Here is a 71,673-nt window from a genome sequence, read left to right on the forward strand (position 1 = left end):
AGCCTGTTGGCTCTGAATAGGAGCCATGTACATCTGGAGCAGCAGCTGGGCTCCTTAGGGCACCTGAAAAGCCACTGCATGCCTGTGGGTGTGCTTACCTGCACATCAAGCCTGGGATTCAGGACTCGGTTGTCTAAATGTCCCTTGTGCAGACACCCAGGTGCTGCAGAGCATTTCAAATGGCACTGGGTGTCCAGCTATGGCCACTCAGTCAAGCCTGGAGAAGGGCACTTATTTGCCCCTCTGCTCTCCACACTGCAGTCCAGAGTGAATGGCTGACCTGTGTGTATGCTGATACATCCACAGTCCTGGCTGCCTTGAATAGTGATGAGGATTTTGAGGAAACAAAAGGGATGGTTTTGCTTCAAAATTTAAGGATGGTTTTGAAGAGTCAAGACATGAGTCTGTCTCGTAAAAACTGCTGGAATTAGACTACAATTAGACTATGATATAAAAACAAAAATATTTTAAGCAAGTCTTGACAAATGCATTATTTGCCAGCATTGCTAAAGTAAACATGAATTAAAGCAGAAACTATCTGGATCTTTTATTTCTTCTATTTGCCTTGTTACTTAAGGGCTTGAGAAAACTTATTTTTCTGTATTGTAGTTATATTTTAGAGCTTATTATGTCATCTTTTCCCTTCAAAAACAGTTAAATAATATGAGTGAAATATTTACTTAGCAAAAGCTGGTTTTCTGTAAACTATCCATAATTTAGAACTAGGTCTTGCACAGATTTATGGTGTCCACTATAGGAACTTAAACCCAGTATGTAGGGGCCTATAAATTGGTGTGCTGCTTGTTTTCAAGCTAAATGTTACTCAGTCCTATGGCACCATATTCTTTTTTCATTTGAAGGACACCATGTATTTTATAAGTAAAATTCCTAAGAAGAACAAGAAATTCCACCTGAATATGAGGAAGAACTGAACTGTGCAGGTGACCATGCACTGGAACAGGTTGCCCAGAGAAGCTGTAGAGTTTCCCTCACTCAAGAATCATCTGAACACAATCCCGTAGCAGGTACTCTAGGATGACCCTGCTTAGGCAGGAGGCTGGACCAGATGACCCTCTGTGGTCCCTTTCAACCTGACCTGTCCTGTGACTCTCTGATTCTGTAGTGATGTGAGAATAGCTGAGTAGGGTCAGAATTCTGCTGAATTTAATTAGAATTAGCCAAATCAAACAGACTGCTTTTGTTTTGTGTTATTTGTGTATGGGATTATCCTGAGCCAAATGGTAAATTTACTGAAGTTACTTCTCTAAAGGAAGATAATAAATTCAGATTAAAGGTCTTTCAGTCTGCAACTTGTGTTCTTTTCAGTGAAAGCAGCCACAGAACAAATCACGATTTCTCATTCTGTGTTGGGAATGCCACCTTTTAACTACGGTGGAAATGGTTATGCAGGGAATATCTTTGATAAAGCCACTCTCCAAATTGTTACTCAGATAACCAGGAACACCATGTTGCTTTACTGACCGCAGCAAAGCTTGTTTTTCTCAGCCTGGCTTAACGTCAGCTGGGCGCTTCTATTTCTTGCCTTTAGTCAAGGGCACAAGGCTTGCCCAGTTAATTTCGTTTCACTCCTCAATTCGGCACCTGACGCTCACGCATCCCGAAGGATCATCACTCTACGCGGGATCTCTAAAGCGTTTTGCACTCCCGAATTGTTCCGGGAAGGAGACGCTGGAGGGCACCAGAGGCCGGGGATGCGCCGGGCTCCCCGCGGGCGGCAAGCGGGGACAGCCGGGGCCGGGCCCGCGGCAGAGCCGGAGCCGACGCGTCCCTGCCAGCCCCGTGCTGCGGCCGGGGGACAAGGCTGTCCCACCGGGAAACTGACCGGGGGACAGCGGAGGGAAAGCCAGCAAGTGCTTTTTTCAACCAGCACTGCTGGCGGCTCCGGGGACGCGGGAGAAAGAGGGGAAGAGCATTCAAGTCAAGAGTTATTGCGTCATGTAAAAATGTGTATTTCAGCCGTGGTCTGCCCAGTGCCCCTTCTCTCATGTCCATCTATCGTCCATAAACATCCTGGGAGTAGAGATTCACACCTTTGGATAATCCCAGCAGGCTGGTGCCATGAGCCTGAAATAGCAGAGTGCAATTCAACAAGGATAGGGTGAAAAAATTCCCATTTGCTGAAATCAAAGTGCACAACGGTGCATGAGGTTTGACAACATTAGCATCAGGGAAATATTTGTTGGATTCAGAATGAATTTGTGATCACCACAAGAGAATACCATCCCTGCTTTCACAGGGAAAAGGACACAGTCTTGTTTGGGGAGGACATACATCTTTCATGGTTTTGGCTCACACCAGGGACTTGGTTTGCATGTTGCAGATACATGATCTCACCATCGACCTATCTCAAAGTTTTTCAGTCTCCTCTGTCAGAGCTGTTCCAATTTTGAATATATAACTTACTATTTACCACCCTTGTAGGGTAGGGAATACATTTCTTTTTAGCTTCCCAAGCCAGTCTGCTAAATGCTGGACAAATTCTTGCAAGAACATATTTTGCTTTCATCCCAGTGCAATATGAACACATTTTTTAAATTACTGACATTTAGCAGATGGGAAAAACAGTTATTTCCTATGTTGCTGGGAGAATGGCGCAGCCAACAGATTCCTGGCCCAGCTGCTGCTCTGAAGCTGTTATGCTGGTCACTGCATACACTTGAGAGTTCAGCCAGTGAATTATGGTTTGCTATAATAAGAATATTTTGCTTTCCATTAGATCACACTCAGTGGAACAACAGCAAATGCACTGAAGCTACCAAAATGGCTCTCAGTGACATTTCAGGGTCCCTTTGCTTCATTGCTGGTGTCAAACAAGTTCTGGCAAAAGGACACCTTGGCCACATTGTCAGAAGTAACAGATCAGCTCTTGTGAAGGAGGAACAGATGTGGTAGACCAGGTGAATGTCTGCACAGCACTTAGATTACAAAGGAATCTTAACAGAGCTGAAAAAATGAAAGCGAAGATCATAAATCATGTATTAAAAATCAATGCAGAGCTCTCTTAAGGTGTTATGTGAGTTGTAACACCAAAGATGTTAGCAGCAGCTTGAATTATTCTCACAAATTCCTTTGAAACAAAAGATACACCTGTCTCCTGGATGGAAATTGTTGCAGGGAATCACAGCAAAGAGACTGCATGGAGCAGAAGCAGAGCAGGAGGATATGTCACTTTGGGTCACTACCCAGAAGTGGGATCTGTTCATATGAGAAGTAAGTGTTCAAAGAATTCCCATAGGATCATATCTCTTTGGAAGGGCAGACCACTTAAAAAGGCCAGATCAGTCATGCAAGTCATGAAGCTGAGGAGTTGCAGGTATTAGCTGCTGTGTAAGCTAAATTCTTTCATATCTGCCACTGGTCCTTTGAAACACTTGGTTGAGGACAACCCAAGGTCAGGAAGCATAAATTTAGACATCTATATATGTACTAGATATTAAACCTTCAGTTACAGGCAGTACAGTCAAAGGTACACTGTCAGCCAATGCAGGCACATAAAGTGATTTATTCAGTCACCCACAAGTCCTACTGTAGGATAACCCAAGTTGCTCCTTAGGCTTTACTGACAGTATTGGCTTGAAACAAGATTCACACATAAATGTCCAGCATTGCCTGTGTGCTGGATGGGTGTCCTGTCTGGCATCCAGCCATCCCAAAAGGCTGAGGGTTTCCCTTATGTTTTAGGTGCCAGGCATATCTCAGACTTCTTAAATTTGTCCAAAGGCACTAAATATTTAGGCAAATGAATCAAACCACTGGTTTCCACTGACCTATTGATCTCCACCGTCAAAATATAGACAGCAAGCATATTTATCTTTACCTGCGTGTAGGAATGTTAATTTAAGAGCCTCTATCTTGATATTACCTGCTTTTCTCTGCCCTTGAAAATTTTGTTGGCTAGGAGTTTCATTTTGAGGCTGTTGTGTCTTTTAATTTTAGAAGCTCTCATGCTTTGTTTCACTCACCTGAAATATGCCCATCAACAGTTCACATTCTCCAGTCTTAACAGGCTAGTGCAGAACAAATACATGTGCACACAGGTAGCTCTAGAGACTGCATTCAAATTTCCCTAACTCTGGCTTACTTGTGTTTTGCCAGAAAATCCCGGGAAGACAGCCTTGTGGCCCTTCTTCAGCATTCGGGGACAAAAATTGTACTTATGGAGAGTTATGGGTGACATGGTAGTTCATGTGTTCAAGAACATCAGAAAAAAACAGTAAAATGAGTTCAAAGAAATGGTCAGTATTAATAACCAAGGACATGTACAGAAGCAGTCAGACTGGAAAATGCTGAAGGTTCATTTATACCATGACCAGAAGACCTCTGGTTCTTCTGCAAGAGAATGGCAACAAGGATGTCACCTGGGCCATGAGTGCTTCCACTGTGCCATGAGGAAGATGAGGATACCCAAACAGAGGTATCATGGACAGCAGACAGCAACCTTGCCAGAGTTTTATGGAGAACAAAGCTTTTGACGTTAAGATGAGGATCTGGCATTCACTGATCATCATGCAGCATTGGACTCTGGACCAAATTCTGGTCAAGATCAGCTTGGGAGTGATTGTTCCAGTTCATTTGTTTTGAACTTTTTCTCCCAGCTGCATTCTTTTGTTTTTGCTGGAATGAAACACAAAACAAAACCTGCCTGACATTCAAACTGCTCTGCTGATGACTCACTGACCCACTCCATGGCTTTAAGCTAGCAACTAGCTCACTTGCTGTCTCATTTGTGCCTTCTGAAAAACAGGGTAATGAGTATTTGCTGATAATGAAAAAGTGAACATGAATTGAATTGCTCCCAGAAAGTAAATTACTAAATAAATATGCATTAACAAGTGATCCTAAGACAAGAATATGCTTATGGGAGCAACTGCATTTTCACTGAGGCCAGTCTTGAATAACACCCTGCCTTACAAAAGGCTGAGAGTCACTGTGACAAAGCACAAATTGCTACCAAGGTTATTAAGGTGACTCTTTTCATTCAACGGTATCACAGGGATCAGCAAATGATGTGGCACATTCTTCACTTTTGTTTCCTCCTTGTGTTGTTGTCTGTGGCTGCCCCTTCTGCAGGTACAGCTCGATCCTGCTTCTCAATTTCCTTCCACAAACAACTGAGTGCCCAGCTTAACCAGGCAACTTTGCAGGTCTCATCATGTTCTAGAGACATTGTTGAAACAACTTCCAGACCCTTCAGTTTAGAAGGAACACCACTAACATTCACACATTCAGGACAGAACTAGTACAGTAATATAGTGACATTTATTTACTTGCATTACCTTACATAGGCTGATGTGTTGACTAACACTTTCATTGTGCTCAACAAAGAAAAGGTCTGAACAGGAGCACTTGGACTGGTAGCCATGAGGTAGAAAGCAACAGGAAACAGAAACAATCAATCTGAGGCAGCAGTTTCAGGATAGCAACCACTCAACCATCATCAAGAGTTTAGTGGGCCTGAGGACTTTGAGAGAAAATAATTAGGTGGCTATGAGCTGTTTACAATTACTTTTTCAGAGAATAGAGAGTGCTTCTTAGAAAAAGCATCACAAGCACATGTTTGAAAATTATCCGTTTGGAAATGGAAAATTACTAAATTGCATCATAAGCTGATCAGAGGTAGGGCTTGACCTCTAAATACTGAAAGGGTTATTTTAGAAGTTGTTTTATCTGAGCAGTCACAGCACACAGAATTGTGGGGAGTTCCTGGAAATAATCATTTAATTCCACAAACAGTAAACCTGGTGACGCCTGGTTTATTTTGAACTTGTGTTTTATTTTCTTACCCGCCCAACACAATAACCTCTCCTAAACATTTTTATGACTTTCTCCTCACCTCAGCTGTACTTCTTCAGCGTGTTTCCTCTCATGACCTCTAAATACCATCTAGCTGAAGGGCTCCCTGACAAGGGACATGTTCTGTCTCGCAGCCTGATATCCACAGTGAGTGGCACAACCACTGCGGGTGAGCACGCACTTCAGCTTGGCCTCATTAAATTTCCTTTCTTATGTAGAGGCGGTCTTCAGAAGTCGTGCAGAAAATCTCACTATTCTTTATCTCAGATGGTCATCCTAACGAAGCAGAAAGGAGAGAAAGGCACTCTTAGTCCATGATTCATCCCATCCCAAAATAGACATCTAAATCAGGTCATTTGAATCATGGTTAAACATGCCAGCTGGGCTCCACTAACTGTAAGGGCAACCAAAGGGATTATCTCAGATGAAGACATTGGTACTACAGAGGTCTAAACTTAGGTGAAATGAATCCTACTGTAATTCTTTTGAGCTCTGTGTCACTTCATGATGTTAAAGAGTTGTGGTTGGTTTCAAAGCTTTTAGAGTAGGACAGATGGATGGACACTGTGATTGCTGAGTCTTCCTTCATCTGAATGCTAGGCTGAAAAATCAAAAAATCTTCCTAACGGGAAGAGTGAGAAAACAAAAATATATTTATGCATATTTTCACAGAGGAAGATGCTACATTTTCTACCACTTTTTTGAGCTCTCTCCATTTGCTCCACAGCCCCTGTACATGTGTGAGTTGTTAGAGCAAGGCACCTCAATGCTGGTGTCGCCACCATCTTCCCACCAGATAGAATCAATGCACGTTGACAGCAAGTACCAACAAGTTGCCCTCTTCCACAAAGGTTAAATTAGTTCAATTACGTTTTTGGTTTTTGTAAGCTTTTCCACGAATTAATGTATATTTTTGTAGTCAGAGATAAAGAAAGAAGGTGATGAAAGAAAGATGAAAGAGATACATTGGTTTCAACAAGATCAGAATATTTAGTTGTCCTGTATTGCAAAACAGAAAAAACAACAATTTACTAGTAAAGGACCTTGAAACTTTTTCTTGCAATGCCCTCTTTTTAGGACAGCCCAAGTTTCCACATGCCTGTTTCTCCAGCCCTGGAGCTAGCCTGCAAAATCCCTGCTATGGGCTGGTGTGTAGACACAGAGGTGCTCCACAACTCTGACTTGGTTTCTCAACACACAAAGAAGTGAATTTTATGCAACTTCATTGTGAAAAGTCGTCCTGAACACATAGTTGTACAGTAAATGCTCATGACTTACCTTGTGGGTGAAATTCCAGGGTTAGGGGCACCTCCCAGCATGTCCCACACACCATTTTGCATAGTCATCCTAGGCTGCCACATGCCCATCTCTGCAATTTTTGTGGCTGCCTGGGAAATGCTGTCTGAGGGCTCCTGCTCATGCTGCTCCAGCACTTCCTTCCTGCTTGTGGCATGCTGTGGCATGGGGCTTGGTGTTCATATGTGCACCATCTCAGCACAGGGAAGTAAGGATCAGAAAAATTTCACAAACACTCACAGAGCTCTGCTGCAGGTCGGTGCCACTGTCCCCAGGTTAACAGCCATCCCCCAGGCTCAGCCATCCCACTTAACCTCACCCTGCACAAGCTCCCAGAGACCACCCTGCATCCTCCTCCCTGGTCCCCTGAGAGTCAGTTCTCTCCCTTCCCTCGAGCTCTTTGTATCTGTGCCCTCCTGTGGGCACACACATCCACATGGCTGGATGGAAAAACACATCACAACCCCAAGCCTGATTACAGCTGTGGTTTTGTTCTCATTGGATGATTAATTAATTAATTGGATTAATTCCTTGGTTGTTCAGACCAAGCTTGTGCAAACTCAAGGGAGAGGGTAGGAATGAGCAGGAGGGAGGCAACACTGTATCTTTTAGTACCAATTCTGGCACATGTTAGCTTAAAAATACAATTCCATTCCTGAACCAACTTCTCTCAGCCCTAGCAGAGCAATCCTTTTCAGCCTTCTCTCCAAGAATGTGGAGGGCATAGCTGCTTCTGCAACTGGCCCACCCAAGTCATACAACCCTCAAGGAGCAGCTGTTAGAACTGGAATGCAAACTGAAAGTGCCAGGAGAGGAGGTTCTGAAAACGTTCACTTCAGACAAGTCACCAGTTTTGTGAAAAGCTAAGCGAAGCAATCAGCTGCCTGCATTGCATGGAAACCTCATGGCAACCCTCAGGAAACAGTATATAGAGCTTTTTGTCTTATTTTCTTTCAATTTAGTAGTGACTAAACAACTTGACAAACTCTTGCTCTTCCCTCTGCAAAAAGAATTAGTAGGTTTGAGCTGCACCATACCATGACACACGTGATGCTGCTCAGTGACACAGGCAAGAGAGACCCAGACAAGGTGCCCTTGCTCCAAGAGGGCTCCTGAATTAGCCTGGCCCTGTGCTGGTGAACTCATGGAAAACGTTGCTGCTGCACGGTGACCTTCCCATAAATACTTTGAGGCTGTCCCCTATCTCTGTGCACCCCCCTTCTCCCCAGAACTTTGAAGTGCAATTTTAAAAAAAGTCACCTGAGTTTAATTTCTGAAACTACTTTTTCTCCTGAAACTGTGCAAGCTGTGTTCTGTGGAATACCAAAGTTCTGTTTACATCTGCATTTTCCACTTGAAAGTTTTGGAAATAATTGATAGTGCAGAAGATTAAAATAAACCAACCCACCAGACAGAAGAGAAAATACTTCTTGCTGTAATTATCCTTTTTTCTGTTTTAGTATGCTTCCTACCAGTTTTGGTAGGGAAGTGGCAGAGTTGATGGCAAATTTGATCTGTCAATCCAAATGAGGAATTAAAGTCATTTAGGAATAACAGGTGCCACCTGAAAAACAAGCAGAGGACTTCAAAATAATAATGGCTAAATGTATTCATGTATTCCAGAAGGCTCCCCTTGGCCTCTCCTGAAGATAATACATTAACATTAGGATGAAATATTGGCATGCTGTTCAAACTTTTCACCTGAGATTGAATTATAAGTTACAGATGCTGAGTCACTGGTCTTTTTATTAGCTCAGAGATATAACATGACATCACTTAAGGATAGAGACCAGCCAAATTTTTCCAAAGATAAGAAATGAATTAATTTTCTCTAAAAAAAGAGAATCCCTTATCTTTCTGGCTTCATTTGGTGATACATCAACAGAAAACCAAGATGAATTGATAAAAGGATTTGTTCATTTATTTTCTTACAGAATATTTGATATTTTTAGATTATTTCAAATAGCATCATATTGAATCAGAAATTCCAAGGAATTGGAAACCTGATTTTCACAGCACTGCTGCCACATATTGATGTAACTTACCATTGAAAACACCCCATATTGATTATATATAATCATAGTATGGCCAAATGACAATACATAAAATGCATCTACAAATTTAAATTGTTTTAAACTGCAAGCAGCCTCAGATCTAAGCAGAGAGCTGAGATTTTAGGGGGGCATGAGAACAGCTAAACTAAACATCTGTTTAGTTCAGATGGAATTGTTCAGGTTGACAGAGAGAACAGGGAATGTGGTCATTTCAGTATTTTCTAAAATGTAGCATCTTATGGTTTTGTTATAAAATAGTGGTGTTAAACTTTCAGAAGCAAAGGCCCTAGTCATGGGTCACTAATTAACATACAGCTGGATCCTTTACTTGGTCAGTGCTTGCTGAAAAGCAACTAAATATTTCTGTGTATTTTTGGCAATTACATTTACTTTTGGTACCATCCCCACAAATAGCAATGTTCCATTTCAAAGTTGCAGTATCTACTTTTAGATCTCTTAGCGTTTCAAAAGGATGACAATATTTAAAATAAACTACATCCTTGTGCAGTCAATTGCGTATTTCTCCATCAACTAGGACAATTTCTATCTTCTGATTCCTCTCTCAGGTTTAATTTTGTTTTGGATTCTGCTACTGAGCAGCTCTGTAGGTGTTGAAGAAGTGTGTGTGCAAGTGGGACAGCAAGTCTGCTTAAAAAATGCAGAAATCTGAGATGCAGAAACTTGCTTCCTTCACAAGTACAATATGTAACTGAATAGCAGCTATTGTCTTTATTTTACAGTGGGCAAAATCATGTTCTATGTCTTAAGGAATGATGAAATCAGGACAGAAATTAATAATTTAGTGTTTTCTGATTGGTACCATATACAAATCCAGCATGGGTGTTTACAGGAAAAAGTGTCCAGTCGTTCTCCCCTGAAGTTCTTTATTTGACTTTGAAAACTTCCATACAGCTGAAAATTTTCATTCTTAGTATCACTAAGAGTGCTCATCATTAGGAAATGTTGACAAAAATAGTTGTCATTACTGAGGACAAGGAAAGACGTAAAATACACCTTCTTTATGGAGGGGTTCAGTCACTGATGAGAACATGACCAGGTGGGAAACATGCTGTTTCCTAGGTTGACAAGACTACTCCTGCTCCCTTGGGAAGCTCTTCAGTAACTATGAATTTAATGAAGAATTTCCCACTTGAAAAGGTGAGGGTTGCACGACATATGTAAGAAACTCCTCAGATTCCAAGGACACAACAAATATGGGTTGGAAGTGCTGAGGGGGCCCTGCTCCTCCAGTCTGTGGAGGTTTATGAACCAAGCAGGGACTGAGAGATGTTACCCCGCACAGTAACACTGCAGCTGCTCTGCTGGGCCAGCTTTATGCTCTTGTGAAGGCTCCAAGGCAAGGATCAGCACAGGGAGCCAATGCATCAGCACAAGATACAACTTATCACAAAGAAATTATGAAAAGCAAATACCAGACAGTTCTGTGCTCAGTTCATCTCGGCTTCTTCTGGAGTTGGGAATAAGCAAGTTTCATTTATCAGCAGATAATGTGTCAAGGCAATGAGAACACAGATGTCTTAGCATCCTTTTGGCACAGACTCCCTGGGAGGAGCAGCCTATCTCTCAGTGCAGTTCAAAGGGCAGAGGATGTGTTATGAAGCAAAAGCATCCTAACTCACTGAGGAGAGCACAAATGACAACATGAGTGGTGTATTCATAGGAGGCCTGCATTTTCACCTTCCCAATTTTGTGAAGGTGAGGTTATGAGGTTATTCACACACACCACCCAACAAAAATGGTCATGCACTGAAAGACAACTGTTATTGCAAAGTCAATACCTTTAATATCAAGAAGCAACAGAATTAAACTTGCCTTTAATGTCGCATCCTTTTGTGTACATATGATGATACACTTTTTTAATTAGACAACTGCATTATGCTCCTTTCAAGAGATCCCTGCTTCATTCCGTACACGGGAACAAATGAGATTTCTTAAAGAGGTTCTAGGCAGGATTTTTATTAGCACTGGTCTTCTACACCCTCTTTTGTTTACTGAACTGACTCCCAGTACAGCTCTGAAAAGGAAATTAAAAATGTAATATTTTATGTAATTATTCTCAAAGTTCAAGTCAGCTGCAGCTGAGTTCTATGACTCAGTAATCCCAGATGATTAACTAAAAAATGCAGACTTAAGCAAGCTGTGAAAACCTAGTTTTCATGTCTTTGTGTCCCCAGCCTGTGTGAGATAGCCATGTCCAGCTGCATTTACTGTGGCAGTACTCTTAACCTCACTGAAAGTTCTCCCCTCAACCCTAAAAGATGACGTTTCAGAGAGCAGCATATTTCAGCTCAACCCCAGAAAATCCACATTTTTTACTCACTGGGCACAGTTACACCAGTGTTCTCAGGCTGACTGACTGACTGTAGGATGCATTTGCACAGACTACAAAGAGTTCCTGAAGGTATCATAGGGAAATATGAAGTTGAAAGCTTGAAATTGCCTCTGATCTATGCCAGGACAGACCAGTGTGTCCAACGCCTACATGCACAGACAAAGAAGAAAAGAACTACTTTCTTCAAAGGAAATCTGTCCACCTGAAGGACATATTTTTCCTTGAGTTTTGGTTAATCTGTCCACTTGAAGGTGGACCATTCCTCCAGTTTTCCAGGAGACAAAACATGAGAGATGCATTTGTGCAACCAGAAGCACTGGGCTGAGAGCTGCCTGTAAGGCAGTGGCAACTGCAACATGGGAACCTTGACCTTCAGGCTGCCAAGAGGTCCAATATGCTATACCAAAGGAAAAAACCAGCACAAATAGCCCATTTGTTTAAAAAAAAAAAAAAGTGGAAACCATAATGCATTTAAAGGTTTCAGAGGAGAATATGTAAAGGAAAACCAGCAAGTACCTTCTCTGTGTGGGTTAGCTCTTTCACCCATGACTTCTTAACACATCAGCTCTAGGCTGTGTTTCTTTCAAGAAAGATGCAGGTTTTCACATGTATATGCCCTCTTGAGTGCCTGGCATACTGCACCCAGCCTCCAGCCACAAGGCAGAGGGCACGGAGGTCCAGTAAGTCCACAGATGTGTTGTGTCTTCAGCCCTGGGTGGATATCCTGGCCACCCTCTGCAGTTTATGTGCAGGCAGCTGCCTTGCTCCCAGCACGCACAGCCTGTGTTTCGGCATGAACTGCCCTTGTGCATTAATTGCCCATGCAACTGATGCTCCCACGCTCCTGCCACTGCACCTGCCCAACCAAAACAGGGTGCCAGAGTGAATCATTGCTGGGTTCACCCCAAGACATGTTGCGTGAGGAAGACGAGTTCTTGCTGTGTTTTGTTTATAATAGGGCTGAAGCTGTACTTCCCACAGAGCTTAAAAAGTGAACAAGAAAGCCTCAGGTGACATTTCAAGGGAGGATAGCTTGGGAGGTGCCTTTTCTTTTAAACTAACCTCAGTAGAAGAATGAGGATATAATCAGGTAAGTGTCAAAGTGAATGATGAATCCACACATCAGATAACTGACCCAGTTTTGAAAGAATATCATACTACATTATTTTAGATTGAAAAACAGGATGATTCAAAAGTTAAGGAATTAAAACTGCCCCAACTGCAGCCAATGGAAATATTGTCTTTCACTTCAACAAAAACAGAAAATGTCTTCAGTTATCTGGAAAAAACTTTGAAATGCTGGAGTGATTACTACTTGCTGCCAACCATTGACTTTCTTCCTTTTCCTCCAACTGAATTATGCCAAATCTTTCATGGGGAGTACGTTTCATTGTCATTTACTTATTTGCTGTCTTGCTCTTCTACAGATTTTTGAGAGGAAGATGGAAAGCTGATCTGTTTTCAGAATTTATGATGGGGGAAAAAAGCAGCTAAGAAATGAGGGGAAAAAAAAGGAGAAAGCAAGCCTACCTTAGTCCCATGGAGCTGGCAAGAGACATAATCACCTGGAGAGAGCTGAGGGGCAAGTTGACAAAATATGCCACTACTATTGACCACCCTCCCTCAGAGCAAAGCCTTTTTGCTGGTGTCTCACTGATCTGCCACACTGCAGTCCCAGCTTTATCCACTGAGACCCACGCTGTGAAAGGCAAAACCATAATGACAAGGATAACATATATATGCAGGATGATGCTGGACTGCACATGAACAGAATTTGGCCATTTGTTATTCAGGAGTAGTGGCACTTTACCACAAAGAATATTAACCACATTTCCCTTGCTGTAAAACTCTTGTTTCGTTTTTCTCCTCTTCCTTTCCCTAGACCCAGATCCAGCCACATCCTTTGCATTAGCTCTGTGCTCATCAGTACATTCATGCTTTGACTCAACTCCATATGCTATCACAAATGATTCACCTTTTCTCCAGTTTAATATTCTCCCCAATTCCAGTAATTAGAATTGGCTTGGTGCAGGGTCAGAAAACACAAGTCAGTGCATGTATGGGGAGATAGGCCAAGGCAGAAGGAGGACAGGGAGAAGGGCACAGAACCTCTTTAAGTGGAAATGAGCTGTTAGAAAATCTCAAGCCCAAACATGTAAATTTACCTGTGCAGTTTTGCTGCAGACACTTTAATTCTTTGTTATGTGTCCTGCAGGCTTCTCCTAATAGCCATCTGCAGCTTGACAGTAATTATATAGCCTGGCTCAAGGATTGAGCAATAATGTGATAAGGTGAACAAAAAGAACTCCAAGAGAAAGCTACTTTTCCAATATGTTTAGAAGCCTAAAATGTCAAGTAGTATCTACTGAGGTGTTTCCAAAGCACTTAGCCATCCCTTTGAGAGCTGCACATGCCTGTGCAGTTGTAGTTGTAGCATCTTTGTCTCTGACAATGTCTCTTACCTCTCAACAACCTCCTGGGTCATTTAGGACTGCATCTTTCAGCAACAGAGGCTGAGAAACATGCGTGGTAAGACCACCAAAGACACTGCAGCCCATGATCTATAGCTACTTCCAATAGTGGTGTTTATGCACCATGTGGAAGCAGCAGGGAGACAGCTGATGGGAGCTGTTCCCTCACATAACTCAGTTTCTCACTGGGAAAAAGCAGACTTATTCAGCTTATATTCCACCCATTTCTCAGTACCTGAAGCTGTATCCAGAAATACAAGTTGTAGCATCTTTGTCTCTGACAATCTGTCTCTTACCTCTCAACAACCTCCTGGATCATTTAGGACCGCATCTTTCAGCAACAAAGGCTGAGAAACAAGCGTGATAAGACCACCAAAGACACTGCAGCCCATGATCTATAGCTACTTCCAATAGTGGTGTTTATGCACCATGTGGAAGCAGCAGGGAGACAGCTGATGGGAGCTGTTCCCTCACATAACTCAGTTTCTCACTGGGAAAAAGCAGACTTACTCAGCTTATATTCCACCCATTTCTCAGTACCTGAAGCTGTATCCAGAAATACAAGCTGCCAAAGAAAGATAAAAATGGAATGTAAAATTATTCAAGTACCTGAACTATTAAATGGAAGGCCCATGTCATCTTTCTTGATATAGCCAGTCTATTTGGAGATTGGCAGTTCAGCCTCACTAATGTTTGCTGAGCTAGCTAACAGCATTTTTCACTCGAGATGCCTGGAACATGTTTAGGCTTATTAATAAATTCAATCTTCTGTTACATGCAGTAATACACAGGTTTCTGCTTGGGATTTTGAACAACTCTTTCATGATATAGTTAAAGCCTTTCCTTGGTGGAGTGCCACAGAATTACACAGGTTTTACGAAAAAGATTAAAGCACACTGGAGTCATCAGAAATTTGAGAACAACACAGGTTTCTCAGGGAGTGATCCATATGACGAAAACCTGCACACATATGTACACTAAAAGGGAGCTTATAACCAGCATTAGACCGAATTATTTTAAGGACGGAATCTTTCAGCTGTATCTGCTGTTCTTCCTTCTTGCTCTGCTGCTGTATGCTCCCAACAGCCTGCACTGAGGGAACCTTGCAGCCTCTTCTCTCTCTTTGTACCAAGCATGGATCCGGGCAGGGCACAAGCCCAACAATGCTGCCTTGGTGCTGCTGCCCAACAGCCATGGCTTTGGAAAGAACCAGCTGGCAGCAGCAATCGGACAGGCAAAACCTGGGAATCCTGGTGTCAGCCACGGAGCGTGGGAGAGCTGCAGGTTTGGCAGGCAGATGGTTGCTCTTTTACACAACTGTGCAAAGTACAGTTCTTGTGATAAAACATTACAGTTCATGACAGGTTATTTGGGGCAAGGGTTACATTTCCCTGAGTCTTATCTTGCTGCCTGATGCATTCTTTGGCAAAAATGGGAATTTGGACAAAGATTAAAGAAGTTGCGGATGTGAACAACTGGGTTACCACATGGAGGCTGTATTGCTGTTACTGGCAGAATTAGGAGAGGTTAGAAATGTGAGGCCTATAATCATTTACAGGCATAGGAGAGAAACCAGACAGTTATTTTCTATCAACCTCAAATACTAGAACAATTGAGCCTTGGGGAATTTGGTCATGGGAAGCAGGGTTTGCGTTCCTTACCTGGCAGTGCAGCTCACCGGCTCTGCTCTTATTTCCCAGCCTGTAAAAAAAAACTGGAGACTGAAAACTGATATTAAAAAAGATATAAAAGCTGCTACTTACGCATCTTACTTAGGAATTCTACTATCTTTTTCACTAAGGATCAGTACTTTATTCTTAGCTGCTAAGCTTTATGTAAAAAATATGCTACAGCTTGAGTATGGCAGGAAAGATGAGACAGTTCCCAAAGAGAAAAATATTTTTTATTTATTCTGCTTTTCAACTAACTTTTGAATGCTCCAACCCACAGTTAACTAATATTTGTGGGTTTGTGGATTTTTTTCATGAGATGTTGATGATGGAATTAGGACTTTTAGCTGTGTTGTCCTTCAAGAGGATACATGTGTGCAAAAGAAGTGCACACACCTACACTCCTGCCTGTGGTGGGAATTCAAGTAACCAAGGAGCTCAGTTGCTTCGTTAAGATGCACACTCTCAATTCAGGCTTTTGTAAAGCTCAATCATCAACAGAGTCTTTGGAAGGACTTTGCACTCAGCCACTATTTTTCTTATGTCTAAAGAAGAATTTCACTGCTTCTGATACTCAGAGTGAACTAAGTGATGCATTAAAGACAACAACTAGACATGGAGAGAGGATGAGAAGGTAGCCTTCAGCTTTGCTATCAAGCACCTGGCCTTCTTTTATTTTATATTACAAACATGTCTACTAAGAAAAAAAAAACCCACAGGTCAGCCTATAGAAAAAAATATAAAGATAATCCTATAATACAGGATCTCCATCTTAGAAGGTGCTGGAAAGAAAATAAAGTGGAAAGTAATTTGGAAGTTCTTGCTTTCTTTTGAATACTCTGTATCTTGTGCACATCATCGAAGAGCCTCTTTAGGACAGATTTAGACACAGTGACAGCTGAATTGGTAGGAGAATGCACTTCCAAGGGAACTGGTGGTGGCAGGACAAAAAGGTGAACAGGATGCAATGGGCATCAGTCACCATGCCAGACCACTCTGAGAGGGAGCAGCTCAGCACTGTGCACACAGAGCAATTCACACACTACAACTGCTCTTACTGCCAGCAGCATTCATGCCATGATTAGATATGCCCACGTCAGTCAAGGCACCATAATCATGTCCTATCCACAGACACAGCAAAAGAATATGTGAGCTACTCAGAAATGAGAAATTCAAGTTCCTTGCAAAAGGAACATGCTAATAAAGACCAAAGTGGTGAAACAATGTGATTACATTCACTTTTTACATAAATGCATGAAACTTTATAGAATGAAATGCACAATTCATCCTTACTGAAGTAAAAAACTCCAACCCTCAAAAACTAATGGTTATCAATAAAAATTCACTGAAAAACTTCCTAGAAATACACCACTTAGACTCATGACATAATGCTACTACAGTCATTTCTACATCAGGCAACAGCAAGAAAAAGAAATTTTAAAGCAATACTGACAAGTCACAAGAGTGTCTCTCATACACTAATTGAGAAGTTGGCTTGGAGGAATAAGCACTATTAGTTATACCAGAATAAGTCCCCATTAGCCATATTCCTCAATGCAGAGCAGGAAGACTTTAACTGGAAGACATATCAGAAGATCCTTCACTTGAATCTTTTCAGTGTCCTGACTTCCTTCTCTCCCCAGACAGATCATTTAATCCAAGTTGCTAGTCAGCAAGAGTTTCTGCATCAAGAAATAATTGAGACTGAGCACAGGTCTCTCCAGTGCCTCAGGGAATGTCTGGAGACCTCCTCACTCTCCTCACTCAAAAGGAAGCAGTTATTGCTTGTACTGCTCACCTAGGTTAATTATACTGGACACAAGTGCATATCATAAATTATAGACATGGAAGCATAAACATATTTGGTAAAAAAAAAAAAGGATATTTTTTTCTACCAAACATACCATTCGAAAACTTTGGAAGACAATTGTTTCATTTGAAGTCTTTTCATTTTACTCAGAGAATAACACAATATACAGCAACGCCAGCTCAAAAATTACCTTGAAAAAAGCTGCTTTAAAAATTTTTTGCAGATGATTCATGAAGTAAAACAAATCCTTCTTTCTTCCTTCTAATAACAGCCTCATCACAAGACGTCTCCTCGTTACTTATTACTTTTAATGACAGCCAGTAAAAGAAAGGATTCTGTAGGAGTGGCCTCACCTATGAGTCTACATATCTTTCATCTCTCCCAGCGGGTATATTCTCAAAGAGCCAAGCTACTCTATTTAGATTTAGTGGCAGCTGATTTGAATAGCTTTGCAGCTATACAAAACAAAAAGTGAGTTATCATCTGTGGAGAAAGACAGGAACATGTCAAACAGCTCCTTGCTGTGCAAGCTGCAAGTCACATATTCTCCTCCGATCAACCTACTAAATTACTGGTACATCAGCCTTTTCCCTCAACTATTTCCTTTGAACTGCTCAGAAAAATTAGTTAAGCCTTGGGGCTGGGCATATGGGTACAGAGTAAACTAATAACATCAACCAAAGTACTGCCTGTATGTTCAGAGAAGCTTTTTTCATATTAAGTGTATTTGAAGTAATTACACATGATACTCAGTGTACTGGAAATAATTATACAACATTAAGCATGTGGGCAGATATTACACAATGGTGGTTTGTCTTGAAGTAATATTTCAGGTGATGTGCAAATGAACATTTCTGCATGTGATGCTGTCAACTTTAGAATGGCTTAGTCCTCCACTATGGCTCACCCCACACTGCCAGAACACATACATTAGAACTGGAGGGGAAAAAGCTTCAGCTGAAGGTGGTGAACACTTTATAAACAGAGCTGACTTATCACGCTGTCATGCTAGAGATTGCAGGGTGAGAAAAAAGTTTACATCTTCATCAGTTTTACTGGTGCAAAAGGAAAATACCTTGATTTTCTGTTACAAACAATGTATTAGCTCAATAGTTGATGAGACTAAGCACACAGGACTGGAAATAGAGCAGATATGGACACTAAAAGAACACAAAAATGAGCTGAGTTTAAATACTGAGAAAGACAGGACACTGAAAATGTGCTCTTGAAGTGCAGGTCAAAGAGTAGCATTAGTGGTCAGCTGAAGAGCACAGACTGCGGAATAGCAGCTTGCAATATAATAAAACTGATCTTAATTTCAAAATTTTTTGTATGTTGTTGGAAATGTTCACAGTGCATTATACACCAGCACACTCAAAGCAGCTGGGATTATACTAAACACCCAATTCTTCCAGAAAAGTTTCTCAGTAACACAGGGCTCTTGCTGTCAGCCAAGTGAACTGAGAGCATGGACCCTAAACAACAGAGACACCTTGGCTCAGATTTGTAAGATGACAACATTAACTTTGATACAAGGTTTGCTCCAGACCCAGGCTCACTGCCCCAAGAGCTAGAAAGGGACTGACACAGCTGTTAGCTTTCAGGTGCTTTTTGTCACTGCCAGGATCCTGAGGTGCTTCAGCTCTAACTCAAAGCTGTGGAAAAGCTGAGGCTGGATGGCAGCATGATGGCACCAATATGGTATCTTGATATTTTGGTGCAATTGCCCTCAAAAATGCAAGGCTTTGTCCACTCAGATCTGAAATAAAGTACAATTTGGCTTTCACATGAGGGATATGCCTCATCAGACTACCATTGCCAAGTGTGAGACTTTTGGCCCTTGATGTTTCAAAAATAAAAAAGGCTATGGGATTTCTTAGCTAGAAGAAAATATTGTTTTCTTGTCCACCAAACTAAGTCAACCAGCCATCTTCAGATCTACCACAGTACCAACAACAGCACTGCTTTCAGTCAGGCCAGCCAGTACAACTTCTGCCAAAACCATGACGTTTTTTAAAAAAAACCCATGAGCTCCTAAAAACCAGCTTATTATAAATTGTAATTTTAACAATTACTCCTTGCTCTGTCAGTGCTGCCTTTTGTGTAGAAACGTATGCCATTAAAATACTTTTGAGTTGTTTTATTTTAGTATTTGGTATCTTCCACTAATGCATTTCAGTTTTGTTATTCTATTATCTTGGGAGCTTATTCTATCCTTTAGGCACCTCATATCCTGGAATGAGACAAACAGTTCTTGTAAGTAGTCATTCAGGAATGTGAAAGGAAATATCTAATAATACAATTTATCCATTAGTGGGCTGTATCACAATTTAAATACCTCACTAATTCTCAAAGTATCAGTTTTATCACATACCAGCCTTGCAGCCGATGATGAGCTTTGTGAATGTAACAATGAGGGTCCAGGAGTAATGAATTTCCGCTTCTCAGCAGTGAGAAACTTTCCCTTCATGTTAACATTCAGCCTTTGGTCTCTTCATTTAGTAAAGACTTAGCACTAATAGACCTTCCTTCTACTTTTTATGGACTGTAAAACACATGCTTTGACGTGTCCCCACATCCTCTTTCCTGACACAATGCTGTTGCAACTCCCTCCAGAACAGCCCCGGGTAACAAACTCGTTTTCAACAACTTCAGGAGCTGGGCTTACTGCTTGGCACCACAACACGTGGGTTGTGCAGCCGGAGAGATGCAGAGGAGAATCCATCGGGCACGAGGCACGGCCTCTCTGGACTTCACCCACTCCGAGCACCACGTTATTGCCCGGTGCTCTGATCTGTAAAACACACAGGAGCGTTCGCACTCTGGCCGCGCTTTGGGCCTGTCCATCGGGATCTTTATTCTGGCGCCCTCAGGCCCACAAGGGTCCCTTTCCCCCAGGCACACCAGCCCGGCCAGACGCGCCCCGTCCTGCCGGGGACACGCTCCCGCCGCCATGTCCCCTGCTGCCGGCGAGCGGCGCCTCCTCCCGAGTCGGGGGCGAGGGCCGGGCGTTCGGAGCGGCGCTTGCCTCGCCGGACACGGCGCCGGGCTCGGTCCCGCCGCCGCGGCGCCGAGCGCACCCGCGGCACCGAGCGCACTCGCTCCGCTCCTTCCTCGGCCTCGCTCCCTGCCAGCCAGCCGGCATGGGGCTGCTGTCGCAGGGCTCGCCGCTGAGCTGGGAGGAGACGCGGCGGTACGCGGAGCACGTGCGGCGGCACGGCATCCTCCAGTTCCTCCACATCTACCGCGCCCTGCGCGACCGCCACAAGGACGTGCTCAAGTGGGGCGACGAGGTGGGTGAGAGCCCTGCGGGCGCGGCCTCCGCCGCGGCCTCCGCCGCCCGCTGTGGCGGGCGCAGGTGCCGTTCCGGTGCGGCGCGGGCCGGGCCGTGCCGCCCGCAGCGGGCCCGGCCGCTCGGCCGCGGTGGCCCGGCGGGAGGGGACGTTGCGGGCTGCCCGGTGGGGCTTTGTTTACCTCGCGCACGCACACGCGCTCGCCGCCGTTGGTTGCGCAGCGCGGCTGCCCCGCTGTTAGCGCGGCTCTGAAACGCCGGGAGAACTTTCGCTGTTTCCGCCTGGCACCGCTCGGTTGCCCGGGCAGCCCCGCGGGAGGTGTATTCCCGGGACGGTGATGCTCGGCAGCGCTCGCTCCTTCTCCGGAGTTTGTTTATGCTCTCTCGATGAATCTGAGTAAAGCATGTCTATGCTTCGAGTACAAGGCAGTGCCTGCTCGGACTCAGACTCAGTTTTTGGGAGGAAAGTGAGGGAAGCAGGAGCTGCAGTGGCAGCGCGTTTCTCCTGAATCCCTGCGTGAGAGCGACCTGCCGAGCCCTGCTTTACCCCTGAGTTTCCTGGGCGTTTGGTACGCGTCCGCCTGTCTTCTGAACAAGAACCAGGATGATCGCTCGGGTCATGACTTGAACTTTGTTACAGGTGCTTTGTGCCCGAGGACCGTAACTTCAGTCACCGGTCTTTTGGTGTGTTGCCTTGTAAACCTGCACTCAGGTGTGCCGCAGCCTGACAGCACTCTGCAAGGAGCAAAGGCTGCCTCCTCTATTCCTCAGTTCCCCAGGAGACAGGGAGCAGCTTCACCTGTGCTGTACTAGAAGCTGTCCTCGTCCGTGGTGTTGGTGAAGTCCGGCACTGGTCACTTGAAGCGGTTCTAGGTGCAGCTGCAGGGAAGTTGGAAGAACAGATTAGGATACAAGCAATGTGGGGACTTGGCCATTGCACCTGTGTCTCGTGTACAGTTTGCTTTCTGAGCAGCAAAGGCATTTGTGAGAAAACTTCAGGTAATAGCAGCTGCTCACAGATGCTCTTTGCCAGAGAGAAATGGAGAATGCTGTTCACCATGTGCACTCTGAGAGAGCTTCTCTCTTAAAGTCAGTTCTTCTTTAAATGAATCCCTTTTATAATTCACGTAACACCAGGGCAAGCGTCAGTGCACAGAAGCTGCTTCCATGAGTGAGTGGGGGCTTGGCTACTAAAATCTGTTTAATTAAAGTATGTGTAGTCTACGCCACAGAGTTCTGCAGCTAGAGTGGTGTGGACTCAGAAAGTTTAAATGTACTTTTATCTATCCTTGTCTGACATTTGTGTACCCGCATGTCTTGCATGACTAAAGCTATGCTGACAAAAGAGCCTCACAGTCTTGACTCCCGGAATATAGACAGTCTTCCTGTTGCTCTGAGACTTAGCTCAAGGGTTTTCTTATTAATCTTTAAGAGATGGTACTCATTTTTCAATGGGTGTTAGATTTTAGTTGTCCTTGCTTTCTCAGAGTGAGATTTCACATGATAGCTAAGGCTGATCTACTAGCAAGCTGGTTCAGCTTCCCTCCCTGTGTTCCAGGCTCCTATTTCTGCTGCCTGCCTTGTGTTGTGGCCAGCTGAGTTCAAAAAGTTGACCCTGGAGAAAACTCTTCTTCCATTCTGTATTTTAGGGTGGTTGGTTTTCTCAGCAGAGCTTCAGCTCTTTCACAGGTAGACCTGACAAGCTCTGCTTAATGTGAGCAAAGTACCGGAGTGTGTGTGTGGAGGAAAGGGTTGAGTACAGCCGGCCCCTGCAGCACCCGCAGCTGATCCCTCGGGAAGCTTAGATGGATGGTGAGACTGGACTCTGGGAGCCTCATTCTCCCTTTGGCCCGGGGACCCTGCTGAACAAAGCGTTCATGCTCAATAAATAGTGGAGTGTAATGGCAAAGGAAATTCACAGTTCTCTTCTACCATGCCCCAGCGTGGCAAGAGGCAGGATTTTAAGAGCAGTATCATTGCAGATATAATTTTGATAAGGAGCTGAGAGCTGTATTAGAAATGTCTGTGGACATTCCAAGAAGGTCGGGTAACCTGGTTCACTGTCTACCTCTTCATTGTAGGAAATGCTAATAAACTCAGGTGTGACAACTTTGTTCTGCTGTGTTATGCAGTTGTATATTTTTATGTAACATAGCATTTAGAAGTGTGTTAATGGACCAGGTACTTGTAGCCAGTCTGCTCTTGGGCAAACACGAAGCTATACCTCGGTCTGTAGCTTACTTGAGCTGTGCTGTCGATAGACTAAGGCGGAGGGCCATGCCTTTGTTTTCCTTCTTTCCTCTCAGATATCTAGTTGTTAGAAAGTGGCGCCACATTTACATGCAGCTTAGATGAATCAACTGACTAATTGGACAGGTTTAATAAAAAGTCTTGTTTGACCTTTGACCTTCATTTATAAAGTCATAGCCTGAGGGTGTTTAATTGTTTTAACGACTTCTTGAAGATAGAAATCAAGAATGAAGATGACAGCCCTCATGTAGTGGTAGAGATAAAATCAGAGTAAACAAAATTACTTTTGTGTTTCTGTGACTGTGTTTAGTGAAAAAATGTATCTTGTAAATTTTTTTAAGTAATGTTTATGCGAAAAAACTCAACTTCTGTAGCACATACTGAGTTTGTCTTTCAGGGTGTATGTGCGAATACCCGAAAGGTTGTTCCCCATCTAGGTGATGCCATTGTGAAAAGGAAATACTGTATTTGCTCCTAAGTGTAGATACCAGCCTTTGCTTTGGTTTTGTTTTCATTAGGACTCCCACTTCTCAGTGTGCGTTGCAAGACTCATTACAGAGCTGTGGGGATCCCTTGGGGTGCTTGTAACCTCCTAAGGACATCATTCGCTGGGGTTCCAAGGGAATGAAACTGTGGGGAATTATCATGTGCTGTTTCTTGGGTGTCAGACAGAAGTGTTAAGGCTAAGTGCTAACAGAGCATGATGGTGGCATCTGTTTTGAAGCGAGTGAGACAGAATCACAGCTTACATTGCAGGGTAGCATTCCCTAGTGCTCCCATCCTCTCCTGAGTAAAGAGCTGTAAAGGTCAAAACACTGCATCTGCTACCTTTGGAAAAGTCAGCTCTTGTATTGCTTGCAGTGTTAATAGAACTGAGAGCTATTGTCTGTTTTGGGGTAAGTTATTTTTTACTCCATTTTCCACAGCTATGAAGCCTTTGAAACAGTAAAAAACAAAAGCCTACCAAATACGTAACAGAGTACGACTTGCTCTAAAAAAAGCTTTTTAAAGGTCTCCTTAAATTTGAATTTGCAGGTAAAGGTCTTCTGCCCCTTAATCACCCTTTTACCTCATTTAAAACTAACAGTTGATCTCCGTTTTTATGCTTGACTTCTTCTGACTGTGGAGAATACAAAACAGTGAACTGTCTCATTACCCGTTATCAAACCCCACCTTACTATCATTGCCTTAGTGCACACAACGTTTGGGCAACAATTACATCTGCTGGTGAGACCCTGTCATGCTAACAAGTACAATGTCCTTGTGTTCTCATCTTCCTCTTCCATCCAATAATCTATGCTTAACCTCGGGGTTGCAGAGTTGTGATTGTTGCTTGTTTTTTGGGTTTTTTTTGTGCAGCGGAACCAAAAATCTTTTCAGTACTGTTTCAGAACTCCAGTACAGTTAGCAGATACTATCTGAAACAATTGGTTTGTGCAGCTTGGCAGATGCTAGCCTGCTCTGCTGCTTCCCAGCTTTTATCCCCAAAAGCTCCCTTCAGTGCCAGTGTATTATTAGTCTCCTGTGCTGTTCAGCACCTCTTGTCTGCTGATTGCATTCCTCTAACTGACTGAGGTTGCTTAAATTTCCCTTTGGAGCTTAATGCGGACACTCGGATCAGGCAAGTGGAATGGCTGGCCCTTGGCAGGGCTCACTGCTGCTGTTTCGTGCTGAGCATGCACACAAGTGTAGAGACACAGCATTTCACACCAAATTACATATACATGTGTATTCATATGTCCATGTGATACTTGTCTTCCACAGTCTGTGAAGACTGACGAGGAGCTGTTTCAGCATAAGAAGAAAATTTTGAGAAAGGTGTGCCAGAAGGAGGTCTCAGAAGGAAGGGATTTAGAAAGCAAGCATGGGCAAAACATGACAGTTTTATTTTAAAGTACATGTGAATGAAGTAGGAATCTGACTTGCTCAGCCTTGTTTAGTGAAATTGGACATAACAACATATTTGTTTTGTATGAGTCTTGTTCCCATTAGTGTAGGGACCTAGCACACAATAAGTGTCTTCAGCTTTTTAAAAGTTGTTTTCTTAATGGAAACTTGAAGTGAAATTTTGAGGCCTTTAAAAAGATTTGCTATGAGACAGCTTGAAAAATGTACCACTGCACTGCTTGCAAGTTGAAATCTTACTGAGTTAATTCTAGTTTGGTTTTGGTTCTTTGTTTTCTTTCCTTCCTTTTACCTCTTTCTCAGTCCTTTTTAAGCTTCTTTTCATCTTTCTTCTGTACACTCAGTTAATTCCTCTCCTTATCTTTTAGTTTTTGAATTATATCTTGTAAATAAGTTAAATGAGAGCTAAAATGAACCTGTGCTAATCAGCACTTCCTCATGCAAGAAGCAAAGTAGCACTTCTCAGGAGCTAGGAGAGGCCAGAGGTTTCTTACCAGAATGTCCCAAAGGTGTAACTTCTGATCAGAAGGTGCATGACTCTCTTGAAAGCTTTCTCCTTTTTTCTTAATGAAAGGCTAGGCTGTGAAAAGAGCTGCATTTCCTCTTGAGTGATTCTTTCCAGGGAACTAGCTATTGCATTAGTGTCTTGTTACAGTTTCTAGCCTGAGATGTTTTTGGGTGTTTCCAGGGCAGCAGCAACCTGTAAATGGTATGATTGGAGATGTTACATTACAGTCTGTAGAACTTCAGACTGGTAAAATTATTGCTGCATATTAAGGAAATTAATTTGGGTTCACATGCACACGGTTTGAGGCTCCAGTTTGCCTGTCACTCTTTTAAAACCAGGAACAAAATCTAGGGCATTTTTTAGCAATGGTGTATATAGCTTACCAGCTGCATGAAATAAGTACAGGTACTATCCCTAATGTACACAGAGGAAGTTTTCATCATCACTTTGCTAAAAAGACAGCCAGTGAGGCTTAGTGAGAGATGGATATACATGCATAAAAGTGTTCAAAAAGAGATAAGAAAGGACCAGACCAATGAATGAGTACATTGAGAGAGCATCATGGTGTACAGAAAGGTAGTGTTCATTTCTCATTTTACAAGAAACTTGGCTAACCTAATGGGCCAGAAGAACAGATGTCCTTTTAAGATAATTACTTATTTCACAAAGCCTAGATGCCCTGTGGAACAAGATGCCACATGATGGCTCTGATGCTGAGATAGACGTTGACTTACAAGAACAGACAGTTTATTATGGTTTCTTTAAACTTTACATGATGCAAGATGTTTGTCCATCTATCCAAACTACTTAGATAATTGTATAGTGAGTTGTGGGGTTTCTTTAGTGTTTGTCTGAAACGTTCTAACTAGCTTTTTGTTTTATATATTATAAATAAAACAGAATCACAAAGAATAGTTATTACATTTTCCAGAATGTCAGTAATATATGGTCTTTTAAAAATATTACTCCAAGTCATTATACGGATTCATCATCAGTACTATGATGATCTCACATTCTCACTTTGTACAGACTGCTGCAGTATACCAGTGTGCAGAAATTGCATTTTTAAAAGCTTTTCTCAGTAATCTTGTGCCTATATTAAAGCTAATGGCAGCCTGAAGTCTTTTTTTGCATTCCTGTCATTTTAAAACAAATGCTTTTAGTCTCCCCGTGCCCCAGTGAAATTCCCCAACAGAATGCATTTTTGATTTTTTTAATGCAGAATTTCCTCATGATGGCCTCTGCCAAATGTGGCATGTGCAGATACGTCTCAATGGAGCTGTCTTAATCGATGTGCTCACCCACTGGCAGCTTGGGGGGAAGCAGCACTCGTGAATGATTTTGTTATTTGTCACATGTCTGCTTATTTACCCTTTCTGTCTGAGCTTTATTTGGCTAAATAAAGGGACAGTAGAATTATTTATTTACAATTAGACTTAGTGCTTCCTTTCTATCTCTTGTTTGGATACCTGCTGTTTCAAATAGTGGTGTTTTCTGGGGCTGAGTCTGAAGGTATGATGTTAATGCATCACTTTATGCTGCTTGACAGCCATGAGTATGCATTGTATGCAACCTCTGAAAGGAATACACTAATGCACAGAAATGTAACTCTTTAAATCTTGACTTGAGCAAGAGAGGTGCCCTTGAACAGTCTTCATGTTTGTTCCTTCCCTGGATACTTTGACTGACTGCCATGAAACTACTTTTTCTGCTTGGTTTTAATCCTGGCATCGGGAAAAACCTAAACTAAACCCTCTAGCTCTCAAAACATGCATAGTGTGCTAACCCCATGATGGCTGATAATTTTGCTTCATGTCCCTCTGCTTGGCTTTTCCAGTGGCTGGGTGATGGGTATGTGTGTATGATGTAAGGTTGTAGTGCAGCACCAGTGACCTACCTGAGAGCTGTATTCCAGATGCACTGTGTATGTGACAGTGCAAGACTCGTTGTAGTTTATACTGGCACGCTATTTGAAAATTGAAGTTTGTAATCAGTGGGAACCAGTTGGGAAGGTTTATCGTTTTGGTTGGTTGGTTGGGGGTTTTTAGGGCTGTTTTTTAGGAGGTTTTTTTAGTAGTGTTTTTCTCAAAGCAAGCTGCAGTTGGTCATAAATATTGACCTGCCCCAATTGTAGTTTATACTGACACACTCTTTGAAAATTGAAGTTTGTAATCAATGGAAATCAGTTTGGAAGGTTTATTGTTTTGGTTGGTTGGTTGGGGGCTTTTGGGGCTGTTTTTTAGGAGGTTTTTTAGTAGTGTTTTTCTCAAAGCAAGCTGCAGTTGGTCATAAATATTGACCTGCCCCAATAGTAAACATTGATTTCCTCCTTCCCAATCTCAGATTTTAATAAGAGAATTTTAAATTACCTACTGTTTGTATATTTCTGATAACAAAATATTCTGTTCACAGTGTATTTCCTTCTGTGGATATCAAGTGGATTGCTGTGGTTTTATCATGGGACATTTTCTCTTATAATTCTATTATAATTCCTATTTTCCCTCGGGACCTCTTCTTGCTATGCATATGCCTTATTTTAGTTAACAGTATGAGAAAGAGGGAGTCGGAAGGATTAGTACAAGAAAGATTTTATTGTTGATGTTGCATGTTCAGTTGTTCAGGGTTTTTATTTTTCTTTCTGATGCAAAAGGTGAATTAGAAACTTGCAGCATTTTCTTTCACAGGTGAATAAATAATGTTGTCGTTGCTGCAGAAATCTAAAGTTAACATAATCATAGTCTTTTTAGTTACATAGTGCAGAAGTCAAAGATGAGTGGTACTTCTTTCTGTAATGTACCACATCTTATTTCTTGAGAATCATGCAAAAGGTTATAACTTCTCAATTTCAATTTTCAATAACCCAGCTTCCTGGTTTGTGGTGTGTGCAAAAGGTCCTCTAGTCAGGTTGTGTCATGCACAAAAAAATCTGCAGCCCTGATGTTGTCACATGGGGGGAACAGGCAGGAGTGCTTAGCTGTGGCTGGCTGTGTTGACTGAGATGAGAGCCTCTGCATCCTCTTCCTTTTGTCCACGATAATGTATAATGTGGCAAAGCAGTTCTTAACTTTTTCATTATTGTCAGCGTAATGTAAAACATGAGTTGTGTTTTGTTTCTGGGACATGCTTTCTGTGAATTGGTTTTGTTTAGAGCTGGCAAAAAAAAAAGGCTGATGCTTTTTTAATTGGATTGCCACTTCCAATCTGCTTGATCAAAATTAAGCATTTTGGGAATTTCATTTTAATCTTGTCTCTCCTGTGCAGATTTTTGAATTTATATCTGTGGCAGAGAACATCCATGGTAATCTCATGAGTGTGGAAATGTCTTGCCTCGTGCCAGGGCGGAGTGTGGAGGCTTGTTGGCTAGAAACAGGGTAACCAGCCTCTGTGGCACTTCTAGACTTGTTTTCCTCTGAAATTTGCTCCTGAGGGCATTAGACTTATTGTAAGATAGTAAAGCTTTCATTAAAGGTACATTACCAGCTGTTTATTTCTGTGGCTCCATGCTTTATCACATCAGTGGTGAGAAGATAAGTACATCAAAAAAACCCATGTTGGGTATTATGTTTTATATCCATCAGAAGTATTTGTACCTACAGAAAATAATCTGCTTTTTCCATCTAACACTGAAAACTTGTGGCAGAGTTCTTTAATGAACAGTCAGATTATTAAAACGTTGTTCTCCTTTAGATTTAATGGTAATGGTATTTTAATGATGCATTAACTGATGAATAAAGATATGGAAGAATTACTTTTTTCCATAAGTGAGCCTAGTAACTAGTGAAAAGGGTATTTCCTACTTCATACATAAGGCAATAGGCATAGGTATATATGAGGCAAACTGCATGAAAATACTTAAATGTTGGTAGTGGCTTTTGTTAACAGTAAACAATACCCATAAGACCTAATTGGATGTTCAGGAAAAATGTTCAGTTTCCCTTAAAGCTTCAGGCGTGAAGGAGGGTTCATATGAGGAGACTGCTAACAATTGTTCCAGGTGTGTGTGGCAATAGCTGCCCAGTAGAAGGAGAAAATCTTAATGACAGCTTCTATCCTGGAGAAACAGAGTGGTCTGTGACTCACCTATGGTCAGGTTTGTTTAGAATCACAGAACAGTTTGTGTTGTAATGGACCTTTGGAGATCATTTGTTGGGCTCCATGGTCTGGGCAAGGTCATCTTCCATTACACCAGGTTGCTCAAAGCCCCATACAAACTGGCCTTGATCACTTCCAGGGATGGGACATCCACATCTGAGATGGATGGTCAGGAGTGTGGTACAAGGCTAATGCAGGTGCTGTTTTTCACATGCAGAAAGCATGAAGCAATGCTTTTTTCATTGCTTTTCTTTTTTAAAAAAGCTCTTCAAATCATTCTTCTAAACTATTTTCTTCTATTATATAATCTTGGCACCTTACTTCTGAGCTTACTAGGGTCCAGACTCTGTGCTTACCAGTGTTTTCATAGGCAGAAGTACCTCATGGCACATACTTTGAAAGTTAAAAGGATTTTAACATTTAACGCTACAGCAGAGGCTTTGCTGCCATCTATTAAATAGGTTTTGTTCCCTGTGTAGTTAGCATGATGGTGTTAAATTGAGGCCAGGTTTTTATATTGGGAAGCAGACCACTGCCAAGGCAAGTATTTGGACAATGATATGTTGCTGTCCCTGTGTTAGAAAGATAAATTACTTGTCGGGAGAATTGCTGTGTTAAGGTTTAGGGCTTAACATGCTTCAGTGGACTTAGGTCTAGGGAGACAGGTTAGCAGAGCTTGGGGAGAAGGATGTATTACTTATAGTGGGCACAAAGGACACAGAATTTACAGGCCACAAGGACATTTGGCAAGATACCAAGATTATTTATTCCAAGATAAGTAATAAACTAACAAAGCCAACTCAGCAACTGTGCGGAGATCAGTTCAAGGTAGAAGGTAATTCCGACAGGGAGAGATTCTTACCTCTGTTGTCTGCTGACTTAGGAAACCCACCAACTCAAGAGAAGTACTGAGCATGCAGACTAGTTAGCATAAGAAGCAAGAGAATCATTTAACCAACAGAAGGTAGAATTAATAAGAGAACTATGTAACTTGTAGTCAGTGAACTGTGATTTCTTTGCTAAAATGTATAAATGGTTTGAAGCTTTGATGATAGGAGTGCTAGCAACCTTTTGTGGGCTATCACCTAGCTCCTTGCTTTGCACATATTAGAATAAAGAAATATTCAGCCTTAAGTTGAAACATGGGTGTTTCAGATTCAACATTAGAAAAAAAAAACACTATTAGGGGGTCAGGAATTGGGATAGGTTACATGGGGAGGGGATGAAGTCACCATCCCTGAAGATGTTAACAAGGCATCTAGGTCTTGCTCGGTGGTATGGTTTAGTGATTTGGGGCCTACAGTGGCAGTGTTGGGTTGACACTTGGACTTGCTGATCCTTAAGGTCTCTTCTAATGTTGAAGATTCTGTGATTAAATAGAGGTATCTCATCTTGGTGTGTACATTAGCTGTGCACACAGGGCAACAAACCCACATTTGGGACAACACTGTGGCGTAGGTGACAACTTTGGTCCTCCTTGTTCCTTAAAATTACTGCTAATGTGGTTTTGTTTTATACAGCTTCACTTTTAAGAAGCATTGCTTATGCAGAAATAATATGTGTAATTATGGTCAAACAACTCAGGTGTTCAAACAATTTCAGACATGCTTACCCATTTCTAGAGAGCTGTCGTCTTTCATTTTGCCTCCAGACAAGTCCAGCACAATTGTTTGACTTAATGAATGGAGAGTGGTTGTGGTTCTCCACAGTTGAAAGGCTTCAAGGTCTCACTTGTATTTACAGAGGCGATATCAAAGAATTTTCAAAAGCCTGAAATTTTCTTGGTGGCCAACTGTGAGAAAAGGTCATAGTGAGTGCAGTAGCAGTATTCTGGGTTCTAGCAAGCTAATGGAGCATAGTGTTTCTTGAGAAGATTCAGCAATGGGATGGAGCAGAGGTTGTATCGAAGTACTCTGTAGATGCAGTTACATTGCAAGCCAGTAATTAAGAGGAAGGAAGCCTCTAAAGAACAGTTTTTCCTTGTGTTGGCTCATAAGTAGTTCTGATACTCCAAGTATTTGCTTTAACTAAGACTGTATTTGCTTTTTTTAATGCATTTAACTGTGAACAGTAATTTGGTTTAGGCATGCTCTGTGTCGGAACAGGGTAAGGACTTTCACCTTTTGCTTTGCAACCTTGCTGGCCATGCTGTTGTTCCTTTGACTGGTAAGGTACCACAGAACTTCTGTGAGCCTGGCAGAGCAGGGATGGTCAGGGAGATTCATCCACTGAGGTTATGCAGAGCATTGTCTGTCTGCAGGAAGGAGCTGGGATGCCCTATCTTGTTCTCAGCAGCCTTGCAGCATGTGCCAGCCAGAAGACAGAGGTGTGTAGGGCTTGCTGCACCGTGAGAGCACTGACTGGAAACTTGGGTCCAAACTGCCTGTGCCAGGGTGCATTGTCCTCACTGGCTCTAAGCAAGGCTGCTGGTCAGCCATCTGCATCAGTAGTTTGATCTGATTTGTATTTTGATTCTTGCTAAGGAGCCTAGTTAAAATTACAGAGAAAAGTGATCTCTAAAGAGCTCAGCAAAATAATGAATTATGGATGTTGGGTGAAGCCCCTCATATTTGGCCTTTGGACTGGAATCTCTGCCAGACATGCTGATGCTCTCAGCTTGGCTGCATTTCTCTGAACTTTGTTGTGGATAAAAAACATGTGAGAACTCTGTGAATGATGACCTGAAGTTGAATGTAAAAATGTGTGAACTCTGAATTTGTTTCTTTCTTTGTAGCTCTAGGCTAAATCTTTTGATGAGCCTAAATTACATTCTTTAAGGATGCCCATTCAGTCAGTCCCTCTGTTGTCAAGATACTCTGTGGGTTACTTGGAACTGTTGGCAGCTGTCTGAAGTTTTTTTCTTTTCTTATTAAAATTAATGGCAGATCATCTGAGTGTTAAGACAGCTTTGAAGATTTAGTCAGTGTTTCTGGAGGCAAGAGTAATAGTTGTTTCTACAGCTAGACACATAAATGCAATATATGAACTACTGTACTTGCAGTGTGAAACACTTGGATTTTTTGGGGTTTGTCTCTTGACTTAGTGTTTCCTTACACTTTTGGCTTCTTTTTTTTTTTTAGCTTGCAATTTGGTTTATAGAGAAATACAGTGTTCTCCCCACCAGCTCATTTACAGCTACATTTGGAGAGGGAGTTCTAGGACAGGAGGCTAATCACAGTAGCATACTCATGTAAAGGTGGACAAATGTTCAATTTTGGGTCTCTCAACAGCAGCTGCAGTTCCTGTGCTCTCCCTTCTGCTACCCACTCCCACAGGCAATGTGGGGGGAGGCCAGGGATGTGCAAGCTTGATGCTCATTCTGTGTCCATCTGAGTGACTCAGACTTGTGGACTCCATACCCCCTCTGGATTAGGCTGGCTCCTAGTGAGAATGATACTTTTAAAAGCAGGAGATGATGTTTAATGTGGTAGGAAACTGGAAGTCCCTTTTTCCTTCCAATATTCAAGGTCAAGTGACACTGGAGTGACTGGTACTGGGCAGTAATTAAATCAGTGCTCAACTGTGTTCTGGTTGACTATAATCTGTAGTTATCTCAAGTATATTATTGTGGCATAATACACACAACTGACAAAATATACCATGCAAGAAAGTGCAATCTGCACAGAAACCAGAAATCTTTTTTTTTTTTTTAATTAAAATTTCATCTTAGGAAACATACAGCAAATGTGTATACTTGCTGGATGAATCCATCCAGATTTTGTCTCTGATCAGATTCTGTAGAATTGCAAACACTCTTGGATAATACTGCTTGTGATTTAATCACAAATCCCAACCAAGGGTTATATTTTTTGTCATAGTAGTAAGCCATAACTCTTCCACAGACACTGAACCAACCAAAGAACATGAAGACCACAAATCTACTTACAGTGTGCTGTAAAACATGGCACAAGTTCCCTGTCTTTTGGTAAGCTGCTCTCCTATTTTCGTCAGACTTCTGTACAAAATAGAAATTGCCATGAGTTGGTATGCTGCAACTTCAACATGAGCATCTTACGTGAATCTGAGCTCCTGGGACTGGAGCAGTCATGTTTGTTAAATACAGAGGGATGTGGTGCTAGACAGTGTTGGAAAATGAAACTGAGGAGTACAGCGCACCTCTGACAGTTCTAGTTGTGAAATTGCAATCTGAAATTTTAACTCTAAGTTGATGTTTGATCTAGATGATTTTTGTAAGTCTTGGAGGCAGTGGTTCAAGAGCCTCCAAAAAAAGGCACTGCCTGTCACTGCTGGCCTAGCTGGGGTTTGAAAGCCCTGAAGGCATTGCTAGTACCATGGTAATGCATTTCCATGTGTTGACTTCTGTATTTACATGGTAGGCAACACATCACAACTGGGGCTGGTTTGTCTTTTACACTTCCCAGAACATTGCTAAGCATCCTCTGACCTAGAGATATTAGCAAATAGCGTGTATGCATTAGTAGTGAAGGGCTACAAGGTCCAAGCAGCTGTTAGGTTGCCAAGCTGGGTAGCATTCTAAAAGTCTTTCTGGGGGCTTTGACAGCAAGTGTGCATGGACATCAGGAAGTTTGAGACAAGGGTGTTCCGGGTTTGTCTATTAGGGGAACATACTCTCTAGTGCTGGGATGCAGCAGTGCTGTCACGAGTGGCTTATTGGATCTAGTGTGGGTTGCAGCTTGGAGTGGGGACAGGGGGAGAGCTCTGGGGACAAGGTACGCTGCTTGGCAGGAGGGGAAGAAAATGTGGCAGCAAAGCTGAATCAAGTGGGGGTGAAAACCACTGTGTTATGCCAGGAGCTGGAATATCATAATGACAGGACTGATGCTGTCACCAACAGCTGTGGGCTTTCTGTGGTGCAAATGAGACAGTGTTAGTCTTTAATAGCTCCAACAAGTGATGGGTGTAAATAGATGTCTTGCAGAATAACTTCGGGTTTTTTTGTCAGCAGCAGAGACTGTAACTGATGGGATGACAGTGAAATGTTTGTGGGTTGCATATAGCTTGCATGGAGTTTTAATTCCTTCTAGAAATAATTCTGAATATTGTGAAATAGTTCTAAATAATTCTAGAATTTAATTCTGTCCAGAAATAATGTGGAGGCAAGTACAAATTCAGGATGTTTTGGGTGAAACGTCTCCAGTTAGAAATGGAGGGAAAGAAATGTCAAAGAATTTAAAGTCTTTATTCAAGAGGAAGCAGGCCTGCAGCCATCTTTGCCAGTACTGCTTACTGCATTCGTAGTTAGTAATGTCTATGAACCTTCATAAATTTCAGTGTGATATATCTTGTTATTTCACTTGATGCTTAAAATTGCATGCCAATGTGTTTGTGCCTGAAAAACCCTTCCTGTTTAATTGTTTGTTTTGTTTTTATTATTTACAAGGTGGAATATATGTTGGTAAAATTTGACCATGAAAATAAGAAAGTGCGTTTGTTACTCTGTGGCGAAGAAGTTCTTCAAACACTGCAAGACAAGGGGGAGAAGATAAACCCCAAGTGAGTAGCCGTTTCCAGTTTCTTTTTTTATTTTATCCGGCTGCTATGATGCTGTGCAAAATTTTGTTAACCTGGCTTAACATTCAAGTCTGCTGTTGGTAAAACTGTAAACCACAGATACTGATATTTTCAGATGAATCTGGGGTTCAGGAAGTGAAAGATTTTGAGCATACTTGCAGGCAGACCATACAGTTTTTGCTTTGAAATTACTGTGCTTTGAAATTAAGGAGGATGTAATGGTGAGCCCACAGAAGTTGCAGTTTGGGTGCTTGTTTTGTCTTGCTCTGTTTTTGTGTCTGTGTCTATGCAGGAATCCATGTCCCATAAAGTACATGTGCATCTGTACTAACTCCTGTATCTCTTGACCACAAGGAGCAAGTGAGGGCTGTATAGGGGGGGCCTGTTCTGTAGGACCACTATCCCATTTTTGGAAGAACTAGAGTGTAGATGTAAGAATGGCAGGGAAGTTCTTCCCTATCCTCTCCTGTGGAAAAGCAGCAGCAGTGAACTGTATTTTCTGGTTCTGGTTAAAACCCCAAGAAACAAAGCTTGAGGCAGATGCTAAGGGTGACTGCAATTTGGTATAAACAAGTCCTGCTTATTGTACTACACAGCAACACTTGTTACTGCCAAACTGAATGTTGCTTTCTTTTCACCACTTCCTGATGGTGAGGTACATCGGAAGGTACATTGTGTCCCTCTGTCAAATATTAGGGGATTTTTCTTGCAAGTGGTACTAATTTCTGAAATTCTCACAAATAATTCATCAGTGACTCTTCTTTTGTTATAGTCACCCAACGCTCTGGAGACCAGAATATGGAAGTTACATGATTGAAGGAACACCTGGACAGCCATATGGGGGAACCATGTCTGAATTCAACACTGTGCAAGACAACATGAGGAAAAGACGGCAGGAGGCTGCTTCTGTACTTAAAGAAAATGAGGCTGTTTGCACAGTGACATCGTTTCCAAGGTGAGATGGTTGTTCAAGTGTAATGCCATGTTTCCTGTTCTCCTTATACACTTTTTCTCCTTATTTCATATAGCTATACTGTTCAATGAAATGGAGAAAACTATTATTTGATTAAAGTACTTTGGCTTTTATGTTCCAGTCATGTTTCCTAAAATTTTTATTGCAACAAGACAAGTAAATAAGCATCTTTTACATTTTTAGGTTTCTTCTATCCTGTGATAATTTTGTATTAGAAGAGAATACTAAATATTTATAACATAAAGTGTTAACTCTAAAGAGTAGTCTACCACCTTGAGTTAATACAGAAAATTATATAGAAAAGGTTTCTCTTTACCTATTTTGCAAACTGTGTTCTTTATGAGTAGCCGTTTTGCAAAAAATGGCCAGCGGGATCTATTTTTAATACTACTTCTTCACTGAAGTACATGCAAGCTTCTGGTAGTTCAGGGCACCTAGACTTAGTACTTCTATTATACAATACTCTACTTACTGAATCTAGAAAGGAGAGCATCTCTCCTGGGTTAATAACACCCTTACAAAGGATAGATTTCATCCTTTTTATTGTTGTAAAGGAGTTCTTGAAGAAATTAAATTTAGAATGAACTTCATTACCTAGGAGAAACTCTATTTTGTGAAATACTCCTTTGAAATATAATTCTACGCAGAGATTTATTACATTTGTTCTAACTAGCCTGGTCAGTGAAGTGAAGGAAGATAGTGATGCTTATAGTGGTATAAAAGTTGCTCTGCAGTAGTAGAGAAGCAGCTGGCCTTCCTGGCTAGATTCTTGTGTAATACAGAATGCAATAGCCCAAAATTCTTGCTGAGAGCAGGAACAATACAAAATATGCCTTAGCAGCAGTGGTGCCAAAATATCTGCATAATGTCCCACAAATGCTGTTTTAAGAGCACTCTTTGACAAAATTGACTTTCACTTTATTAGAGTTATACTAGATGTAATGAGTTTATTTCAAGTCAGTGGTTAAGTAGTCAGTGTATTAGAGAACTGTGTTTCTTCCCCTGCAACCTTACAGGTCCATTATGTCATTTAATAAGTTTAACATACAAATGTTTTGGGCCCGGTCTTGTGGGGAATAAAGGGAGAGGAGTTGTTAATCCCTTTGTAGATACAGATAAATCCTTTTTGCATCACTGTAGGAGTAGTACATTGGACTTCAGTGAAAGCCAGTAAGTAATAAAATGTTTATGACTTATGGGTCATTCCAAACATACTTTCATCCCTCAGAAATTGCTCTCCCTACGCTAGCCTAATTTAGTTTATTATTTCTGCCTTTTGCTATCTTCCCATTCAAGTCCTTGTTGATTTGACTGGAGTCTTGCTAACATGTATTTCTGAGGTTTCATGGGGCTGAAGTTTTTTCCACATTGTCTCTACAGTCACATGTACGTATGCCTGTGTGCATCTGGGCATGTACACATGTACATAATAAAATCTGTGCATTTGAAAAGATAAAAAACTTGTTAGTGTGCTGACAGAAGAAAGCTAAAGAAGTAAGCTTATTCAAATCAAAATAATTCAGTTAAAAGTGAACTAGTTGAAAATGCTAAAATAACAAAAATTATAGCTTAGGTACTAAATAAGTGTCCCTAGTCCCTAAATTTGTGAGCCATCACTGCTGGCCCAGAAAGTTGTTTTCTTTCTTGAGGACTGGAGGGATGCAGTTTACAGTGTAGCAGTTAGGTAAGTGATGAAGCTGGCTTTACAAGTTGTAGGACACCTTACTGAAACCAGGAAGAAGAAACAAAATTGAACATTAATAATATTCTCGGATGCGTGTTTCTTGATGTTTTGAGTAGTTTGTTTGTAATTTTATCAGCTAACTTTTTTCAACTATACAAATACTAGAACCTTTCAACACAGTCTTTGCCCTTTTTACTGTGCAACATGAAGAAACCAATCTGCTGCTTTACCTCAACCTTGTCAAATGTTCCTTTGTCTCAGCTGTACTGAGAGCTTATTCTTGTTTCAGGTGACTCTGAATCTTAAAATGGAGTTTCCCAAAGGGGAGGGGTGTATTCTGCTTAGCTTGCATATCTCTCAGCTTTTTACACCTAATAGCTGCAATTTTTCTTTGCTTATGACATTCGTCTCGTAGGGGTTTTCAGAGTTCTAGAAGTGTTATAAGACTTAGGATATGTGTAGCACTTGAAACTGCCTCTAATTCTTACGGAGTTGGTTAAGCCTATATTTTAAAAGGGGTAGATGGTTAAGAGTAGGGCTGGATAACTTACTTTGGCAGTCAACCTGTATCCTCAAGATAAACTTGGAAGCATGGAACGCACCTGCATGTCAGTATTAATAACAAGCACTAACACTAAAATGTGTGTGTACCCCACATAGTACTGAAGTTTCCTGCTTCAGCCGCTGAAAATGTCGAAATGCTGTCTAATGATAGACTAGTGGGGCTTCTTTTAAAAAAAAGGCTGTGTTAACTACTGTGAAAGGTGGTTGTTGGCTGGCTGTCTACTAGAATCCTAATCTCTGATCATCTGACCATTCTAAAATCACAGTGTTTTCATTACAGCTTGGATCTGATTGTTGTGTTATATAGGTTAGGCTGTCCTGGATTTACACTGCCGGATTGTATGCCAACACCAGTAGAAGGAGGAGCTTCAAAATCCCTTTTTTTTCCAGATGAAGCCATAAATAAACATCCTAGATTTAGGTAAGAATATTTGAGAAATCAAATATTTTGTCTCTACCTAAATATCATAGACATATCTGCAAATTCTTTACATTACTGGAATAGAGAGCACTGCAGCTGGTTGCTGCAGATATCAGAAGGACTTGGACAGAAGTGGTTGTGATGACATGTATTTTCCTTTCATAGTGTCTTAAGAAAATTAATTGTTAAGTTAAAGCAACTTTATGTAATCATTCACACTGTTATGGGGCAAAAAGGATTTTGCTACTGCAAAATTGTTTCCAATTTCAAGTTCTGGGCCTAAGTGCTTCCATCATGGTTAATCCAACTCTCCCTTAGGTCTGTCACACTGACATCTCTGTACCCAGTATCTTTCCCTAGTTACTTTGAAATGTACTTCTCACTGTAAAGTGAGACTTTAGCCAATGAAAATAATTCTGTTTTAAAACTAAGTCTTTAAAACTATATCTTTTAACTTGGACTTGTATTCTTCAGGTCTGTAGCCTTTTATTGTTTTGTTAATATAGTATTTTGAAGTCCATCAAAATAAGACTGACTTTACTGAAGAAAAATTCAGTGTTGTATTTTTTACAGTCTATCTTAAAACTAGGAAAAGAAGCATCCTGAAGGAGAGTGCTCAAAATAAATAAAAAGTTGACATTCTGAAACCCTAAAAATTGTTTAGAAAGTAGCTGCAAAAATATTTGCATAAAGAGAAAATTTCATATCATTAAAAAAACATTTTCTGTTGTTGTAGTACGCTGACCAGAAATATTCGACACCGAAGAGGAGAGAAGGTTGTGATAAATGTACCAAGTGAGTAAATTCAGTCTTGTCTGTGTTCTTTTTCAAAATAATTGTTTAGTCTCATGCTCTGAGTTACTGAGTGCCTGTATTTTCCACACAGTATTTAAAGATAAGAACACACCATCACCTTTCATTGAAACATTTCCTAATGACGATGGAGAAGCAGCAATGGCAATGAAGCCAGACTACATATATATGGATGCTATGGGTTTTGGAATGGGAAACTGCTGTCTCCAGGTAAAGTGCCTCTGCTTTCAAGATGTTACTACACATTGTCTTCACTCAACACTTCCCTTTTTAAGACTTGTCTTTTGTCTACTTTCTTCAATTGATGCATTGTACATCAGTGTGGCAAAAGGGGAGATAAAAGAATAAATGGTATGTCTAGTATTCTAGTCTTAAAATCCAACTGTGTTGGGGTTTTGTGGCCAGGTTTTGCTAGCAGAGGGGCTGTAAGGGTGGCTGCTGTGAGAAGGTGCTTCTTCAATGAGAAGGGGGCCTCTCCCATGTCCAACAGAGCCAATGCCAAGACAGACCCACCACTGGCCAAGGGTGAGCTCACCAGTGACAGTGGTAGCACCTCTGAGGTACATAGAGCAAGAAGGAGGGGAAAAACTGTGCAATGACACTTCAGGTAAAGATGGGAATGAGAATATGTAAGAAGAACAGCTCTGCAGGTACCAAGGCTAGTGGAGAAGTAGGGGGAGGAGATTCTCAAGGTGACAGAGCTGAGATTCCCCTGGAGCCTGAAGTGAAGATCATGGTAAGGCAGGAGGTTGGCATTGGAGCAGAGATCCACCTGGAGTCCCTGGAGGACCCCCCCTCAAAAAGGTGGATGCGTGAAGGATGTAGGACCTGTCACCCCATGGAGTACACCTGCTGGAGCACTCAGTTCCTGAAAGATGAACCCCGTGGAAGGGAGGACCCATGCTGGAGCAGTTAATTAAGTGTAGCCCATGAGAAGGGCTGTTGTGGTTTAAACCCAGACAGCAATAAGTACCATGCCATTGCTCCCTCATACATACATATACCCCCTTGCCCCTGGTGGGATGAGGGGGAAAATCAGAAAAAGCTGAGACTTGTGGGTTTGGATAAAAACAGCTTAATTAATTGAAATAAATTGAAAAACAATAACAATGGTAATGAAAATAAGGGGGGGGGGGTGGAATAAAACTTGAGAAGCAAGTGATGCTCAGCAGAGCAGGTGCTCACAACCTGCTGACAAATGCTCAGCCTGTCCCCAAGCAGCAATTGGCCCCTCCCAGCCAACTCCCCCAGTTTCTGTATTGAGCATGATGCCATATGGTATGGGATATCCCTTTGGCCAATTCAGGTCCCAGCTGTGCTCCCTCCTGGCTTCTTGTGCAGCTGCTCACTGGCAGAGCATGGGAAACTGAGATGTCCTTAATTTAGAATAAGCCCTGCTCAGCAAGAACTAAAACATCACTGTGTTATCAACATTATTCCTGTACTGAATCTAAAACGCAGAATTATACCCAGCCACTAGGTACAAAAGTAAGTATCCCAGCTGATTCTAGGACAAAGACTCATGTTGGAGCAGTGAACATATTCATTTGGAGGACTGTCCCAGGGAAAGGACCCCAACGCTGAAGCAAGAGTGTGAGGAGTCCTCCCCCTGAGGGGGAAGGAGCAGCAGAGACAATGTGTGGCAAACTGACCACAGCTCTCATTCCTCATTCTTTTGCACTGCTGGGAGGGGAGAAAGTAGAGAATTTGGGAGTAAAGTGGATTTTAAGATTTAGTTTATATTTCTCATTGTTCTACTCTGATTTGACTTGTTATAAATTCAGTTAATTTCCCCAAGTCAGGCTTGTTTTTCCTGTGACAGTAATTGGTGAGTGATCTCCACCATACCAAGCTGGATCAGTGTTGATCTGCTGGAGAGTAGGAAGGCTCTGCAGAGGGACCTGGACAGGCTGGATCAATGGGACAAGGCCAATTGTAGGTGGTTCAGTAAGACAAAGTGCTGGGTCCTGCACTTTGGCCACCACAAGCCCATGCAGAGCTACAAGCTGGCGACAGAGTGGCTGGAAAGCTGCCTGGTGGAAGAGGACCTGGGGGTGCTGGTTGACATCCAGGATCATGAGCCAGTGTGTGCCCTGGTGGTCAGGAAGGCCAGTGGCATCCTGGCCTGTATCAGCAATAGAGTGGCCAGCAGGAGCAGGGCAGGGATTGTCCCCTGTACTCAGCGCTGCTGAGGCCACACCTCCAGTGCTGGGTCCAGTTCTGGGCCCCTCACTGTGAGAGAGACATTGAGGGGCTGGATGAGTCCAAGGAAGGGCAATGGAGCTGGTGAAGGGTCTGGAGCACAAGTCCTGTGAGGAGAAGCTGAGAGAGCTGGGGGTGTCTAGCCTGGAGAGGAGGAGGCTCAGGGGAGACCTTACCACTGTCTACAGCTGCCTGAAAGGAGGCTGGAGCCAGGTTGGGGTTGGCTTCTTCTCTTGGGTAGCCAGTGCCAGGACAAGAGGAAATGGCTTCAAGCTGCACCTGGGGAAGCTTAGTTTGAACATCAGGAAGAAAGTCTTTAGAGAAGGGGTGATTAGATACTGGAATGGGCTGTCCAGGGAGGTGGTGGAGTAACTGTACCTGGAGGTGTTTAAGGAAATACTGGATGTGCACTCAGTGCCATGGTTTAGTTGGCCAGGTGGTGTTCGGTCATAGGCTGGAGTCAGTGATCTCAGAGGTCTTTTCCAATCTAATTGATTCTGTGTTGTCTCCTTGGCATTACCTTGATCCTTAAGCCTTCTTTTTCTTCCCTGTCCAGCAAAAGAGGGGGGTAATTAAATGGCTTTGGTGGATATCTGGCATTCAGCCAGGGTCAGTCCGATACCACCAGGTTTATTTGCTTGCTTTATGAGGGTTTTTCTTCTAATTTTTTTTTTTGCTAATACTCAAACATAATTGGATGACTTGCTGAGACAGTTTCTTGAACTGGTCAAACCACATTTGATCAAGCACCTGCTCCTGAAACTCCAGCAATTTTTGGGTGTGAAAGGTCATCCTCCACTCCAGTCATCTTTTAGGCATGACCAAAGGACACTGCAGAGATGGAAACTGAGCTGTCTTGTAGGAATGGGAGAGGTTTTTTAGTTACTCATTTGGGTGTTTTCCTTCTTCTGCACCCTTAGAGCATCAAAAGCAGGGAGTGAAGAGGTTGTGGGAATGTTTTTAAAAATAAGTAGCTTTCTGCTTTTGTTTAATTTTATTTAATTTACAAACATAATGAATTCCTATATAAAGTTTCTCGTTCTTAAATATTTTTAGCTATCTGGTAAGGACTTATCTTCTCACTGCTTTGTAGCACAAATCTACCAAATCCATGTGGGTAGTTGTCTTCTCTGTGTGACGGAAGATGGTTTTGATTCTGTTTTCTCTCATTTGAACATGCCCACTTGCTATGTTTTTTAGTAATTTGCCTGAGTTATTCCTGTCTTGCAGTATCTTCCCTTTAAATCCAGGTGCTGAATATTAAGAGTGCTTTAATCCTTTCATTTTTTGTTTGCTTTAAATGTTTCCCTGATGCTGGGCACTAACACCTTAGGTAATCCTGGTGTATTTGATAAAATTTATCAAAATTTGATAAAATTTATCAAATTTTGATAAATTTGATAAAATGTGCCTGTTGCCAGCAGTCTTGGAAGCAGAGCTAGGAAGAGGCTAGTGTTAACTCTCTATAGGATTAAACTCTCTAGACTTCTTGTTTCATAGCAAGGACAGAAAACCGCATAAAAAGCACTCCCTTTGAGAAACTACAAAAGCTGTATAAAAGTTCTTGACAGGTGCTACATATGGTTTCTTGTCACTAGGGCAAATCAGGGTGAGATATCTGATGAGATAGTAAAGTGTACATAATACTCTGTGGTTTTACAAGGTGTTACTGTATCATGGTTTGTTTTATACCATATCTTATTTAAGATCAATAAAAGAAATCCAGCCTTATTCAGTCATTGTATGAATTTTAAAAACATTATTAAAGAAGTACTGTTTTACTATTGCATACTGCTACACTTTATTATTACATTATGGTAATAAGTGGCCAAATTCAAATTTGGTAGCCCTGTAGTCATCAAAGGGAAAAATGAAAAAGCTGGCAGCTGCTTCTGTTTCAACTGATAATTCCTGATAACTGGCTAGAAGAAAACATGTATTGCCCACCTATTTTTGTAAGGTAATTTGTAGTATATATACTTCCTTTTGTGTTTGGGGTGTGGTCTGTTGGTTTGGTTTTTGTTCCTTTTTTTTGTACTGCACACCAAGCTACAACTTGGTTTGATGCATTTCCAGAGGTTAAAATAATGTCCTGATGAGCTTGGGCTGGGATGGCCTGCACTGGCAGAGCATGTAGCCCTTCTGGAGAAGATAGCCATGCCCTTTTCCTCTCTAATGGGACATTTGCCTAGAAACCATGTTGAATCTCAGATTTAATGTGGTTTGGAATAAACATAAAAGGAAAGGGGAAGCAAATATCACTGTATGGGGTAAGACTGTAGGTGTTCTATCAACCCACCCCCACATCATCATCAACACCCCCTAAAAATCCATCACTGAGGCACCAGTGAGCTTAGGAGTTTTGGAGGGATTTGTTGGTTGGGTTGTTTTTTTAGTCTTTCTTGAGGTGCAGTTTGGTTTAGTGGCAAGCTGAGATGAAAATTTGTGTTTTGGGGGTCATTCTGTTCCAGTGGCCTCTCTGTGGTAGGGCTTCCAAAGCATTAATGCCTTCTGCAAATAATATTTCTTTTATATTTTTTTGCTGGGTTCTAGCCTCTGATACAGAAAAAGATGGACTTTATATATATATATATAATGAAAGTTACAGTAGACATACAGATACTCATTTTTCCCTCACAGTTTTTCAGGATCAAAGGCATCTTGAAATGTTCTTTAAAACAGGATTAGCGTCACATAAAACAAATGTTAAATCTACAATAGAGTCTTGACTGTTGTTCTAAGTAAGTAGGTTCCTGGCTTACTTCCTGGAGGTGCATTACTCACCCATGTGTATTCTAGATGTTAACTCAGGTTTTTTTGATTCTGGCAAGTGCCTGTATATTCAGCCTCACCATAGAAGCATTATGGTCTGAAATCTTTTAATGAACATGAAAGTGGTATGGAAAGAAGCTTATAATATAAATACTGCTGATAGGTGGGGCAGAAATGTGTCCAAGACTTAGGGGGAAAACCCTAAAAAACCCAAACAAAAAACGCTAAAATTTTCAGTATATGAATAATTTTAATATAGACTTGATTTTAAATCTAGGAAGACTGTGCTTGTTGTATGATGACAGAAATTTGATAGCAACTGTACATCTTCCAACAGGTAACTTTTCAGGCTTGCAGCATTTCTGAAGCAAGGTATCTCTATGATCAGCTAGCTACGATTTGTCCCATTGTGGTAAGTAATGGACATCTGTCAGATGAACTCTTCCTTGGTAGCAGAAAGCACTGTATATTAAAAAAATAATACCCAAATTGCAAGCTCACAAATTGGGTACTCTGGGAGAAGACTCTTTCTAGGTTGCCATGTGAGTCATGTTAACTATTTAATGTGCAAATGACACTGAAAACAGATAATATCTGTTCCTTCTTGGTCCTTGTGTCTATTTCTTCCTCTCTGCTCTCACTCCCACATGTGTGAGACTCTTGCTGAATAGTTTTAGAACTAGATTTGGGCAGATTTCATGAAAGCAAGGCAAGCTTGCTCCTTAAAACAATTTTTGATTTTTCAACCGGTGTTGAAAACCTTCTGGTGCTACAGAGGATTTCAGCTTAAGTTGTTTAAATCTGTCCCTTTTATGAGCATGTTGTCATAAACAACTGTTTATAACAGGAGTTATGAAACTAAAGTATCTGTCTGGTCTGAATGATGAGTACATCCTGCCCTGAGTGAGGTATGTTCCAGCTGTGTTACTAAGGTGCTTGGCCAAACAAAAATAAACAAAATAAAATGATTGCCAGGTGAACTTCGGAAGTGAGCAAGCAGAATACTTGCTGATTTGTCTCTAAAGTGCTTCTACCAGTGTAATTTTTGCATTCCTTAAATGCTGATCTGTAGAGGTGAAACCTTTGAAGAGTGTCAGAAGCCCCTTCAGGAATGCTAACGCTTGACCCAGGCATTTTTAGGAGGCAGGAGTTGAGATATTTCTCAACTATACAGGCTTTGGCTGGGTGTTAAACTGAAATATATATACTTCAGTTCCTTCTGGATCCCTTTCCAGTGGGGTTGTATTTTTGCTTTTGGTTCCTTGGCCTGTCCTTTGTTTTGATGCCAGGCTGTTCCATTTTAGATGGCGCTGAGTGCTGCGTCTCCATTCTACAGAGGCTACGTGTCTGACATTGACTGTCGCTGGGGAGTGATCTCCGCTTCCGTGGACGACCGAACGCGCGAGGAGCGAGGCCTGGAGGTCAGTCAGGGTACCTAGTAGCTGTCTGGGGTTTTTGGGGCAAAAAAGTTAAATCTCCTTTAGCATCAGATTCTGCTTGTGCTTATCAAATCTCTAGTGAGGGAATGTGATGGTCTTTGTGGTAAATACAGGAAAGATGGTGTAAACACTCGCCTTGGTTGGTCAGTTTGTGTTAACAAACAGATATTTTTAATTAGGTATGGAATCCCAGTCTTCCACAGCTAGCTGAAAAGCACCCCAGTGATGAAACTTTCTAATTTATGCTTGAGCCTAAAAGGAAAAAATTGCACTAGATTAAATAGTGGGTGCTGCTGAGTAGCATAAACTAGAACTAAATCAAGAGAGTTAGGTTTCAGAACTTGTAGAGTTTCTCTAAGCAGGAATTTCCATTCAATGCACTTACAAAATTACATAAAATAAATAATTTTTTAATTTACTTGAAATATTTCTTGAACTACTTATTTTAAGGGCATCTCTAACAGTGTGCACATGGTGAAACAGCTGGTATATGTTTGCTGCCAGGTGCTTGGGGTGATGGCATATTACATCAGGAAAACATTTCTACATCTAGAGAATTCTAGTAAATGTGTGATGACTGATTTTTTGTTCAGATATATATGTCTGCAAACAAAATAGTCATAATTCCAGAATCACTTTATATTGAGCCTATTTAAGACTCGTGCTTTTAATAATTTTAATTGAGGTGGTAGGGGTTTTTAAATAGGGTAATAATTCTCAACATAAGTGTCATTAGTGAGCAAAACTTAGGTAACATTGTTAACAAGCTGTTAAAATATTGTATTCTTAAATTATATAGCCACTGAAGAACAACCATTATAGAATCAGTAAATCCAGATATGATTCCATAGACAGTTATCTATCTGAATGTGGTGAGAAATACAATGACATTGATTTGACAATAGACAAAGATATCTACGAGCACCTAATAAAGGAAGGTAAGTGTTTGCTTCATTATGAGCAGGTTAAGAATTATGTTTGCAGTGTGTGGGGATATTTTACTGTTTTTGTTGTTGCTTGTTACAAACATTGTGCAGCCCTCAAGAGTGATTCATACTCAGGAATTAGCTGTGCAGAGTGGTCTTAAGAGTTTTTTTAAAAAGGATTCATTTGTAACAGAAACTGTCCCTAATGCATCAAACTGAGTTTCTCAAGCTGGAATTCATGTTTTATTTTTATGGAGAGAGCCGAACTGGTTTAGGAAACTGGGCACAGAATGCATCACAAAACAGGAAGAATGGTAGCCACACCAATACTCAGCGGCCATTTCCAAACAAGAGCCTGTTTGATTTGGGGGTTTTTGCTCTTTTTAATCATTTCCTTCCTTCCTGAAGTCATCACTGTAACAGGATGTGGTGGGCTGAGGTAGCACTGCAGTGTTAGATGTTTACAGTCTTGTAAAAAAAAAAATTCCTGGAGCCTGTTTTGATATGTATGAATTGTTTGTTTGAATTTTCATTTTGTAGGTATTGACCACCTTTTGGCACAGCATATTGCACACTTGTTCATTCGAGACCCATTGACTTTGTTTGAGGAGAAAATACATCTAGATGATGCAAATGAATCCGACCATTTTGAGGTTATGTCTAATTTAGAGGAATTTAATAAATATATGTATATAATTGCTTATCTTCGTAATAGTAAATTGGAGGATGGCTGTATTAGCTAAAATTTTTTTTATTAATTTTTCACTTCAGGTAGTTTTGTAGCATATGACTTTGCAGTTATAAGCACATTCATTTTATTCATTTTATCTTTTATTTAGAAGGTGATGGCTTATACTTTAAATAAAATATGAGGAGCCTATGCTATGTGTATGAATGAGCCTATAGCTATGTATATAAATGTTAAAGGAAACTGTCAATTTTTAAAGCTTCCTCCAACCTGGTTTGTATTTTATTTATGTAGAAATCTCTCTTTTACAGCTTTATGGGTGATAGCTGTGGTAGCGTTAGGCCTTTTTAGTTCAGGATGTGTCAGCCCCTCAAGTAAAAAATAAAGTCAGCTGCATGCCAGTCTCTTAGTGTCCTGTACATAATACTCAACCCAAACAGCATGAGAAAGTACAACATATTTGCTCCTAGGTTGGGTAGTTGTACTGTGGGCTTTAGGAAATTACAGCACTTACTTGGGAACCACTTCTCTAACCTGCTATGCTGTTCCACAGAAAACACTGGGACTCTAGTTATCTGCTTATTTTTCTTCAATTATATTATAGAGTAATGTGCTTCTTGATTGTGACAGATTATTTCATGTGCTTTGCAGAATATTCAGTCTACAAACTGGCAGACAATGAGGTTTAAGCCGCCACCTCCAAATTCAGATATTGGATGGAGAGTGGAATTCAGACCTATGGAGGTAAGGAAGACATCAGTATGTACAAGAGCACATTTCCTTTTAAGTGGAAAAGTACCAGGCGTTCTGCCATCCAGTATCAAACTCCCGTTACTTGTGCTGTGTTTTCTCCCCTTTGATTTGCTAGATGCAAGTGAAGTGGACAGCACTATTTAATCAGACATGGACGGTGGGAATGTAACTGACAGGAGAATCCACTGCAGTACATCAGTGCATGCTAATGGATTTGGGGTGATGGGGAAAGGAATTAGGCTTGTATTAAAGCAGCAGCAAACAAAGCCCCATTTAGCTTCTAGAGACTGTATTTCTCTAGTACATTTCCTGGTACTGAACAATTCCACTGTCACAGTTCTGGTTTTTTCACAAAGTGCTTTTATTCTATAGCTGTCTGTTTATAAGCTCTCTAAATTTAATCCTTTTAGAGTGGAAATTTAAATGCTACTATACTTCTGTAATTAGAGAGCCTGAAGGTGCAGGTTATTAGTCTTTTGAAACACAAGCCTGCTTTGCATCGAATTGCAGGGTTGAGTTTGTTGCAGCATGTGCGTGCTTTGTGCGCTGGAAGTCAGTGCTGGTGACAGCGCGTGTGGATCGCCCCTCGGCGAGTACAGTGTGTGTGAACACAAGTGCCAGCATGAGCTTCTGAGCCAAACTGGTCCAGACTGTCCTTGCACGAGTGTGTTTCCACTAAGTAATTGAATCTCTACTCCTTTCATGTCTAGGTCCAGTTAACAGACTTTGAGAACTCTGCTTATGTTGTGTTTGTGGTATTGCTAACCAGAGTGATTCTGTCATATAAGCTGGACTTTCTCATTCCTTTGTCCAAGGTAGGTGTGAAAGGTCAGATCTGTTAGAGCTAAATGTAATGCATCAAGTCTGATTTTTATCCCCTGCAAGCTAGGAAATAATATTTGTCCACTTACAGAACAGTCATTTTTCTCTTCTTGTCAGTTTTCATCTGTACCAGTACTTTGAATTAATTTAAACTCTACAATATTAAACAAATATTTTACTGCTGTCTCATGGAATTAAACATAGACAAATGATGTAGGAATTTCTGTGATGCCTAGCATTGAAGTACTGCAGAAATGTTAAGAAATAGCATTGTCACAAAGCTGTTTTGAGGCTGGGAAAGGGCATGTTTCCCCCATTTTTACATGCAGGGGAGAAATATGTGGAACTCAAAATAAGAACTTTACACTTATCTTAACATGAATATTGCCTGTGTCTTATGTTCTTACTCTGTGTTTTGTTTATATGGAGTCGGGGAGGGGGAAAGAAGGAATTCAGCATGCTTAGTGTTACACAGTATTTGACTGGAAACAAACACTGCTGATTCTGGTCACAACTGTGGCTTGTCTTAAGACAGACAAGCCATGCAAAATGTACTTTCTCCTTAATCTTGCTCTCACAATTGCTGAACTGTTTTGTGTGAAGCTGTCCTTGCATGTCCTTTTTCTGAGGCACCTGACCAAAAAATGTCTTTTTAGATGGACATTCCTGTGTGATGTTGTAGGTAGCTTTAAAAAAGATATTGTAGGGCAGGAGGCTTTTGACACTATGCTAGAAAATCTAGCATAGCCATAGGCATCCTGTGGTTTTTCATAGTTTTTTAAATTAAAATGGAGAAAAATATTGAAGTCATAAATTTAGAGTAATCATACCATACATACATGGTATGATTTGGTATGACTTCTAAAAGGAGATGTCAGGGAGTTCAGACTCCATGAATCAGCAATTTAACAGTTAGATTACATAATTACATTGTTATTTGAGTGTCTCAAAAGCACAAAAAATTTAACTGCCAGTTAAGAGTGAATAAGAGATCAGGTGCTGAAAGAACCTGAACAGAATTGGAGGGCTGGGGGGCTTAAAATTGCTTGAGCTTGCCAAGCAATTTGGCAGGTAATACAACACAGAATTGCACAACCATTGGTAAGCCTGCCTCTTTCAAGTAAAATAATAGGGGGTTATGGGGCTAATCTCACACTAATCTTGGCTGTCTGATTGAATGTGGTTGAACACTCATCAGCTGGGATTGGAGTTCTTTCAAACTTTCAAAACAACCTGTTGTGTAAATAGGTTTCATAATATAAAATTAATTGAAAACAAAGGTTTGAAAGGTAAGAAGTAAGCAAAGATTTTGTATAGCCTTTAGTTAAATATCAGACAAAGAATTCAGCAAATTATATCTCTTTTTCTGAAGACAGTATGGTAAAGCTAATTCCAGAAGCTGTATGATGTTAATTAATTCCCTGAGAACACACCAACCAAAGAACTTGGACAAAATCTTCCATCCGGAAAGGCAGAGCAATGCTTATGTCATTTGCAGAGCAAATGTTGTAGTTTGGGGGACTTTGGAGAAGCCTGAAATTAAGAACTTTTTTTGCTGGCAGTATTAAGTTTAAATAGCAAACATGTTTGAATGGAATGGATACAATTCCCATACAAACTTACTTGAATGCTATTTCTGAATGATAGTCCTTCTAAAGATAGTGATGATTTTGTTAATCAAAGCAGAAAATTATGGCTAGGGAAATCGAAATTCTTTTCTTCCATACTTATTTAAATTGCATCTAAATATGCAAAGTACTCTTCCAGAAGGGATGTAACCTGTTAATTGTAACTGTTCCTGTGTTTTCATCCAAACTGAAATTAGCATAGCATGTTCTAACACGATACCATTACCTGTTCTGCTGGAGACCCAGTTTCATAAAATGTCATCTCTTGGTGGGTTTGTCCTGGACACTGACAAATGAAATAAAATTTAGCTTCACAGTTTGACCCTATGTGAAGAAATATAGTACCTATTTCAACGTATGAAACACAAATGTGATAGTTTGGTAGAATCCTGCATTTCTAAAATGTCGCAGATCTGAAATAGTAAGAAATATAGTACCTATTTCAACTTATGAAACACAAATGTGATAGTTTGGTAGAATCCTGCATTTCTAAAATGTCGCAGATCTCTGAATTTATTTTTTTTGCCAGGTGGATGAAAACATGAAGGTGGCCCAGAAAAGAGATGCTGTACGACAGGGAATGTTTTACTTCAGAAAAGATATATGCAAAGGTATCACATCAAGTAATCTGACTAACGTTGTGGATGTTTAGCACATGTCTTGGCTTTTAACCATTATTTTCCTTTCCCTTTGTCACACGTGAAGGTGGAAATGCTGTTTTGGATGGATGTGGCTCTGCACAGAATGGGACAGGCACTGACACAGAAGAGTACACCTTAATGAGCATTGACACAATTATCAATGGGAAGGTAATAGCCTCTTCTACCTGGAACACATTCTATTCTACCCTCCCAGAAACCAGACTGAGTGTGTTTTATGCTGATTCTGTTCTCTTACACAGGAAGGAGTCTTTCCTGGTTTGATCCCAATTTTGAATTCCTATCTTGAAAACATGGAAGTGGATGTGGATACAAGATGCACCATCTTAAACTATCTGAAGCTAATCAAAAAGAGAGCCTCTGGTATGTTTGATATTTTTGGACACTGACTTTCTTGACATTTTTCTGCTTTCAGTTGGATAAGACTGATGGGACCTGTGGATGTCTCATTAGCTGTTGAATCATTAGAGCAAAGGACTGGAGTGTGTTCTCTGGCTTAAATTTTGACCTGTCTGCTTTTATTCTTTAATGTTTAGTGATCCATTTTAGAACTTATATTCAGAGTAACTGATAGAGTAACAATCATGGTTTAGAGGGTAGTATGTACCCAGTCCTTGATTTTGCTTTTCAACACCATTTACTGCTGTTTTGCCACTGTGTTGTCCACTTTGTAGTAGTTTAAACATACACTAGTCCCCTTTGCCTTGTCATTTGAGTGTTGTAAGAGTATTTGAGGCTGGGTCTGATAGCTTGCCTGATATGACTGGTGTGACTCCAAAGCGTTCATAAGTGTAAACTCAGGTCTGCTAGACCATGGGACCTAGACTTTAGCTCACTGATAAGAAGGTCCTTCTGTAAGTAGCAGAACTTCCTCAAGGCAGAGCAGAGCAGGCTCTTACACAGTCTTTCCCCCATTGCAATGTTTTTCAGGACAGGTGTATAACGACTGTTTGTGTTTCTTCTTAAAATGCAGCAGTGTAATGAGTAAAAGATGCAGGCTAAACTTAATTCAGAACTGTGTGCTTAGCTCAGTCTGCACCAACTCTTTAACTTTTCTGTGTAAATCCCCTGCATAACTGTATTGATGTAAATTTAGCTAGGTGGTTAATTATAGCCTCCTAAGTCAATAGTGATTTTTTTTCTTAGCCCTCTCCCCCCCCACGAGTTTTAAACTAAAGTGCTGCATTCCTTTTTAATTCCTGAAAATTGCTGTAGAAGCTTCTAGGTAAAGACCTTTCCAAAGTTGAGGTGGAAATCAGGACTTTGTCTTATCTGGTAATTCACTACTTCAGCAGTTCTTCAGAATGGTAACATGCTTTTAAACATTCCCTTGTCTGTTGTTTGTGGGTTTTTTTCCTTCAGAGAAATGATCTTGAGAAAACAAGGAATCCATAACTGTAGCAGGCCTTTTTCCTAAGGCCTAGTGACCAGCTGCAGGTGTTCCAAACTGAAGTGCTGCGTTCCTTTTTAATTCCTGAAAATTGCTGTAGAAGCTTCTAGGTAAAGACCTTTCCAAAGTTGAGGTGGAAATCAGGACTTTGTCTTATCTGGTAATTCACTACTTCAGCAGTTCTTCAGAATGGTAACATGCTTTTAAACATTCCCTTGTCTGTTGTTTGTGGGTTTTTTTCCTTCAGAGAAATGATCTTGAGAAAACAAGGAATCCATAACTGTAGCAGGCCTTTTTCCTAAGGCCTAGTGACCAGCTGCAGGTGTTCCCCGCCAAAGAAAAACTTTGCTACCTGGTGCAAAGTTACAGTCATTGCAAAAGTCAGCTCCTGTATTTACACAGACCTAAAAGCTGTGAGAGTGAGGTTGATAAGAGTGTAGGGTTTATAGTTTAGGTCTTATGAACTGAAATGACTTGTAAATGAAGCTTCTTAAGAACTAGAATTCACAGAATAAAAAAGTATTAGGTATTGTATTACTGTGCCATGATGTTTCTCAGTTTTAAGCTTTGGATTATTCCAGTTTACCCTTGCTCTTAAATCAAATGTTCCTTATCCACAGCCTGTTTAGTATGAGTCATATCTGCAAAGAGTGGCCATTTTTCAGATTTCTCCAATGGTGAGCACAGCATTCATGAGTTAAGAACACTGACACTTTAGTTGCTGTGGGTGTAACCTTGCACTGGCATAATTCATTTGAGCTTCAGTCGCCTCCTCTCTTGCAGCACAGCAAGGTATTTCCCTCCTGGTCTCTATAGCTGGTGTGTGACTGCTGCCACTCAGTGAGAATACAGATTTGCTAGGCAGACAGCAGCTGCTGACCACCACCAGTTGTTGATGAACACAGTACTGAGGTAGCAGCATCAAGTGGTCCTTGTCCTGGTGTGCTCTCCTGGCTGCCTGCAGTGCAGTAATCACAGAGCTTGATGAGCATTCACAGATGTGATTTCCATGATCTTTGCCTTGTCTTTCTTGAAGCAGTTACACTTTTGCTCCCCCTAAAGTCATATAATAAGAAATTACACAGTTTTATTATATATGCTTTTTGAAAAAAATAATTCTGTAGTTTTTCATGTTTAAATGCTCTTCACAGTTACTCCATGATACACATTCTAGTTCCTGTGTTGTAGGATCACGTTTATCTACTCATTTGTCATCAGCATTCATAATTGTGTGGACCTCTCCAGTATATTGCTGCTCCTGAACTTAAAATTCCCTTTGCCTCTCCTTGCCTGGAAGGTGTCTCACACCTTTTGTCAGTCAGTGTGCCATACTCCCATGAGTACCTCTGCAGGCTGCCGGCTGTGCTCCCAGTGGAGCGTGCAGGGGGCGAGGCTGGGCTGCCTGGCCACTAGGTGTCCGTGTTGCTGTGCCCTGGACACTGCCCGGCTCCTGCGGCACTGCCTGCACGCCTTGCACTTCAGCCGCGTCTCTCCCTAAGCTTCACTCCGCTCATCTCCTGTCTCCACTGACTTTCTTGCAGGCCCCCTGCTTCTCGTTGGTGTCAGAAAGTTTTCAACTTGAGTTTTTAGTGCCTTCAACAAATAAAGCCTCTTGGGTAATTTTTTTCCTGGCTTTTTATGTAGAAGTGTAAACTCTGGCCTCATTCCTTTAAAACATTACTTCTGTTTTTTGAAGCACATTTTGATTTCTAGTAACGTTTTTATTCTTCTTTTCTTCCTAGTACTTTTCTGCAATTTTTCTGATTTATCTTCATGTACATCTGTTTAAGACTACTGCTAGGATATTTTTAAATAATGTTGGGTTATTTTTACTTTTTATTTGTGTGTTCCTTCATGCTTTCTCTAACTTGATTCCTCTTGCTTTTTTAAATATTCCTAAGGCAAAGACTTCTCTAGTGGAAACCCCTGACTCTTTCCACTCTCACAGTGAAGCTGATGTTCTGGTAGCTAGCCATGGAAGTTTTTCTAGGCTCTTTGAGCATCCCATCAGCCCATCTTAATGTCTTAACAGTCAGAATTACCTTAAACTTGTTAATGTTCGCTTGCATGTGCTGCATTCACGAGCAAGATTCAGCAGCCTGGACTCTGGTGTGCAGCCAGCCCCCAGCTGCAGCCTCATGGGGATGCCAGTCTCCTGCAAGTGGTGTGTGTCATTCAGTGACCTTTTACAGAGGTGCTGGGGACCCTTAGGTACCTGCTGACCAACCCAAGAACTATGGAGTGAAGCAGAGGCACTGTGTACAAACCAGAAGTTGGTATAATTGAGAACCAGCCTATTTTTTTGCTAGAAGCTGCCAGAGGGAGAAAGAATAATAAGCCCAAGTTGATTGATCAAAACTAGCAGCTCAGTTAGATGGATCAACTACAAACTTATTTTATATAAATGTAGTAGTGCAGAGGTGTCTGTGGATTCATCTCAGCCAGATTCTCTGTTAAATGAACTGTTTAAGACCTTTTGCTGTACAATCTGTTAGTAGCACCTGTTCCAGTTGCTGCATCTCTCTGCATTGTGTCATTAGAACATCTGAAAGTTGGAAAATTGCACCAGATAAGTGTCTTTTAGACCATCAGGGATATGCCAGCTTAATTGTGCCACAGTTTAGCCATATTTGAAAACAAAAAAGTATAGGAATGTATTTCTCATGAAAGCATGGGCTACTCATTAATTGTGTTTATAGTGCACAGAACTCTAGGTGTTCTACTGCTGAATTAGATGTATAAACTGTGAAATTTAATTTCCTCTTGCCCACAGGAGAATTAATGACAGTTGCTCGGTGGATGAGGGAGTTCATCGCACACCATCCGGACTACAAGCAGGACAGTGTGATAACTGATGAAATGAATTACAGCCTTATGTGGAAGTGCAACCAAATCGCTCAAGGCCAGGCAGAGTGTCCTGAACTATTGGGGGTAGGATTTAATAAGAAACAAAGTGGAAATAAAACTGACTCTTTGTAATGAATGAATGAATGAATGCTTCTTAAATAATAAAAAGATTAAGCCTTTTAGCAAAGCACTAGCAAAGATACTGTGAATCTGGTACAGTTTCATGGTGTGAAGACCAAAACAGGGATACTGCACTATAAAATGGGCCAATCTGCCTAAATATTCATTTAAGGCATCCTAAATAGGCATATTCTTATTGTTAAGGTTTATACAATATACATGTAAATAGTAAAATATTTTTATGATTAACATCAATGTATTTTAATAACATTGTAACTAAGGTTATTGTGAATTAGCTTGTAACTTTTTTATGCTTAATATAGAAAGAAAAATTGTCATGAACAGCTTTGTAAATGTAATGGTACTTGTATATTATATGCATTCCAGTTACTGAATGTTTACTGTAATTTTTTTAACCTGGAATGTGCTAAGTAATTTACCTTATTGTGTAAGAAAAAAATCCTTCTGGATCTACCTGAATCACAGATACTTCTTCCTTCCATTGGGTTTTGAAAGTATGTAAGAACAGACAAATACATGTGCATCCAAGTTGTTAATCTTACAGTAGTTTCTCAGTTGCCACAAGACCTTCATCCACTTGTAAACTCTAAAACTCAGAGGAACAGATCTGTCTTTATTCAGATAATGCAAGTCAGCTTCCCTGCAGATGCAGTTATTTTCTTCCCCTCTGAAATAAGCTGCATGATGTCTCAGTTCAGAAAATCTGACCGATGATTTTGCAAAAAAGTGGTAATGGGAGATGTGTCAAAAGGAGGAGGAAATGAGAGCTGGACATACAGCTCTCTTCACAAAGGAACCAGAGACACCTGCTCTGGACTTCAGCCTGCTTGACTGCTCTTCTCCCACACTGCTGCTGTTCCCATGGTCAGCAATGACTGCAGCACAAAACCAAACTTCTGTCCATTCTTCCTGAAGGTTGAGTTTCTCATTTTGTCATTTTGTCAATTATAAATATTAAAAGACAGCTTGTTTATTTTCTATAAGGTAATTTATGTAGGTGGCTGGGATTACCTACATAGCTGTAGTTATGGACAACTTAATCCCTTCTAGAAAACAGTTTAAAGAGAAATTTTGGAATGCACTAATCCTTTAAATTGGAAGCTGGTGCTGGGAGTGACTGTAATCTATTTAAATTCAGCCATTGCATCTGTAAATAAAGCAAACTTAAGGGGCCTTTTTGATTTAGCTTCTTAACTGATTTCTAAAAGTGAATTGCATTAGGGGTAGAACATGCAAAGCTTATGGAAGCATATAAAAATACCTAAGATCTCATGATTTTTTTTAAAAGAACTAATGGAGAAACTGCAGTGAGAGGTGCACCAAGAAGCTTTTATGTACTGAATTACACTTCATTCTGTGTTCACAGGTGTGCTTTAGAGAATAAAAAGAATACTCTTTCTCTGCAGTGGTGAATTTGTTTTAATTAAGATGTAGGCATATGCTAATTTAGTTTCTGTAATAAGGAAATAAAAATAAAATTTGCAGTATATGTTGGTCACTTGCATGACTTGAATTGACATTTTTAGATTCAAAAAAGGAGGAGTTGCATACCTGGCAGGTATGCAACTCACCCAGATTTAATTTGTTCACAGCGGAGCTTCTCAGGACTCAGACAAATGGTCTAACACTCCTACAGCAAAGAAATCCTTGCTATTGTTAAAATTGTAGCATCTGTCTGATTGCACACCATGAGCCACTATGCTTGGAAAACCCTTTAAAATAGTTGGAATGGTTTTCTGCTGGTACTGCTTCAATGCATGTCCTTATTCACTTTCAGTTGACATTGAATCTTCCTTCTGGCCAAATATGTGTCCTGTAAGATACAGAACTTTTTGTCATGATGCCTTAAAGGTTGTGGCTGGAAGTTTCCCTCCTGATTTCTTATGTGCATGTTTCCAGAAGGGATGAGTGAGATCAAACACAAAGCTGCTTCTGGTTTTTGAGACATGCATGGTTGCAGTGTCTAAGCGTTGAACATTCACTAGATGAAGAGTTCAGGTATGTGATCCAGCCTGTTCTTTATAGTGTGGTGAAGGCTGTCAGTGCAAACCAGAGTTGCTGCAGGGACAGGAGGCAAGCTTTGCCACTGTCTTTGGATACAGCTTAGAGGTGGCTGTGTTCTGGTGGCTCTGTGCACACTGAGGTAAAGAAGCAAACCCCAGTCCAAGCCTCAAGCCCTGGCTGGCCTTTTGCAGAGAGCATGAGAAACTTCTTTGGGCTATGCATGCAGGACTTTTGGTTCTGCAGTCATGAAATTCTTTCATGGAAATAATGACCTTCCCATCAATTGTAAGCAAAGGGAGGGGAAGAAATATCAGGCACCTGAGGCGGTTTGTGATTGATTCCTTGCCCAAAGACTGGCTGTGCATCAGTCGTGGCACTTTCAGTGATCATTGTGTTGGCCCCAGTTCAGCCCCAGTAATGTACTTCATGCCTTCCACTCCGTTTTCAGCTAGGAGATCCCATTGTGATCTCCAGAGCTCTTGATGCTATGAAATCCGATTCCAGTTTTCTCTTGCATCAGACTATTTATGTTCAAGTGTCTGTTTCTGGATTATTATAGCCATGCTTTTATCATGGCCTGCATCCTTAAAATGTCTCCTTTTATATGTGCACAAAGCTCTGCAAGCAGCTTGCCTTTCTCACAGTGGTGCAAGCCTGCTCCAGCCTGGGTTCCTCCCTCCAGGGGACCACAGGTCCTGCCAGGAGTCTGTGCCATTATGGATTTCCCACAGGATTCCAGCCTCCTTTGGGCATCTATGTGCTTTGCTGGGGGGTCTTCTAGGTGCTACGGATGAATCTCTGCATCACCATGGACCTTCATGGGCTGCAGGGGCACAGCTGCCTCACCGTGGGCTGCAGGGAGTCTCACCTCTGTCACCTGGAACACCACGTTTCCCTCCTATTTCTCTGACCTTGGTGTCTGCACAGTTGTTTCTCACACATATTCTCAGTCCCCTTTTCCAGCTAAGTGCTGATGTGCAGTTTTTTCCCTTTTTCTTAAAAATGCTATTCCAGAAGCACTACCACTGTTGATGATGGGCTCAGCCTGGGCCAGCAGCAGGTCCATCATGGAGCCATCTGTCCTTGACTCTGTTGCACATGGGGGAAGCTTCCAGCAGCTTCTCACAGAAGCCACCCCTGTAGCCTGCCCAATACCAAAATGGGGCCATGCAAATCCAATACAGTGTTCCCTGGAATAAGATTCCCTTAGAAATGGGAATCTCCTTGTAAGGTTCTCCTAGACAGGTAAAGTCAGGAAGGCTTTGCAGGCTGCAACGCTTTCTGCCCATTCCCTCTCAAGTATGAGGATCCACTCTGTACAGCAGTGGGAGCAGCAAATGCAGGTTTCTGCAGCTTGTGTAGCAGCATTGTGTCTCCTTTTGAACAAAGCAATGTTTTTCCCAAAGAAAAGTGTAACTGTAAATGCTGGCTTATGAATTGAACAACTGGGCAAGATACTATGGCTTATGTTAAGTGAGAAATGGCTATAAACTCTTCTCTCAGTCTTTGAAAACAATGTTAATTTAGTAATTTAATTTAGTTACGTATCACAAAGGTACTCCAAAGTTACACCTCTGAGACAAGACACAAAGGGAAAACTAAAATAATGCTGATAGTGAGAAAGTAAAAAGTAAATTTTCCTTCACTTCCCAGTGAAGGAAAGTTAAAATAATACCCAGAGTCACATTGTGCCCAAAAAAAAAAGTGTTGGTACAAAAAGTGATGGCTTCTCATCATTGACTTCTAAGAGTTTGTGTTCTGGCCAGAAAAATGCTAGTTTATAAAATATTTAAGCAACAACAATTGTTCTTACTCTGGAAAAAGTCCAAGCTCCTATTAAATGCAATTAGATCAAAAGTAAGCAGATTTTTATCTGTTGGTACAGGGTGATGGTACAGATTTTGATGAAAGATCTTAAGGAGTGCCTTGACTACAGCCAGTCTGTGTGGCAGTGAGGAGTTGCTTGCTGCGTGTTGCTCTGGCAGGTCATGTTCAAAAGAGGTGACTGGGGCAGGGAAGAGGAAAGAATGAAGGAGAGAAGCCTATTACCATCCTGAGAGTTCCATTTTCTCCCTACTCTTTGATTTGTGCTGGGGAAGCATCTGTGCCAAGACGACCTCAAGTTCTCCAGCATTTTTCAGTTAGGTTTTTTCTTTCCCTTCAACCATTTTCTAGCTTGGACTATATTCCTTCCCGTCTGTTCCCATCTGTGCATGCACAGGCAGAGCTGGACATCTAATCCTTGCCAGCTTACTCACCACATGGGCATTCAGAGGCCAAGAACTTAGAGTGTTTTTCTTGGCACTGCAAGGGACTGGGACTCCTTGCCCAGAGACCGTCACACAGCTGCCTAACGAAAAACAGGAAAGCCTTCCAGCAAAAAAAATACCTCTCTGCTGAGGGGAAGCAAGACTTGGCATCACCCACATTTCCTACCTTTCATCCCACTCTGCAGCATTTCTGTGCATTATTCATCCCACTGGCATGAGTTACAAGGCATCTGATTCTAAAGAGCAGTAGGACAGAGGATGGCATGGGATGTTAGTGGAGGCAGGCCAAGCTGGCAGCCAGCTCTCCAGACCCCCCAGACTGTGGAGAGCAGGAGATGGGGCTGTTGTACTCTGGCTCAGACACAAACTGAACCACTGAGCACAAACCACTTCTGCCTGTAACTTCTCACCCTGGCAGGGTGAACCAGAGCAATGCCATATAAACTCTGATGTGATCCCTGGGCCTTGGCAGCGCGACCATTGCCAGCAAAATGAAATAACCTTGGCACAGAGAGCAGAAAGCCAGGCAGGGTCCTCGCTGGGGTGTGCTCAGGGCACGGCAATGAGGTCGAACAAAGCTCATTGCTAAGGCCAGAGCCAGCCCTAGGTGTCCTCCTGAGGTAAGAGGCACTGCAGTGAGCTGGGAGAGAAAACAGCTGTTCTGGCCGAAGGGGGATTCCAGGTCCAAATCCTCTGTGGATTTATGCCCAAGTAGCCACTCACAGGTTAACCCATGAACTCTTCCCCATGGGGTCGCACAGCAGAGCAGTCGTTATTCCTCTCCATCCCTGCGGCGTTCCTGCTGGGAAGGGGCAAACAGCAGATGAAGCCAGTGGTGGGGCTGCCTGGGGACACCCAGCTGGGAGCCCTCCAGGCACATGTGCCCCATAAGCAGGGCAGACCTCTGTGTGTTTAAAGAGCACTCCAGACCAGTGTGTCCCTTTCCAGCGTTTGGTTTAGACACGCAATTGCTGGGAGCAAAACTGCCATGGTCCAAATTAAAACATGTAACATTCCAGTGCTTCCGGACATGACACATCCCGAACAACCGTGTGAGGTGAAGAGGTGAATTCCCCTTTTAAATGCAGTTTGCTCCTGCTCTTAAATAATAATTTCTAGACAACAAACTTACTCTTTAAAAAAAAATCTGCCCAGGACTCCTTAGAGAATGGCATAAAACAATGTATTTCAGATTTTTGTCTTTTTCCCTTTACTTCTAGTGCAGCCCAATTGGCACACATCCCACAGCTTCTTGTGGAGGAGGGATGCAGCTGTTTTTAGAGAAGCATGTGAAAAGCAGAGCTCCAGAAGGGAGTTTCCACATATCCCTAGAAATTCATTCTGGCTTTTCACTTCCCACTCATCACAGCACATGTGGTGTCATCAGTATCTGGCCATTCCCACTCAGGCCACAGGGACTCAAAGAGATGGCACAGTTAGGAAGGGAGAAGGTAGCCAGGCATCCCACTTCAGTCCCTCCAGCTGTGCGCTGGCTTCCAGAAACATGGCATGTTTGGCCTTGCTTTTAACTGATAAAGTGTGATGCTTGCCCTGAACGCCAACACAGTGCTATGACACATTTTCTCATCCTGCCTCAGAAAATCAAAATCCACAGAACAGAAAGGAAACTGAGAGGATTACAATTGTGCAACAAGAGTATCCAGGGAAAATCCCAGCAGGCTGCTGTGTTTCTCACTGAGTGCCTTCTGTACTCATATGTTTGCAAAAAGCTCTGTACAAGTTTTCAAGGTGTACCACAGCAAGCTACTCTCCAGGAAGAGGAACACTTCTTCCAGCATCACGCTGTCCAGAGGGGATCATCTGTTAGGCACACCAGTTGTCAGGACATCACCAAAAACTGTTTCCAGCTCTGCTTTCATCCTGAAAGGGGGGATTTATCTCTTTTTGTCCTGATGCAGCCAAAAATTTGTAGTGTGTCAAAACTTTGGTGCCAAGCACATTTACTGTTGCAATGCCATGCTACGGCACCCAACCAAATGCACAGCACGGCTCTGGAAGTGCCCACAGGATGATGTGAGGTGGTGAGTTTGATGCTCTAATTGCAATTAACGTTATGATAAGTTTTATAATCAAACTGCACTGTCTTTACAACTTTTCCTTGGCTGTGCCTAGAGTTTGAGAGAGATGACATAGTGACAGCCTTGCCCATCCATTTCCTATCTTTTAATGTCAACAAATACAGAGTGTGTATAGATTTGGTTTGTCTTAGCTACTTCCTTGTAAACAACTTTTACTGGTGGAGCCCACTGGCTCAAAATCAGCCAGATTGGAGATTCTCCAATACCTGTCATGAAAAAACACCTCTGGGCTGTGTCCTGGGACACCGCAGGTGGCATGTGCCCCCAAGAGGGCGTTACAGACTCTTCAGAAATCACTGAACACTAGTGCTGTGTCTTCATGGCATACCTCCAGCTGGAGACCAGAGCTGTGACAGGCCCTACAACAGGAACTGGTGATTTAGCAGCTACTTTCAAAAACTCTTTCAGCGGGGCAGGAAGCACTGACGTAACACCAAGTTCTCAGTTTTGAAACCTGCCTGATGTTTTCTGTGGGGATAAGAAAGGAAAAAATCTGAACCACATGTACCCAGCATATCCCAGCTTCTCTGTCCAAGTGTTCCCAGGAGCTGCCTGATCCAGGAAGCAAAGCTATACCTAGTCAAGAGAAATTGCAAAGATGTTTCCCTCTCTCCGTCCAAGTGTTCCCAGGAGCTCTGCCTGCTCCAGGAAGCAAAGCTATACCTAGTCAAGAGAAATTGCAAAGATGTTTCCCTTTTCCAGGGGAAAAGGCTAGCTTCATCATTACTTCCCTCTCTGCCAGCCTTACCTTCTCCGTCAGGACCACACCCTTCCTGCCCCCTCCTCTCCCCAGACAGCACATCTCCGTGGTTGTTTCTTGTCTGACTGACTGCTTCTATGGCTCCTGAGTAAGCTCTGCCTCTGCCTGCCCCTCTGCAGCTCCATGTCAGCAGCCCCACACCCATGGGATGCACAATGGGAGGCTGTGCCTGCTTCCACTACCCAGGTGGTGGAAGAGACACAGAAAACCTGGGAAGCCAGACATGGGCATGAGCCACACAACAGTCCTCTTAAAATGCCTCATTACTTAACATCATGAAAGAAGACTGCAAGGCTTATGCAGCCTAGACTTGAGGACAGAGTGCACAAGTTACAAGCTTGTGTGTGGTTTTTTTTGTCTATGGTTAACGAAAAAAAAAAAAAGGAAGAAGGAAAGGAGGGAGGTGCTAAGGAGCTCTAGTTTGTCCAAGTTCAGTTTATCTGGTAGCTCAGATTTCAGTGTGGGCAGAAGAAGACAGGTCTGGTGTAGAGAGTGAGTTATAAATTGTCTGCAAGGAGACAGGCAAAGGAAATTCTGCATTTATTCAGAGACAGGAGAATAGACAGCTGAAATGGAGACCAGCAGGATATACAGGAGTGGTGAGAAGCTGAAAATAACCCACCAAAAGGTTGACCCACCTAGTAAAGTGAGGTGATAGTCAGGAGGTGACCTAAGAGTGGGCAGAACAGGAAAAAGTCAGAGAAGATTTAGATAGCAGTGAGAGTTTAGTAGTGTCTGTGGAACCTGATGGTCCAGGCAAGATAAGTCTGGCATGTAATTTGGATGGAAGGCCTTTTTGTGTTTGCAGAATTTTATCTTTAAAAAAAAATATATTAAAAAAAAGTCTCTAATTTTGAGCCTCTCCTTGCATCAAGTGATTGCCAAGGAATGCTTTGATATTCTTACCTCATTAGCTTTGGCACACAGCGAGGCAGCCAGGAACTGCCCTGTGTCTGGCTCCCGTGGAACCTGTTTTGGACATGCAGCTGGCAGCCCTTTTCTAGGCTAAGAAAGCCGAGCAATTCCTTCTTCCCAAGAAAAGCTGGGGGTTCCATCCTCCTTCTGCTTCTTTCTGTGTGGCAGATAGAAACCAAAAAAGAGTGAAGCATCACTGAGCTAAAACAGGAATGGCCTCAGTCAAAATGTCAGGTCTTGGTGCTGAAGAGAGGGTGAGGCTGGGAAGCAGCTGGGTCTAACATGACAAATGCTCCCTGTGCTGATGGCTATCAGCCATGGGACAGCAGGTGAAGCTTTTGTCAAGTGTCACATTGCTTGTGCCACTGATCCTAACATGAACTTAGGCATTTGTGTAGATCAGGAGTGATAAAAGTCCATTTATGGTGACATTTTTTTCCAAGACGGGTTGAAGCATCAGACCATTGCTCATTTATTGTCCTCTACAAGGGTCTGACGTCCAGACTCCTCCCACTTCTGACCTCCCAAGTTTCCCAGGCATCTCAGCACACACCTCTCCAAACAGAGGGGAGAACCCAGAGACCTGTGTAGGTCCAGTCACTGACCAAACCAGCAATGCTCAAGTCCCAGAGGGACCAGTCTGGAATGAAAGCAACAGGCTGTCCACCAAGTGCAATAGTGGTCACTTTCTGTTTTTCAAGAAGGGCTTAGCTTCAAAGTTATTATGAGATCTTTGTGGTTAGGGCACTTCTCAGGAAGTGGAAGTTATATGGTGGTGCTTCTTGGGCATGAGTCACTTTCTCAGGCAATGCTCCAAAATCTCTGGCTTCTGGCCAGTCCTAAGCTCTTCTAGGATTCCTGGGAAATAGGGTTTTCCCATTTGAGCTTGTTGTGTAATCAATGCTACCCACCTACTCCATGTAGTGCTGGTTGTGTGAAGTGTTGAGGGGATGTTTCCTCTAAACATCTGGTGTAGGATGGGCAATCACAGTGCCAAGAGGTGCCAAGCTTCTGTCTCAACAACTTCTGAGGCAGCTCAAACCCCCTTTTAGGCTGCTACCATTGCTCTTTCAGCTGGAGTATTGTGGCCTCTTATCCTCGATAACTCCAGCTCCAAAACCCTAATGTCGACCTCGGGTTTGTCCTGAGGTCTTTTGCCACAGGCTCCAGGTGAGGCCCCTTGGTGGAGGGGAAGGAAAGTTACAGGGACAGTGCTGCTCAGCAGGAGCCAAAACACTGCTGTGTTATCAACACCCTTCCAGCTACTGATGCCAAGCAAGCACAGTGAGGGATGAGTGAACTCTATCTCAGCCAGACCAACAGAGATGTGCTGCTGCCTCTGAGGGTTTGCATATTCACAATCTCCACACAGAGTACCTAAACCAATTCCTTAACATGGTTGATAAAGAGTCTCTGGTGGAGAGAAAGGAAAGGATGGGAATTATTTTTATTGGACTTTGCTACCACAGAGAACAAAAAGTGCATATTTGTAAACCTCTGTGTAACACACTGCATGGTGTGAGTGTTCTCCCTGCCTAATCTCAAAACACATAAAACAGAGCAAGAGATGGCCAAGGACAAAGGGGAATTTTCAGAAAAAAATATAAGTTCTTTCATAATGATACAGACAAAATAATTTAGAAATTGTTTTCCTGAAAATAAGTGTCTGGGAGATAAACATGATTGAATCATCTAAGTAAATTGTGGAACTGATCACTGCAAGAGGTGAAAATGTAGAAGGGTTTTCCAAGTGATCAGACAAATTAATGGAAAAGATGTGGCTAGCACTTAGATAATGGCATCATCGTCATTGTCATTACTATTATTGTTTTTATCTGGCTTAATATTCAGTGTTTTGGTTACCATTGCCAAGGAAATCCAAAACCATGGGATGCTGGAATGGGGTAAATAAGTTAAGGAAGGACCATTTTGTACCAGCTGTTCCTAGTGTTCTTTCCCTAAGCATACACATCTACCAGGGAGAGAACTTTCTGGTCTGACTAAATTATGTTCTTAAAAAATTCAATGCTAATTGAGAAGCAGGCATAGCAGAAAGGACAGACTTCAGCCTATCAGGCGGATGTTGGAAGCTGGGTTGGAATTCAAGCAGTCACTAGTAGAGTAGAGAAGAGGATTGGCCACTTAGAAGAGGGCTCCTAGCAGGTAAATTCCCAGTCACCAGCCTGCACGTTCCCTGCTCCAGTGGGAACCTTGTCCACGCCTGGGGACTCTTCCCTGGGGATGGCTGAGCTCAGTTAGTGATTGAGCATGCAACTGAATTAGTCTTCAGCTTTCTGGGTGGGCCCTGCAAACACAATAGCACTGCACAGGAGATGGCCAGAGCAGCTGTTACTGTGTTCCTTGATGCAGGGTGAAGCCTGCCCAGCCCTCTCAGCAGTCACATGGAACAGGCAGGTGCCTCTCCTGAGATGACTGAGGCCTCTCACAGGGCTGCCAGCCCTGTTAGCAGCCTTGACTATGCAGAATGTAGAGGAAGCCCCAGTGTTTCCTACTGACTTTGCTGTGCAGCAGCATTTTCAGCTGCTCTGCTCCATGCTCCTGCTCTAGGTGAACAAGAGGGATTCACATCAACTCCCTAACCACTTCAGTAATGTATTAATCTACCTCTAGTTGCTCTTTCTCATGCCCTGACTACTTTCCCAATGATGTCCTACAACCTGATTAATGGGTACAGGCCACATCTTGGGCAATACTGTTCTAACAGCCTGTTAATATTAACTAGACACTTTGATAGAATTACTTGTTGCTTAGAATCATGGAATGGATACCTAGCCCTACCCATTAGGCAGAAAATATTTGGGGCTCAGATACAGTCTAAGGAAAGCATACACGACCTGTCTGGTCACATATTTGTACAAAAATATATGGTTAGCTTATTCCCTGCATGGTCCTAGCTCCCCTGCACTGTGCAGGCATGGCCCACAAGTCACACAGGCAGGATGCAGCCACACTGGCCAGAGGCAGCTGGAATTAGCTCTGTGATGTTGTGGTCTAACCCCAGCCAGCAGCCAAGCCCCACATGGCTGCTTGCTCACTCTCCCATCAGTGGGATCAGGGAGAGAATCAGAAAAGTAGAAGCTAGAAAAGCTGTGGGTTGAGATAAAGACATTTTAGTGGAAAAAGCAAAAGCCACACATGCAAGCAAAACAAAACAAGGAATTAATTCACTGCTACCCATGGCAGATGCTCAGCCATCTTCAAGAGAGCAGGGCCCCCTCACATGTGACAGTGACTTGGGAAAACAAATGCCATCACTCCAAATGCCCCCATCCTTTTTCTTCGCCCCACTTTATATTCTGAGCATGATGCCCTATGGTCTGGAATATCCCTTTGGTCAGTCTGGGTCACCTCTGTCTCCTTCCAGCTTCCCATGTACCCCCAGCCTCCTCACCAGTGTGACACTATGAAAAGCAGGAAAGACCTTGGCTCTGTGTAAGCCCTGCTCAGCAATAACAAAAACATCTCTGTATTATCAACCCCTGCTCAGCACAAATCCAAAACACAGCCCCATACCAGCCACTGTAAAGAAAATTATCCTAGTCAAAGCCAGCACGTGGATACAAGTAAAGCTGGCAGGTGAATCAGCCCCCCTGACTATTTGATTTACTAATACAGATGTAGCTTATGTGCCTTTGGTTATTGGCAAACCAGGTTATATCTGTAAATTAGACATGATGACATCTTAAATTTCCTGTACCCAAATATTTTCTTGCTTTTGTCACCTGACTCTCTACAGAACTAGAGGAATGTTATGCCTTGGAGTTACATCCAGCACTACTTGATGGCATATACAGGACCAAAGGAGCCCTTCACAGATGAGGAGACTGGTCAAGCACTGCAGCTCCAGGCAATAGCAAAGCCTCAGACATTTATGATTCAACCTTGTGCAAATCAAGCAGCATTTGAGTCTCATCTAGCAATGGTTTTTTATATACACTGTCTTCACATCCAACTTTTTCTAAAACATCTAAAAGCTACATCCTCACTTTGTGTCTGAAATAGGAAAGAGAGGTTCTCATGCATGGAGGGGGTCTAATATTACTGCCTGTTACTTGTAATGCATGCAGGAACTGATTTACTTTCTCTGGTAAAGGAAAGTGCAGTTCAAGTGCATAACAATTTGGAAATTAGAGAACAGAAGCACATAACAGTTGAGGTTGGAAGGGACCTCTAGAGATCATTCAGTCCATGCCCTGCCACCCTTCTTAAGGCAGGGTCACCTAGAACACTCCACCCAAGCAGTTGAGGCTGGAAGGGACCTCTAGAGATCATTTAGCCCATGCCCTGCCACCCTTCTTAAGGCAGCCTAGAACACTCCACCCAAGACCACGTCCTCATGGCTTTTGAATATCTCCACAGATGGGGACTCCACAGCATCTCTGGGCAACCTGTGCCAGTGTTTGGCCATCCTCACAGTAAAAAAGTGAGGTTTTCTTTCAGATAGAATTTCCTGTGCTTGAGTATGTGCCCATTGCCTCTTATCCTGTTGATATCCGAGAAGAGGCTTTGCCTTCATATCGTCCCATGAGGTATTTATATCAAATAAAAAGGCTTTCTCTTCTCCACTGCAAACATTCACAGCTCTCTCTGCCTTTCCTCATGTGACAGTTTCTCCTGTCCTTTAACCAACTCTCAGATACTTCATGGGACCCAATCCATTGAGGTCATACCTCACGCCAGGGCTGAGCAGAGGGCAAGTGTCACTTCCCTCAACATGCTGCCAACACTTTGCTGATGCAGCCCAGGGTACTATTAGCCTTTTTTACCATGAGGGAGAATTGCTGGCTCATGGTCAGCTTGTCCACGAGGACACTCAGGGCCTTTTTCTCCCATGTTATTTTCCTGCTGGTTCACCCCTAGTCTGTACAGGAACATGGAGCTATTCTTCCCCAGGTGTAGGACTTTGTATTTTTCTCTACTGAGCTCAATGAGATTTCTCTCTGCCCCTTTCCCCAGGCTGTCCAAGTCTCTCTGAATGGAATCAGCCACTCATCACAATTTTGAACCACTGACAATTTTGCTGAGCTTGTCCCATCACCCATCACCAAAGTTATTAATGAAGATGTTAAGTAACAGCAGTCTCAGTATCAACCTTTGGGTGCACTCCTAGTAACAGGCCTCCAGGTGGACTTTGTGCCACTCATCACAACCCCTTAAGCCTGTCAATTCACACAGTTGTCAGTCCACCTCATTGTCCACTTATCATGCACACACTTCTCTGCTTGCTATGAGGATGTTACAGGTGACAGTTTTGAAACCCTGGCTAATGCCAAGAAAGAGAACATCCACTCATCCACCAAGCCACTCTTCTCATCTTAGAAGGTCACGAGTTTGAATAAGCATAATTTCCCTTTCATAAATCCATGCTGACTATTCCAAATCACTTTGATCAAACAAGGCTTCTTCCACTTGTCTGAAGAAGGCCTCAGCTATTTCTTATTTCCAATCCAGTAATCTTACAAGATACACACAACTACACAACCCAAGTTGGTGTATTCACTAGTACAAAATTAATAACTATTCAGCTTCAGGAAGGTTTCTAAAGTAGTCCAGTGGACAATGATTAAGTTGTGGCAGAGACACACACAAACACAGAGAGGAAAAGATCAGAAAATGTATCATGGTTGGTCCAGAACATGATGTTGCTTTTTGAAATTAAACAGCCAGAGCACTGCTGTGTGTGATGGAACATCATAGGTCTGCTCTGAATATCTCAGACTAAAAGAGGGTAACACTAAAAGCAGAAAGCAGAAGCAGACTGCTTCTCAAAGTAGAAGTTTTTTGGGCTCTAAATACTGCATCAGGAAGTTTGGGCAGGATGTAAGGCACATATCCTGATGTTCAGAAGTCAGACTCCACCAGGAAGGATATCCCTCCTTCCTGATTCCCTGCTACTCCCCAGTCTGCTTTTACATTTTGGGGCATACCCAGGATCCATGGAAAAACACAGCGCCAAAGGAGTTTTAATAGGTGTTATGCTTCCTCAAATTTGTACCATAAAGCCTGATTGTATCCATGAATGTTTTATGAGGTTATTACTTGTGTCAGGTAACACATGACAGATAGGAAGTCACATCAACCATTTGGTTTTAGCTGACAGAACATGTGCATCTCCTCCTATCTCCAGTTTGTGATGAACAATGTCCTCATATCCTCACCTCTGCTGATGCTCGCCTTCATCTTCTAGCTTGGTGCCCTTTTCATAGACCATTGGAGAAACTTTCCTGATCTTCTAAGCACAAATTCACATACCCTAATTCTTCACAGATTTCCAGTGTAAGACCAATATTCCATATTTCCAATGTTGCTGACCTCATATTTCACTCCTCTATCTTCAAACCCATATGGCATTTGTTGAAAAGATACCACACCTCAGAGCAGAGACCTGTTACTTATGAACACTACATAGAACCATGCAAACCACTGCCTGACAGAAAGGCATCTCCAGAGCATTTAAAATCAACTCAAGGCAGGCTGCTAGATGTGGGTTCCCTCACCCGTGTTGCTGTGGATGCAGTTACAGCACTGAGGTTACCTTGGCATCACACAGGCAGTAAGTGACAGCAGAGAGCCATCCAGCAGGAGGGTTTGGCAATTGGAATGGGTAAAGAGATTCTCTTTCATTTTTCTTGTCTGCTTATCCACTCACTGGTGATGTTGTATTACCTACATCTGCACTCAGGGCTTGTTTAAATGCATGAAGGCAATACCCTTAGAGTCCTTTGCAAATACATTGAACATATTTTGGGTAAAGTTTTGTTTAACATTTTTAAAAGAGGAAGACAGACCAATAGTACAGCATGCCGGCTGTCCTGTCCTGTCCTGTCCTCTACAGCATTTATGAGTCTCCAATGGGTAGAGAGAGAAAGCTGTTTCTGAGGAGTATTTACCCCTTTTGAATGTTGCATTTAAATTGTGCAATTATAAGAACAATACAAAAATCACAAAAATGGTGATTTTGATAAAAGCTTCATCCTTTAAAAAATCTAGAAGAGACAGTAGGTGACTTTGCTGCATTTAGGCCTTGTCCTTAATAGCCTCTTTTGCAGGAGGTGTAAGGAATGGCATAAAAGTTCAAATTACTGCAAGAGAAGAAAGTGGTTATTGCTCTGCTGACACATGTACTTACACACATCTTTCTGGGAAGATAAAATAGCCTGAAGTGTATCCACATTTTAAAGCCTCTTCTCACTACCAGAGGACACAAAACTGTTGTAAAGTACTTTAAGTGGTTTCTCTTAAATTATTCTCATCTTCTGGTAGTTAAGATTACCACACAATTGAAGATTTTATGCGAAAACTATTATTTTGTTCTGTTTTCATAGCAAAACTAAAATCTCCTCTTGCTGCAAGCTAAATTTCTTGTGGATCCTGGAAGAAAGAGTAAGAAATCAAGCACAGGATTGTGCAGACATTAGAGCTCATTCTTGTGCTTTCAGTAAGGCCCTCTGTGGATGACAAAAATACATTTGTACTTATCATTATATGTTTGGCTTCTTCAGTTGCTGCCTGGAAAAAAATGTTGCACTAGCATTTTTTTGTAGCATTATAAAAAAATCACAAGAGCAGCTCAGGAATATTTCACTGTTAATAATACCTTGAGCTTGTCTAACAGGCTTACTCAGTGACCTTGAAGCAAGCACTGAACTCTACAGCTGGGAGGGAAAAGGGGAAAACATGGCTTTCAGGGGGAGTTCAAGTGTGCCCAGCCATGGCTGGCTGTTAGCCACAGCTGGGGAATAGTCCAGTGACAAAGATGGGAAGTGCCAATGCCATTTTCCCAGCAAAGCATTAAAACCGTTTTCCCCTGCTACCAATGCCACTGTTTTAACCATGCATTGAAAACAAAGGGCATCTGTTCTAATGGATTTAAA

The 71,673-nt window shown here is 41.9% G+C and overlaps 1 protein-coding gene and 1 long non-coding RNA gene across 5 annotated transcripts; one reads left to right on the plus strand and one right to left on the minus strand.

Moving 5' to 3' along the window:
- Nucleotides 1–5,245: 5,245 nt before the first annotated feature.
- On the minus strand, nucleotides 5,246–20,263 carry LOC120510391. Of its 3 annotated transcripts, XR_005629470.1 has the most exons (4): nucleotides 19,843–20,197; nucleotides 15,650–15,689; nucleotides 5,855–6,090; nucleotides 5,294–5,482 (listed from the first exon to the last, which is right to left on the minus strand). It is a non-coding gene; the product is annotated as an uncharacterized LOC120510391 (long non-coding RNA). The 3 variants fall into 3 exon arrangements; XR_005629468.1 differs by having other exon boundaries at nucleotides 5,246–6,090; nucleotides 20,137–20,263; XR_005629467.1 differs by having other exon boundaries at nucleotides 5,246–6,090.
- A 231-nt stretch (nucleotides 20,264–20,494) lies between these two features.
- GCLC (glutamate-cysteine ligase catalytic subunit) lies at nucleotides 20,495–57,217 on the plus strand. Of its 2 annotated transcripts, XM_039726178.1 has the most exons (16): nucleotides 20,495–20,761; nucleotides 34,878–34,990; nucleotides 35,781–35,963; nucleotides 38,537–38,650; nucleotides 39,387–39,445; nucleotides 39,537–39,673; nucleotides 44,775–44,849; nucleotides 45,742–45,858; nucleotides 46,676–46,814; nucleotides 47,343–47,455; nucleotides 48,142–48,234; nucleotides 48,954–49,058; nucleotides 51,223–51,304; nucleotides 51,399–51,502; nucleotides 51,595–51,715; nucleotides 55,516–57,217. In XM_039726178.1, exons 1-16 carry the CDS (start codon nucleotides 20,612–20,614, stop codon nucleotides 55,719–55,721), a joined length of 1,911 nt encoding a protein of 636 aa, XP_039582112.1. In that variant the 5' UTR covers nucleotides 20,495–20,611; the 3' UTR covers nucleotides 55,722–57,217. The 2 variants fall into 2 exon arrangements, with proteins under 2 accessions (XP_039582112.1, XP_039582121.1); XM_039726187.1 differs by lacking the exons at nucleotides 46,676–46,814; nucleotides 47,343–47,455.
- Nucleotides 57,218–71,673: the final 14,456 nt, after the last annotated feature.

This window comes from Passer montanus, unplaced genomic scaffold (genome assembly GCF_014805655.1).
Source record: "Passer montanus isolate IOZ18808 unplaced genomic scaffold, ASM1480565v1 scaffold11, whole genome shotgun sequence".
Lineage (NCBI taxonomy): Eukaryota > Metazoa > Chordata > Aves > Passeriformes > Passeridae > Passer > Passer montanus.

Bases quoted from the DNA above. Each gene is read 5' to 3' on its own strand.
- GCLC (XM_039726178.1), top strand. From the start codon at position 20,612: ATGGGGCTGCTGTCGCAGGGCTCGCCGCTGAGCTGGGAGGAGACGCGG. The intron at 35,964-38,536 runs GTGAGATGGTTG...TGTGTTATATAG, and splicing joins ACAGTGACATCGTTTCCAAG to GTTAGGCTGTCCTGGATTTA. The intron at 51,503-51,594 runs GTAATAGCCTCT...TCTCTTACACAG, and splicing joins ACACAATTATCAATGGGAAG to GAAGGAGTCTTTCCTGGTTT.